Here is a 72,089-nt window from a genome sequence, read left to right as displayed (position 1 = left end):
GGAGGTTACTTCTTCCCCACAGAGGTTAATGATGCAGTTCTAGTAGAATTCATTAAAAATACTGAGAAATTATTTAAAGAAAATCTCAATTTAAAAAAATCTGATTTTGTTTTAAAAATTTATGAGAAATTCCAAGCAACATTAGATCTCTACACTTTGCACTTCACCCATTGGCTGGATATTAAAAACAGCTTACCGGGCAAAAGGGTCATGTGTTAGCTAAAAGTGTAAGGGAATTTAGAGGACAAGAATGCAGCCATGACCAGGGAAATAAAGCAAAACCCTAAAACACTAACAGAAAAAAGTTGGCTTCCAGTAGAAGAACTAAGAAATTTTTATTACGTGCATTTATTAAATGCATTTCCACATCTGGCCTCTTAAAGGATTGTGAGTTCCCTGGTCATTATTTTAATCATTAACACACAAAAAATATTAAAACCGAATGTGTTAGCCTTGAAGGAAAGTGATAAGTGAAATCTAAACTGAAAGAAAGGCAGATCTACTTCTTTGTGTGGACCTATGTTTTAGATACTCTAAGATATTCAACACTTTGCCCATGAAAGTGTCCACAAACAAATAACCTTGACGTCAGTCAGAATAATCCTGAATCCTACTGAATGGCCCATGTCAGCAAAGGAAAAGAGGTTTTTAGACTAAGTTTACAGTGTTATTTAATTACTATTAGGAACACAAACCTATGCAAGGGCATGCTGCCTGGCAGGCCCCTGTTCTGTTCATGTCATAAATGGTATCACTTCAGCAATGTAGCTTCTTGCAACAAAACATGCAGACTGTGTTTTCAATCACAACTTACATTTTAACATTTTAAAAAATATAACTGCCAACACCTTGGAGATACACTTCTTACGAAGTAAGCTCTGGGAATGTTTGTGCTGAGACAAGGATGGATCTTTAAAAAAGATTTTCATGACTGACACCAAAAGGTGTTTTGGAATCAGATTTTCTTCCTTTTGCCATTTTTCCTTACCAAACTTTGTGATACTAATACAGTTTCCACAGACCTTTGTTCAGGCCAGGTAATATGTGGAAAATTGTTTCTACAAAAGAGAAACAATGTAACTTACAATGCCAGCATACTAACTGCGGATTCCCTTTTTACAGTAAATCCTTTTGCTAATAAGTCGCAGGGTGGGGGGGGGGGGAGGCTATTTTAACAAGTCTCTATTGCAATTTAAATGTAGGAAGAGTCTTACCCAAAATTCCACTCACTTGAATGTTTTTGTTGTTGCAGAAAGTGTGTTTTTTCCAACTAATACTCAAAACACACCCAAAACACAAACCCAGAATACACAAACCCAATAATAATAAAACATCAAAGTCCTCCTTCCAAATAGAACAAATTAAGTAACCGGTTTTCAGCACGTCCAGTCAGACTCCTTCCTGCTTCGCCAGTATCTTCACAGAATTCTTTGTTAATCATTTTATTTTATTATTTGTTCCGTATATATTTCCATGAAGAGTTCTTAACATGATGAAAATCCTATTTCTTGATCTACAATCAAATCTTACTATGGCCAGTTTCTAGGTCTTCATAACTGAAAATATTACATCTCTTTTCAGGTTGACTTCAATACAAGGAGGGTTACTAAACTAATCCAATTAAAGTGAACAGATCTGCAAGTTTAGATGATGGTTGTTGCTGCCTGTGAGAGCTGGGATGAGGAATGATGGATTGCAGGCCATGGTACTGATAATCCATCTAAGAGGAAGCAGGAGCCCATCCTGGATTAGCTTGAATTGGCCTACATAAAGGTTTTATGATGCAAATTGGAGATACCGGGCATAGTAACAACACACAGAATACATTACATTCTTCTGTCTAGTACTCACTGGAAGGCTTTGACTATGATATTGCATCCTCATTAATAAGCCCTGTGTTGTACACCTTTGTCTGATATGAAGCTGCCATGCCTTGTCACCAATTACAGGCTCTGAAAAGACCCATCTCATTAAAGTACTTATATTGCTTGTTCCTGAAGGTGATACTTGGTGTGGCACTTCCTCCTCTTGCCAATAGGAAAATCACCCTTGAAGTGAAGAGATGTCAGTCATGCAGCACAAAGAAAAAGCAAGAAAGATTTTTTAACATGCTGCCTGGAATATTAATCATGCTGCTGCAGACGGTGAGAGAAAGCAGGCATATAAATTGAAACAAGGGAAAAGAGATTTCTGAGAAGTCTAACCAAATCGGAGAGCCCCTCCACAGACTCAGGGCTGGGCAAAGATCCTGATGGTGAGGCACCAGTCAGAATGTAAATATAGCTGTTTACTTGGGGACAATTTGATGATTACAGACAAGGTCAAAAATGCCATCTCCCCACTTCTACTGCACACACCAGAACTTGCAAAAACTGTAGCCTTTCTCCTGCAGATGTTGCACGTGTAGGCACTCATTTGTGTCACTAATTGCAAAGCCAATGTCAGTCAGTAACAGCCAGGAATACATTCAAAATGCTGCAGTGACATACGACAACTCACAGAATATGATCTGCTCTCTCATTACATTAATACCTCCCATGTATTAATTTGATCTCCCAAGTGACACATGTAAACCAAAATTTTGACATGTTCAGTGAATATACAGGCTCTGAATTTATTCTAGTATAACAGATTATGGCTTATGTGGTTTACCTCTTTATATTATTGTTATTGCTTTCTCTGCTTACAGACAGGTTTAATTTGACAGTCCGGAGTTGTAAGGTATGACTTTCACAGACTGCATATGATCTCTCAGCTAGCATAAGGTCTGCACTCATGAAGGGCCTGTAAGAATGGACCAAAGTTTGCAAAGTTCATGGAAAGTATTGCTCAGAAAAACACATTTTGCTTTACATAAGGTAAAAACACAAGGATGGTTAACATGACAGAGAGAAATGTTTAAGCAGCTTTCTTTTAAAGTTAGTATGGTAAAATATTTAAGTTTTTAAGAAAAGAGAGCTCCGTATTTATTTTTGGCTACAATCTGTCCTGGTGGCAGTTCCGTTTAGAGCTTGAATAGGGAAAAGAATTTTTCTCTGCGTGCCATCCTTCTTCCACTTCTAAAGCTACAGTATCTGCTCCCAAGCAAAGAATACCTCTTTATGCAATTTTTCAAAAATCATTTAAATATTACAAGAGACAAGAAATGGAAGGAGCTATCAACATCAATTCAAACAAACAACAAACATGTCCTAAAGTCTTTGATTATTTTTCTCAGCTCAGTACCTGTACATACATTTATGGGAAATGCAAGAGAAAACAACAAAATGCTCCCAAAAGAAAAAAATAAAAATAATACCATTAAGTCAGAGAAAACTAACATGCCTAATAGCAATATAAATCAGTCTCTCTAGCTGCAGTTTCAAAACCATAGTGTTGCGAACAGGAAATACAAGTAGATCCTCCGGAAAAAAACAATGCAGACAGCATTATCTCAAAAATCTTGTATCAAAGGTGCCTTTCATCATGATGCCTAAGTCCTTTTGGATCCAAAGGCTGTTCTCCTTTGGAATCCCAGTTTTTTTATCAAAATATTTCCAAAGAAGCCAAAACTTCACCTTCAATTTACAGGGTAAGAGAAAAATAGCATTACTTTGCAGCATAGCTGCAACAATAAAGAATAAACACGCATCGTTGCCCATAGTTAACAGTTTGGAAACTGAATCAAACTTTCCAGGTGCTTAAGTCTAAGGTATGGCGTTTTCACAAATATTACCTCAGCCTTAGACAGCCAGCAACCCCTTACGATTCTTATTCTGTAAAATAAGTTTTCAGATAATTCACGTATCATTTGAAGGCATGTATTACACATATATCAATATGGCATTTTGATGCATTTCCAAAGAAATACAGCAAGAGTACCAAGCTCTTTTCCCCTAACCATCCACCCCTCTGCTTCTTACATTGGTAAGGAAATTTCAGAGCGAGACTTCCTGGGGATGTGAAGAGGAGAAAAGATCTGACACTAAAACAACAAGACTCGGCAAAGGGCAGGGAGGATTGCTAAATATATACCTGCGTTGAAAAATATATACCTGAGAGGTACTGAGGTACTGAATGCTTATCTCACACTCCTGTTTGATCCAGGGTACCAAAACATCCAGAAGCCAGGGCTATAACGTAAATTTCAACTTCTCCATGCACTAAACACATGTATATAACGTGAAGTATTCTTCTACGCCAGGCCTTTCTGTACATTTTTTAACGTATATTTAGCAGGCTACCTGAAAGAACATATGGTAGTTGGCCTGATCAATATGCCCAAGACCACAAACAAAAATTGAGTGGTAGAGCATCAGGAAATTGATGAGTTAATTCACTAATCCATGTAGTTTTTCCATCTGTTCTTTTTCTAATAGCAGAAAATCAACCACAGGATTACCGTTTTGAATCAGTAGTGTGAACCATCCAGTGATGGAAGGCTAACCTAACACTTGCAGTCATATGAACATAGGAACCCAGTACCAGCTGGGTGGATAAAGAAATTTCTATTTTATGAAAAGCTCTATGATTTCAAAACCTTCTGAGTAAATCCAGCACAGAGCAAAATTTTTCATGAAATGACACAAGTGGTGTGGAAGCAGCACAGCTGAAACATCTTGTTTTAAAACCAAAGGAATGAGTTCTGGGCTTGTGCTAGATTTGGATGAATAGCTGCTTGATTAAGATAAAAGGTTTTAGGTACCTGATCCAAAAGATAACTTGATGCTCCACAATAGCATAGCCCTGCATTTTGCCACACAGGGATGAGAAGCCAACACAGGCTAGGGCTGCTCCTTGGGGTCACGCAAATGGCAAAGAAGAGACACAAAGCAGAAGAGCAGCTCCCAAAGGCCTGACTTGCAGCTCCTGAAACCACCAGCAACATGGGAGAAAGACTGGTGGCAACAGCAAGGTGGGAGAAGCCACTATTCACAAGTACACAGAGGCCCTTCCTCAAGCAGTGACAGTAGAAACCGGCTTGGCATTCCACGTCACCAGCAGGGTTATATCCGTTTTCAGCCGCACGGAGGTTTCCTGACCTACACAGCTTCCTGCTTTGTCTGTGCGTATCACTAGCCCTGATCAGGGCATTTGGCCTGCAGTGAACAGGAGCAGGACGTCGCCTGCATCGCTCTCCCGTGTGCTTAGCCCTTAACCACACCAGTCTAACAGGCTGCCGAGATTTCTAAGAGACCTTTCGTAAATACTTATAATTACTTGGGGTCAATAAAAACGATCTTCTTCTAATTTTTCGTGAGTAATTCACTATGACTTCAATTGTTCTAACCCCCATTAAACATTTTATTAAAATGAATGTTCAACAAAATCAGTTCAAAATGAAAAATCAAAATGTTCTCTTATGAGAATGCCAAACCGGAACATTTCAGTATCACAGTTCTGTCCTTTAGTGTTCTTTTATCCTAAATATCATTGAAATTGACACTTTTAAGAATGCTTCAATTTCAGTAAAAACAACATCCTTCATCAAGAAAATAATGAGGAGAAAAAATTATGACCAGCTATACTCTGACCCTTGGGTATCGTTAGGTGTTGCTAGGGAAGATTCAGTGGCCTCAGACTGATGGATTGCTCTCTTAAGGTCTTCAAAGTATAACTTACAGTCCCAAGCTTACACTAAATTGTTCGAAGGGCTGGATTTTCAGCTAACTGAAGAATAAAAGGATCCACCAAATCTACCATTATCCTTTCCATTAATCTCAACTACGTTTGTTACAGCTAAGGAGCCAGTCTAGGCCAAAATGAGCAAACATTTGTTGTTACCATAATTGTTACATTAACATCAAAAGAGAAACAAAATGAGTTTCTTAACTCTTTCCTTCTTTGTTAATAGGATGGGATACTGAAACATCTCACACCGCTATTTCTCAGTAAATAATGAGTGGTCTTGCAAAAAATTATATATGAAGTACTTCAGGAGAGAGCATAATACTTTCATTCCATCTTCAAAGAAAAAAAGTATTACTGGATTGGGTTTGGGATTTTTTTTAAAATACATTTCTTAACCTTTTAAAAACCTCCAGTTTTTATTAGCAAACCAGAACCCTTCCCAACAATAATAGCTCACGAACCTATACTTCAACATCAGCTCAAACTCCATCTCCCATTTTAGGGAAACATTTCCAAGGGAGCTGCCTCTTCACAGCCCATCTTGCTAACCTGAATGCGTGCACCAGCTGAGACACTGTGGCTTCATAATACAAGAGTGCAGGCAAAAAAAAGAAACAAAGAAACCACCAAAGCCTCTTGATGATGAATTGGCTGACCCCCTTCTCATTCATCTTGCGTGGGGATCAGTTTACAAATGTCTGGTAGCCTTGGTAAGACGCATTCACAGTTGTACTCCCTCCCCTCCCACCCCTTAGCGCTGGGGGAGCCAGTTGAGGTTGCCAGGCAGTGCCACCGCCCATTACCTTTGTGGCTTTGGGACAGACTCTGTACTTTTTATTGTGCTTGTTTGCCCCAGACATAGACAGACAGGTTCCAGAATGTGCTCACAGTTGGAACACTTTACTTTTAATCTGTCACTGTTATGCCCCCAGGGAAAAAAAGTATCATAGCAGTATTTGTGGTATTCTCTGCTTTTTATTGCAGCTTAGCCTTTTTTCTACAGCAGGGAGATGACTGTTTCATGGGAGGAACTAATGGTCATGGTCAAATTAAGGACCTAAAGAACTAACACTGGAGACAAAAAAAACTCATAAACCAAGAAAAGCATCCATTAGGCAGGTAAAATTTTATACATTTCCAGTACAAATCGCACAAAGAAGGCACCTGTCCAACAAAAATTTAAGAATGTGTTTGATTTCATTAGAAGAGTTTTGACTTTGATGGGGGTTTCCCCATTCTCCCTTTTTGGGCAAAGGCTTAAGGCTTCAATCAAGGCTCGTGCACATAATGTAGGGTGTTTGATAAACAACACAAGCCAATATTCTTAAGTTATAAACACTTTCAGACACTGACCGTGATCATGATTTTCTTCTACAAACTGAGCATTTCATTAGTTAGCAAATAACAATAATAAGTAGTATCAGCACCATAGGTAGTTAGCGTTGCAACCGAGCTGTTCCGGCAACTGTTACTGCTTATCATCCTTGATTACTTGAACACACTCCAAGAGAAACCTCAAACAGTACGAGTCACTCCAAATAGGGCCATATTCTCAGAACACCACGGCGGCCCTGAACAATGCCGTTCAACAAATTCAGGAATGCTGCAATGAGAGGAAAAAACAGAACAGAAAAACTGAACAATAAAAAGGTAAGCCCAGCACTCTAGTATGCCTTTCCATTTAAGACCAGTATTTTCAGAGCACTCTAGAGAAGTATGAAGTGTCAAGGACAGGGAAATAAAATGATGGAAAAGTTCTTTCCACTAGTATCTCTCAGACAATGGCTCTAAAAGAATGAAATACACTTTAGAGAACCTAAGAGCAATTTAGGTAGGTTATTGTTAAAGTTCTCCCAGTATTTCTAATATTGTTAGGTTTATAATTTCAAGCGAAACATCCCCTTCGGGCTTGACTGGCAAACTACAGCTCCTCATCTTTGGAATCTTCCATCCTCTGGAAGCTTAAGCAGAATGAGAGAAGCTGTTTTTAAATCAGAAACAAACCAGAGTTTTATTTTACTATGTTATTGGGATTTTTTTCCCCCTCAGTTGTATTAATTTATTATAGTCACAACTGGAAAGACTTTGAAATCTTAAAAAGCCTAAATTAGGCTAGTTCCAGGTGACACGTGGCACATAAATAAGATAAATTCCATTGTTTGACATTACTGAAGAAAAAGAAAGCTCAAGAGATTAAAGGAAACATATTCTTGCCAGTAAGAACCCGCCAGGAAGGATTTTATTTTGGCACAGGAATTAGAAATTCTTTTGAGCGGTACTGCTGATATAATTGACAATGCAATATTTTCAGGGTAAGGTCCAAGACAGCATAATTGTCCCTCAACTGTCCCTCAACACTGTTGTTGAAAAATTCTGATTTGGAAAAACCAAAGCAGTATGCTAACACAGGATGACAAGGTTCAAGTTCATCACGGTTCAGCAAGTCCATCCCCTGCTACCACATTAGAGTCTCATTAAAAGCTTAGAACTAGAAATGCTGCAACTCGGAAAGATTAGGTTTTGTAACACAGCTACTTGTAACTGGAAGGCTGTTCCAGATCTTCACTGCTCTGATAGTGAGACACCATCTGCCACCAAAATTAATTAATGATGCACTTATATCACATATACCAACATTTATCTTTTAGTTTCGGTAGATCTACATTGCATCCTTACTTTACTCCACTCATATCTATGGAGACTAATCACACCCTCCTCCCAGATTTCCTGCCAATGCACTGGTCTCATGCCTTGGTGATGGGTTTAACTGAATTCTGCAACTCTAAGAATTAATGGGTTCTGGACTCCCTTCAGCCCACCAAAACCTTCGGTCTGGAGTATCAAAGGCTTTCTCTCTAACAGCCTGCCTGAAAGGGAGCTCTGAAGTTCACCAAGTTTCCAGCGCTTCCAAGATCCTAGGCTCTTCAGTTCCTTGCCAGCTCAGCTTGTGGGAAGCCACAGAGCCTAGCAAGCCTAAGAAACATATTTTCTTTCAAAAACACCAATTTTTTTTTTTACTGTTTCCTATTTTTAAAGGGAATATTGTGGAATTTCAATTCTGCAAAAAAAAAAAAAAGAAAAGAAAAAAGAAAAAAAAATCAAGGTTTTGGGGTTTTGCCTCAATTTAAAATGAAGCTTTTCTTTTAATTGTGGATATTTTTGTGAAATTGAAACACAGCTTTCCCTCGAACATAATAAAGGATGCTTACAGATCTTTAGTTTAAACTAAATGGTTTGCTAGACATAGAGGCCTAAATCAAATGAGGTATTTTGACATGATTAATGAACTATGTTTTCCGTATACAGAAACCACTATGTAACTGGAATTGGAGACAGCTAGTATTTTTCTTCTCCTGATGCAGACAATGATCTTTCCAATCATTTAAATCTCCTTGAAGGCCTGTACAATTTCTCTTCCTTTTGTCTTGAGCAGAATCATATCCTTTGTTTGGGGAATTCCTAAAAATAATGTTACAAGTCAAAATACTCTGATATTTATTGGCAAATATATCTGTACATTAAATTTAGGAGATGTAAGAATAAGGTTTTGAACAATCACGGATAACTCAGCTCATGGCCCTTTCTGATATACTTCTTGTTTGTCTACAACTCCCTATAAACAAGCCAAAAAAGAAGTTACAGTGTTTGTGGTTAAGTCTGGTTAAAGAATGAACAGTTTTAGGCAGTTTCGATTCATGAGGAAAAGGAATCCAAAGGATGTCTAATGCTTTAATGAGAGCATGTGAGCTTCCTGCAAAGAGAGAAGCCTCTTGGGAACTGCTTCTTCAGGAGGTCATTGCTGCAGAATGTTTGTTAGACTGCAAGATAGAGCCTTACACAGAGGGGCAGGGGGAGTGATGTGCCCTTGCCTCCAAGGAGGAAAACCATTGAAAAGTAGAGGAAATGAATCACCAGGCATGTCTCTTCCTGTCCCATTAGAGGAATGCAATAATTACTTTTTAATTCCACAAGGGCCATGGGTCTTTTCAGAACCTTGTGATTCACAGAACTGGATAAATCAAGTCAGGCAAGAACATGCTCCATGCTGAAAACGATGTTTAAGACCGAGCATAGAAAACTCAGCTTGGATCATGCCCATCACCTGGAGAAATTAGTCCAATGCTTTTGTGGCTAGACATTCAAGCTGTTCAGTTTGAAGCAGCTAGACACCCAGCTGCGTGGAAGGCATGCATTTTGGCACTCCCAAACCCAGCAGATAGCCAGCAAACAAAGGTCAGCCAGACCTTGAAGGAAGCAGAAACGTACTTTAAGCTCTTACATATGAGAGCCTTTCTTTAAGCCATCAATTACATAGCCAGTGGGCTTTATCCAGAAGTTTCTCCTTAGGACTAGCACCCTCACCAGTTTTCCTAGGCTGGGTGCTGTCTACGTTACATGGTGCATCAACAACAAATACATCCAACAGCACTTGCAAGCATAAGCAGTTTTTCAAGAGCTAAATGACAAGTCTTTTGTGTGGCTTACCCCAATTTGTTTGTCTGAGGATTTCCTGCTGAAAAGTTAATGGTTTAAAATACAGTGATGCAGCAGATATGTATAGAATCTGTACCAAGGGATAAAGGCTAGCCCTTTGTGACTTTGCACTTTGATATAACCTGAATGTGTTCAATTCACAATGTGAAGAAGGAAGGGATGACTCTAAAGGTGTTCCTTATGAACACCTCAACAACTTGGTGGAAACTGCTTTCTAAGCCTTCCTGTAAATCAAAATAACACACAAAACTCCTCCAATAAATGATGACAAACTTTAAAGCAAAATAGTATGTATGCATGACTCCTGGACTAATAAAGTACTGGGAGAAAAACAGACCATTTTCAGTTCTCACTGAACAGCAGGGCTAGAATAGGAAGGGGGAACACAGAACCTGCCCCCACTACAGTGTCAACTCTCAGCATAATCCCGACCCAGCAGTGACACAAGCTAGATCTGCGTCTCATTCAAGCTGCAGGAAAACCGCCCTCAGATGTCCGTGGGAGCTGGATTAGCTAGGAAACCCTGAACTACAATTTTGTCAAGGAAACAGGTGCAACTGTGACAGTCTTTCCATCTGTCCTTTTCTGTGCAGAGCCTGATACAAAGGGAAAAACATAGCGCAGAGCTTATCTGCAGAGCCTCGTGTTCATCACAGGTGGGCCCTTCAGCCTCCGGCATACATCTGCCCAAGGCAGCTACAGTGTCTGGGAATGGCACTTTCCCTCCAGCTTCCTTCCAATGTCAGAAACAGAAGCAAAGGCATGACTTGGTCCACATACATACTCATGCACACATACACCTGTGTATATCTACAAACACACTCCCAGTCCAAACAGATCGGAAAAGGGTATTCTAAAGACAAGAAACTATGATGGAATGGGAAATACGTGTATAAATCAGAAAGCACAGTTTACAAGAAAACAATGAGGCTGATGCTGGTGTCTTGACATTTGAAATGCTTCCCCCCTCACCATTTCAAACTACTGTTGGTAGGTTTGTACCACCTGTCATTGCTTCCCGAGATATCTCTACTGCTACATAATTTAATCATTCCAGCTGATATGTCAAGCAGTTAAATGTATTATTAGTTAAAAGTGGATGGCAGTTTACTTTGAAAGAGAAGATTTAGGTTTGGGTTTTTTAACTATTAGACACAGAGAAAAAAATTAAAGCAATTGTTACATTTTAAATAGTTGCATTTCCTTATCTGCTATTTCAGGTCTATTCAGAAAGATACCCAGGCATCCGTCAACTCTTTAGTAACGCACACAGACATACTGCTGAAAACTGTGATACATACATTCTTGAATAAAGGTAAACAGAAAAACATGTAAGATTTCTGGCAATTCCACCTCTCTGTTAAAGTCTTACTTGAAGCCTTGATGAAGACTACAAATGGCAAAGTGAAAAACACCTGCACAAGACTTTTCAATTAATTAAACAAGAGCAGCAGTGCAAAGAATACCATTGTAAGAGTGGGCTAAGTCAAATATTAGTGCTATAAAAGGGGTTTTCAGAGTTGTTCTATGAAACTATTCAGTGAGGTTCCTTAAGGAAGTAACTCCAGGGGTTACATTTAAAAGTGGTGTATAGTGATTTAGTGATTTATACTAATGGGAGTCGCATGGCTAAATCACTATGCACTGGTTTGAAAATGCACCCCTACAACCTTACCTGGCTGATCTCCTCCAGGGCTGTGTCCACCCTAATCCAGCTGTTTTCAATACTGTGCAGAAGATTAAAAACTATTCTAAGCTGCAATATGATTCCTGTCGTGCTATGAAATCACGTAAGCCTATGCACTGATGCTAACATCTAATTAAAAAAAATGCATACAGGACACATTAAAAAAAAGATCTACCTACTGAGTAATTGTATGAATTACTCAAATGGTGGGATTGCACTCATCTTCTGAGAGTAGAATCAGTTCCTGTCAAAACCAGGGGAAATGATAAAGGATAATTTTTTCGTCAGGCCAAATATTTGCTTTACTCAGGAGAAGAGATTTTGCACTGCCTGTGCAAAATATTCAGGAGCGGTAATGAAATAAATCCTGCGTCCTTCTTTGTGTTTGCTGATCCAGTGGAAGAGCTCACTTGATCCTCCAGTATAAGATGGACCTTTCCTAGGAGGAAACCAAGAGGAAACACTCCATCTAGCCTAAGAGATGTTTATACCTGTAAGTTTTATTGGAATAATGTACACCATGGTTTGAAAGTGCTATATTGAGATGAATACAGCTCCCTTGCAGAAATTCTTGCTCCTGTGCAAAAGTCATTCTTTCTGTTTCAGACTACAAGTGCAGCTTTACTTGGGGCTGCCAACAGGCTTTGCCCCTCTCCTTAAATCACACGGCCTGGAGAAGCACATCCACCTGGTTTCACCCAAAGGGGTTACAGTCGTGCACCTCTCTCCCTACCCCTTACTTAGATTTGGGCTCTATCTGCCTTGATTTATGCTGCTTTGAAAACAGCTTAAGGTAAATTAAAAAAAATTAATCTTATCCCAGAATAAAAATAGGCTTCATAAAGAATTATGTACTGTTAAGACTATAGTTTTAATTATATCAACATAACTTCTTATACAGGGAAGTCATAAGTGCATCCCATTGTTTAAACATGCCTCTGCAGCCACGTCTATCTAGCCAGTCTGTTGTAGCCTTGAAGGGTTTCTACTTATGCCTTCTCTCTCTTATCCTCTGCATGATTTTCTAAAGATGGAAGTACTGTGACTTAAGTTTCTACTTGACCCTAGTGCTCTCCTCAATAGTCTGTTATCACCCAAAAAGAATGGGTTCTAACACAGCATTTTTACAATGCATTCTTGCTTTAAATTACCTCACTTTTGGATCTGAGAAGTTGCATGTAGTGGGTGTATGCTGGAGAACAGTTGCGCTATTTCACCCCAGAACAGATCTCAAGAAACAAAGTACAGGCACACCTTTCACCTAAGAGCCATCCTTGAATGTCAAACCAGCAAAAGGCATCAGAGTACTCCTTCCATTTACCTTTACAATACTCTGGTAGCCATCACTGTAAACACCCTGAGGGCCAACCCTATATGAGACACTAAGAGCTCACGTAAACAAAGCTCAAAGAGCATGAGAGCTGTGTAGAAGCTTCTCACCTTCTGACAGGGAGGCTGCACTGCTGGAAATAACATACGTCCACACAGTCACTGACAGCAGAGTATCAGGCACCAAAAGCAGAGCGGCAGCTGAAGAAACTGCAGAAGAAATTGCTTTGAGAACAAAAAAATAAAGTGGCCTTATGATGTGAAATCCACAGAAGTTCAGAAATAAAAGTATTGGACAGATGTCTAATAAGGCAGATTCATTCTTTACTCTGAAAAGGGGAGAAGTCATCTATCCCGACCTGTATCCTAAACTGGATTTTTGTATATGGCAATTGTGGGGCACGATCTGTAATAATTATTGAGCTGCATCAAAAAACAAAAATATGGTTATGGTTTAGGCATGCTGGACATGGTAATCAGACATATTCAGTTGTTACAGGACCCTGATACGGGCTTAAATTTGCAGTCTATGAGTGTGACACATACCTGTGCGGTAAAAGCAGCCATTGCTGTTTCTTTTCCATGGTCTAGTTGGTTACCCTGGCTCTGGGAAAACAATAGACTGTGGCAAAAGTATGACTTGAGTCCTTCAAATAAAGATGTCATTTAATAATACAGATGGGGACTACAAACGAATAAAAGAAAATCCCTGAGCAGACAGAGAAATCAAATGATAACATCCAGATTAGATCCGGCTCCTGCTGTTAGGTGTGTAGCCCAGTTCCCATCAGTACACCTACTCTGTATCAGGGTAAGATCTGTGTGTCCACTAGTTCACCCCGTGTGCTGGCTTCCATCGGAGAGAACCTTGGCTGGCATCACTGAAAGTCTGAGAGTATATCTAACAGGTGCTCAGCACAGATGACAAAGGAACCAGAAATTTGGAGAGAGCCAAAGTGCACAAGAAAAAGTGCAACATAGCCATGAGACCAGGCTGGACTGTAATAGTTTCTCAGCTTTCTAAGGCCTTGGTTACATGATATGCTGACATCATGCACCAAGCTGGATAGAAAGTTCACTTTCATTACCCCTCCCAAAAAGAGCCTATTTTTAACCTTAGTCATTTTAATGATCTAGTTTACAATGCAGAGACATAAAGAGTTATACTGGCACAACTGAGCATGTAGGCAGGAAACAAGCAGCTAGGAACAGGGAGTGAGGCTATTGCCGTGTCTTCACTGCTGTTTCTAGCAGTACAGGCCAGATTAGGCTATCACAGCTTTGCTACTACATTACAATCAAATCTTCGCTTGGCCCAGTCCTTAAATGCAGACACATAATCAAAATATTAGAATTACATCCCATCATCTCCCATTTATGGTATACACAAAGCAGTCCAACAAAAATGGAAGCTTACTGCATCAAGATTGCCTGCATTTTCCAAGGTTATAAGTATGTACATTAAGAGCTACAACAAGACTGCTGGTACACAGCAAACTGTTACCCTGCCACAGAGCAGATCCCATGGAACAAGTATGGATGAAAGACTGAAAAAGTCAAGAAAAGGGAGAATACGTAACTATCCCACAGTAATAACAGTATCAACATGCTGCTGACCCTTAGTTGGCCTGGACTGGTATTAAATATATTTGCTTTTGCTGCTAAAGAAAGAAAAAGCAATAGCCAGTACAATTCATATCATTAACCCCTCAATGGGGCAAGAAATAAACCTATTGCAACGCTGGCTCTTATAGGACGGGGACCATGAAATAGAGGTTAGTGTCTTACTAGTACTCTGGAGGAAACGCTTATGACCTCTTGCACACGAGCAACCTGCTGCCCTCTGAAAGGAAGCTTATTATCAGCTCCCAAGCGCCCCGAGGTCTTCCCATTCTGTCAGGTGCTGAGCAATGGAAGTCGAAAGTGCTCAGCAGGAGCTAACCCCTAAGGAGACCCTGCTGGCCTGGAATGCAGAGATAAATGTTGATTGAATAAGGCATGGTTCATAAGACTTTTGTCTTCACTCTTCATTGTGGGATGGTGGGTTTTGTTATAAAACTAATTAGCATACATGTGGAAGTACTTTATGGAAGCAGCTTAATCCTAAACAAATGTGCAAATAAGCCTGTATTGTTTCTAAGGACTGATTTACATTAATTATCTTCTACTTTAAAAAAGCTCACAGACTTTTTTTAATCATTGTTTCTTTATAAAAAAATTAAGAACAGAGCATTTCTGTACAACACCATACATACAAATTGCTTGCATTTCCAGCAAGGATGCATTCTCCAAAGGCAGGGTTTTAAATCAAAAATGCTGTTGCCCAACTAGCTAAACTTAGGCACCTCAGTTCACATCTAGCTACCTAAATTACTAGTTCCATACTCAAAAAATGATGACCTTCTGAGATTCAGACTTATTTTTAGGAGCCTAAATATGGATTTGGGTGCCTAAGCTTAGCCACACAGTGTTAAACAATTTTTACATTGTTAACTATAGTGTAGCTCATTTGCCCACATAAAACACTTTAAGACAGTTTGTGATCTAAAGAAAAGACTAACTCGCCCAAATTTAACCAGCAACAATGCAATGAATTCAGCCAGTGAACATCCACAATAAATGTGCACAGATTTTCAGAGTGTATGCCTGCATTTAACTTCTGTTGTGTGTGTGGCCCTTTGCCAGATCCCAGTCCTTCAGATGTCCTGTACAAGCTAGAATGCACCCAACCTCTCTTCTGAGGCATGCGCCCGGGCTTTTTTGCACCAACACTTGTGTATGTGGAGGGGATGACCTACGTCTCACTCTAACACAGAGCCAAGGCCCAGCTGCAGCACCAACCTGGGCCCAGGAGCTTGGAATCAGTCTCAGGTGCCAGAACTCTGTTTGCACACAACTAGGATCCACTGTATTACTCATCCTTTCAAAGGCAGGCTCCCTTTCTCTCCACCCGCGCCCCGACCCGCAAAGACATTAAAAACATACATCACTAATATCTCTAATATATTTACTAATATCTTTAACAGCATATTCTATACAAAAAGTACAGCCCAATAGTCTACTAAATAAATGTTATCTCATGGCATAAGTTCCAACAAAATTCTTACTGAATAAACATCTCAAATTGTCCCACATTCAGGAATTTCTTGTCTGATGCTGCCTGGCAACAGCAGAATGTTTTAAATTAGTAGACTTGCTTGATCTGTATGCTTCCATCTCTGTCACAAAGAAGAACTGGGAGTGTTCAGAAGAACTCCTTCTATCAGCCCCATCCTCTGAGCTGCCCTTCTTTGCTTCTAGCTGGGAGGCACAGACAAAGCATAGGGGGGAAGAGGGCACGGATCTAAGTTGTGTTTAGCCCTACTAGTGAGAAAGGAAAGAGAGCCAAGATTCCTCTCTTTCAGGTGGTCCTGACTAGAAGAATATATACCTGGTTCCTTTATGTTGAAAAAAAACCTCCTTTTGTTTCAAGACTGTTGTCCGTCTCTTTTTGATTTGGAGGTCATGGGCTAAGGAGGGAGGTGTACATTAGCAGTTTTGTCTTGCAAGAAGAGAAATGAAAGACGCTAACCCCGAAGCAGGCAGGCAATTCTGGAACTGAGCATGGGCTCAGCCCCAAATACCCACTGCAGCTGACCACCCCACCTAGCCATCCAGAGACCACGCAGGGAGCACCCTCACGCTCCTGCTTCTCCTTCCTGTCCTTCATGCCTCTCAGTCCCAGCAGTGCCACCCATCAATGGCTCCTCTAGCATTTGGTAGCCAGAGCAGCCTGGCTCAGCCAGCTGGTAATTCCAAAAAAACCCACCCCAAAATAAAACAAAAAATCCTGACTGAGCTGTGGTAAGGGGCCAGCCTGGGATTTGATGAATAAATCAAACTTTCAAATCTCTAAAGAACAAGTCAAGCCTAAAACAAGTAATATTTGCCTTTATCCAGATCCTGAGGAATTTTTGCTGCAACATGAAAACAGCAGAGTTTTGTAAGACAGAGTCTTATTGAAAGTCTAATAGTTTTCTTTTTGACACACATTTTATAGAAAGAGGGAGACAGGCTCAGACAAACCCAGCTGCTCTGAATCTGTGATTTCACTGTGCTGGAGAATCTGCCTTCCTTGCAGAGCTGCCTTTACCCCAACACACACGAAGCTCACCTGACACAGGGCATACCAACCCGCTGGGAAGGGAGTACTTCTGTAAACTCCTTTCTTTCCCTTCCCAGGCTACTTTTACCAAAATATGAAATCCAGTTCTCCCTTTGGCTTTCTCTATGCCATATTGTCTCAAATCCTCTATTTAAAAACAGAGCCTAAGAGCTATGTTTACAGTTTTCACTAAAGAAAGCCTTACACTTTCCTCACTCGTATTTTACCCAATCGTGAGTGTAGAACCAGCATTTATCCATTTCTAACAAAACCCATTTGTTAATGGATTTTCTTTTTCATTTCATTTAAAGCACTACTGTGTTCAAACACTTCAAGCACTGAATGTAAAAATAGCTGGCAATTTCAGAAGTGAACATTTTATTTGTAATACAGGTGATTTTATTATGCACCACAACATTTTTTCCCCTCATCATTTATTAATGTTTTATACAGCTCATCAAAAATGAAGGTTGAGGTCAATAACTGCTGACACATAAAAGAACAAGGAAAAGGACAAGCAAGGACATTATCCAGAGGCCTGTACACTAGCAGAAATCCCAAATTTTGTTTGCACATCTTGAAAAACAGCAATAATTAGAAAGGTCCAAGTAAAAGGAAAAGCATCAACACTCCCCCCCGTTTTTTTTTTTTTTTTTTTAATAATCAACGTGCTTTCAAGCTCCACGTACACTCACATATGCTGCAGAAAGCATCTGGATTTTTATTAGTATCCTTTTCCGCTTATCAGTTTTTCTCTGTAGCCTTTACTTTACTCCAATATTCAGGAGTCCCATTTTCCCGTCAATGTAGATCACTAAACACAAGAGCTATTTTCCACTTGGCTCGCAGATCCACACTACGCATTATTGACATGACTGCATTTAATAATAGTTCCTGCTGATTTTGTTGTGGAAAAACTTACTCTTCATAAACCGTCTAGCATGTGGTGCCAGTGCATGTGTGTGTAATTTTTTTTTTTTTAAGTGACTGGGCCCTGGTTTAGAAAAAGGCTTGAGCATGTCCTAAAAGCTAAACATACTAGTTCCCACCTTTATTCAGCAAAGCACTTAAGTATGTGTTGAGTCTGGCTGGCTTCAAAGGGACTTAAGCACATGTTGAAGTGCTTGTTGATTCAGGGCCTTACAACCTGACTCTTTCAGGAATGAATCCTTAGCTCAGATACTCTCCCAGGCCTACCTACATGTCCTTGCCCACTAGCAGGATTTATGCATTATAGTACAAGAGACTTATGAATTTACGAGTTATCACATTTCCACTAGGCAAACATATCGCATATAACAGAAATTTGTACTGAAGACTGGATCAAAACTACATCTCCAGAGCAGTCAGTGAGCCGCTTAATCTACATTGCTATGTCACTTCATAATACAAAGAGCACAAAAAGAATACCATTCTTGTCTCACGCTTATTATTAAAAAAGTCCATAACTGCCACGCAAAGAATGTCAGTGCCTACATTTCAACTACATCAGAACCTCCCTGTAACACAAAGGCCCTCCCACACCTACATACCAAAGGTGTTTCTACCCTTTATAAAAATAAAGGCACAAAAGCCATACTTTGCATATGCTGTGACACCTAGTCATATGAATTTTTAAGAAACTGTATACTACTGTCATATGCAAATAAGATCCCCATTACACCTTTTCAAAGGTTGCATCAGCTGTTTATAACAATAAATATCCTACTTTGTGTGGGTGAAGGGGGGAGCAAGCAAAGGGGACAATTTGATCATGAAAATGATTTAGGGTAATAGTCCACTTTAAAATGAAACAAATGTTTTCAATGCCTTGATTCCTCTCTCCAGAATAAGGAGTTATTTCAAACAAGAAGCAAAAGCCTGCTGTACTGCACTGTCTTAGTTTGCAAGCTCTTAGCATCATTTTATGGTGTCAACCTATTAGAAGAGATTTTTAAAAACTGCTTTCATTAGAGCTGAAGCTGTCTGGGCATACAGTGAAAAACGTAATTTTTTTACTCTAGGAAATATGATTCTATAACAAGCAATAAGCTAGCACTACAGCAGCAAACCTATCTAATAATTCTTTTTTTAAAAATGTGCTGATTTATGTGTGCATGTCTTATCAAATTGTTTCCCTTTGATTTTTAAATCGATTTAGTCAAAGGTAATTGCAAACACCAGATACATTCCTTTATGGTTGGAATCCCTGAGCAAATAACACTGCTGTCTCAAACCATTCCCTGGGTACTATGTAGGTATCAAACATAGGTTTAAATCCACAAAAGGACTCCAGGTAACTCACAATCATGGCAGAATCTATAGCTCCATAAAGGTTTCTATGTTCTCTATAAAACATATGAGAATAAAAGGGCAGGTTGCAATTTCAGTGAGCCAGTAGGAAAGGTCTCAAAAAAAAAAAAAAAAAGAAAAAAAAAGAAAAAAAGAAGAAGAAGAAGAGTAGCTGAAGTTCTGCTCCTTTCCATGTTCTAACCCCACCTTCCTTAGCCTGCTGTTGGGGCACTCCTAGCATGGAAATACGGGTGTGAGCCCAGGCATCCTGCTTCCCAAGCGAGTGCTCTAACAGCTAGGCTCTCCTATAATACATGGGCATGTTCTCTACTGCCATCACCATCTTCTCTTTGGTAACTGTTTTGGCATTTTGAAAAAGATAAGCCCTGGAAGTTGCCCGATTCCAGTCTATAATCTTTAGGGAGAGGCACCAGGTTTTAGGTACCCATTTGCTCAGACTGCTTAATACACAAGGTAATTCAGATTGCCTTCTTTTACAGCAGGTAACTTTTCCCATGCACTGTGTAGCAAGCTTGGGAATTTGGCCCTGGGTTTTGGATTCCATTAAGGAGACAACCCACCCACAACTTAGCCACTGAAGTGCCCAGCTGGCAGACGCTTTAATGCCTGACTGGTTCTAGCTTAAGATCCGTGGGGCCAGCGGATGGGCCTGTATCAGCACCAATCTCAAGCTGCCTCTCTGGTGTCTAATGTGAGTTAACAAAACCCAACCTACCGGTCTATTTTAGCAGCTTCCTGAAAGGTCCCAACACTTGTTAGCAGGGCAGGGCAGCACGAAACCCTTACTGACACCGAGCCAGGAAGAGAAATGGAAACACATCAGTGCTTCTTCTGTGTGCACGTGTATACTTACATACACACAGTTAATAAGACAGTCCTGCCACTGAATAGCTACCTAGTGAAACATTTACATATACTAAATTGATTAATTATTCATTTACTTCCAAACTATTTGCTTGAAAGGACTATTTACTTCCCACCCCCATTAACAGAAGTGACCTAATTGAAAGCTAAGCTTGTGGCCCAGTGCTTTCTAGGATTAGAAACAAAGCTCCCTCCCCCCACACAAGATCAAACATCCCAATGTCAAATGCGCTGCAGACATTTCCCTTGGGAATCTGAAAGGCTAATTAGGGTGAGCTTCACCATAAAGAATACAGTTGTTAAAACAGCTTTTGTACACACTAGAGTAATGATCATTCTTTTACACACGCAGTGATTTGTTGCTGCAATTTGCAGCCATATATCTCTTAGGAACTAATTCTTGTGTTGTTATTTATTGCACGTATGATTATTAATGATATCTTAGCAACGGCTGGAAGTAACTTATTTCACCTCAGGAAGTCAAGTACTTTGGCTCAGTGTTTACAGATCTAAAGAGACATCAATTTCTGCAGAAAATCAGTTCTCCATTTTGTCTCCCCACCTCCACTTTAAAAACAGTTAGAAAAAATAATAGAGTAAAGTCTTAACTATTATCTTTTACAGATATTGTCACATACTGGAAATATATTTAACATTATGAAATCAGGTATTTCTCAGTTCTTCCTTCCTATTGCAAACAGCTCTTTCACCAGAAATAAATCAATAATTTTAAACATTCCTGACAGACAGGTTAATACCGTTGCCCAATACTTCTGCAGTTCAGAGGGAAAAGGCAGTACGTCCAATACTGACAAAAGAGATTTGTGCACAATACGCACCGATTCCTGAAGTTTTCTTACATCCACAATTCTCAGATCACTTGTAATTTTCATAGGGAAAGCACGAGATGAGAATACAGCTTTTTCATTTAAAAAAAGCTGCTGATTTTCGTAAATGGGAGAGTTCTTATAAATTTGGAACAGAAGCACGCAGAAAAAAGGAAAGTCTTGCAAGATCACTTACATATTTCTCAGTGTCCTTGCTCCCTTTTCCCAACTGTTTGCACTTTTCTGGCAAGAACACTTTACTTACAGGCCAAAGATCAGTAGTTTTCAGCTCCATGATATTCTATGGATTTGTTGCTGAATTTACATCGCAACTAAGATCTTCTCTCTTGATGCTTGGAGAAAAAATGAAGTGTAATCAAGGCAGACAAGATGAACTCATTCTGCCTAATTTTGATCCTATCTGAACACTAAGTTTCAAAGTGTGACTAGAAGACAGACTTTATTGGATATGTGCTCCACTTAGGAGGGGCTGTGAAAAATTAATGGGCGTTCAGAAGAATTCTAAGAAAACAAAAAGCAGCGGGTCAATCTCTTTGGCATTTGCCTGAAGCCATCTTGTGTCTTGTCCAGGTTTGGTCCAGGAATTCTTCTTGGGTGGCTTTTGGGAAATCCTCTGAAACCCAGTGAGGGCTCTAAACATGAACTTAAACTTACTGAAGGTAAACTGTTGATACAAGAAAACTGATGATGACAGTAGCTTTTTCAAAGCAGACTAAAAGCCTGCAAATTTTATAAAATCTCAGACTACACAAGATGCACATCTTCCTAACAAGGGGGTATTCAAAGTAGTGTTGAGATAGTATAACCTACAGTTATATATTGACTTTACAGTATTCAATATATAGATACTGTTATATCTAAAACATATACTATTATATCATTTAATTAAAAATTACTCAAAATTTTTAGTAAAATTTTCATGACCAATCTGAAACAGCAATATTAGAACAAAGGAAAAATAGATATCCAGTGTCCAGAAGAGGATTACAACTTGCAGGCCTATATGAATCTCATTTATATATGAATATGGTAATATAAAAGACAGAAATCTCTGTTTGACATTTTATATAATTTCCTCTCAATAGTTAAAAAATGGCTTCCTTTCTTCTCTTCCTTAAGGTTGAGAGCATATGAATAATTTGACCTCAGTTCCCAAATGCTCTAAGGCTATTTGATGTACCAAGATAACTAAAAATACAGTATTATTGATTGTTTTTCATTTGCACTATAAATATTGAGAGCCTATTCTACCCTCAGTTATATTCCTCTAACTTGAAAGTAATGTAACCTGAGACCAGTCTAACTGAGAACAGAAGTTGGTCTAGGGTGTAAGATGATATAAATCTGTAAGTATTTGAATTATTTTTGAATACAAATAGGAATTCAGTTGGATATTATTTAGTGCCCTGTTTTGTGCACTTAAGGGTTTGTAAGGATGTGCATGAACAGTGCAAGTCAGCTCACAAATATGTATTCACATAAATGTGCATGCTGGCAGCATCACAGAAACTCACATACATTTATGCTTGTATCATATGTTGTTACAAATTACTTAGCCAACCCATCTTCCTGTTCTGAAAAAAGGTACACAGGCAGGAGCAAAACCATGTGATCAATTATGCTGTGTGCAATGAATGAGAACAGTGGAAGCACTAGTCTTAGCAAACAGCACGTTCAGGATTCATGGGGTGATAATTTTTTTTTTCCATAACACATCATGGTTGAACAATTTTCAGTAACAAATTAGAAAAAAAACGCAAAGTCTCTTCAAGGGCATATCTCAAACAGAAAAGGGAACAGATTCGTAAAAACATTTTTTGCCACTTGTTTATCTGAATATGATGCTTAAAGATTTACTTCTTCAGTGTTGTTTGAGAATCACATGATGAGAATCACCCAGAATCCCAAAGATTCACCTTGTTAGTATCTTAATATTTGCACACACAAATACTTTGCTTAGGCATAACAGGTAAGGAGAGGAGGTGCACCCTGCCCTTTGGGCACAAGGTGTATGGAAGCGTGATGCTTGCATGCATGCTAGTGTGAAGAGGTCTAAAACCCACAAGAGTCTTCAACAATGAGAGGAAGAAGGATAAAAAAAACATATCTGATGAATATGATGTCAGGAAATCATGACACTTGCTGGAATTTTCCACAGTTTGAAAGGATCGTTTTTGACAAGAGGTAATGCCATAGGAGACACAAACCCACCTTGTTTCCCTCACTTACAGTACAACGTAATCTTTCACAATCCCTTATACTTTGACAATAAACCATTACATTGTCAGATTTATGTTGCAAAACAGGACTTTACATCTTGTGTCCTTACAACTATTCAGAGGATGAGACTGGCATATAATTTATGGTCTATTTGTTTTTACGCAAAAGTGCTGTAATGTTCAAATACCAATAAAGTGCATTGTTCCCAAAAGGCTCTATAAAGATTTGGGGTGAGTAACAACAGCAAATACTGAAGGGATAGTAATGCGCCTTCAGGACTGACTGTCCCAGTGTGACTGAGCAGACAAGACTTGAAGGAGAGCAATGAATCTGCATATCTAAAGAGTACGATAACAACATCAGATGAAACAAGTGAGCATCAGGACTGAAAAGGCTGCAGGAGTTTGCAAGCAGATGTCAGAAAGCATACAAGAAAATGTCAAGAAAAGTATAACAAGCACTGGTTGCAGAGATTAGGGTGCTAAATATATGCATGATGAGCACGCCATGCTAGGACTTGCAGTCCTGGGAGCTGCTTTGCAAGCAACGCTAAAAAAAAAAAACAAAAAAAAACCCCTCTCACCACCAACAAAAAGATCCAGTGAATAATGTCTACAGATAATCCTGGAGTCGGAACATAAACAGGGGGTACTAGTCAAATAAAAGGGTGGCTAGAACGTGCCTCTGGAATATCTCCATCCTTGCTGTTTTATCAAAGCCTAGACCAATTGTACTGCTTTATTAGGAGGAAGAAGAACTAGGCAGCAACTTTCAAGAGAATACACTGGAGAACCTGAAGATAACTACTATGGCGAAGAGTGACCTATAGAAATGCTTTCCTGAAAGTGTGAGGAGAAAAGGTGTTTTAGTAGTGCTGAGTGGTAATACATGGCAACAGCAAGTTAGAGTGGAAAGGCATTTGCATGGCAGCAAGTCACACTGTTTCTGGACATGCAAAGCAACGAGCGGTTATGTAGGATGATGAAGGGCCCTAAGACAAAGCCCAGGGCAGTATGAGAAAACCTATTTAAATTCAGATCTGAATAATACTAACAGATTATGAAATATAGGTATGCAAGTTTGTCTGAAATCAGAAGACTCAATAAAAAAGACACCACAGTAAGTCCAGTCAGGTCATTCTCTAGGTAACACACGTTAAAAGGCAGAAGGCCCTAATTTCTCTGTTACGCGTGAGAGAATGTCTGTGCTTCTTGAAAGGGGAGACTGACTGATGACTATGTAACCATGTTACTAATATTTCATTTTCTCTGTTCTGCGTCTTTAACATAGCTAAGATTCTGCTCTCTGCACCATAACAGATTTCTCATGAGTAAATATTGGTGCATCATGTTAAAGGAGAGACACATGTCATCTCACAGTGACTTTCTCTGTTGGTCCCTATGTAAGTTTTTATTAAACAAACACCCCATGCATGAAGCCTAGTGTTGTTCTTTCTATAAATAAAACACAGTAAGATCAATATAACTTGTCACAGCTCATACAACTTGGGGGAGGCTTATCCAAAGTTTGCTGAGATTATCCATGCCTTCTGAAATATTCTCTTCCCACCTCTTCATTCTTCTCATCATCACTTCCCTAACTCTACATCCTTCTTCTTCCCCTTCCTTCCTTTCAGCTCTTTACAGCTAGCAAAATGATGCTGATATTCTTCCACTCTTCAGCATTTCCATCTAACTCTCACTTCTTTCTCCTCAGTAAAATGTCTGTCATGTTCTCACTGATTCTCTTCTATGATGATATTTTGTTATATATGCCATGAAAACTCAGTCAGTCTCTCCTAGTTCTCTCTCCATTGCTGTCTTCCAATCTCAAGCATCAATAGCATGTAGAACCCAAGATGGACAAAGACAACAAAGATAACAGCTGCTCTATTTATTTTTTTAATTATATACATGAATCTCAAAGGACTACATTAAAAGCAGGCTTGAGATTAAACTAGTATGTTGTATTTCATCTTGATTCATCATGTATTTCTGGTGACGGCACAGGAAAATAACTCTTGTTTATAAGTTATTTATTCAGTAAATACTTCACCCAGGTATTTTTTCTTATTTCAGCTTAGATAGAGCCAATAATGGATCATTTTTACACCACTTTTTAACAGTCCTGCTTAAGAGAGGGAGAAGGAAAGAGAAAAGGGAGAGGACATTTCAGGTTTCCTCAATGCTCTTAATATCCTTTCTCAAATCACTTCATATCTCCCAACCAGGCTTCACGTTTTCACACAAACTCCCTTCCCAACATGATGGATCGTATCTAGAAGAGCTGCATCTCCCATGTCCACATTTATGTCAGAAGTGCTTGTAGACTGTCCTCCTTGTGACTCTGTCCCACCCAGGGAAGGGGCTAGGTTCAGAGCGCCAAGCACTTACAACTCTTTCCCATGGAAGGGCTAAGCAGAGGCAGAGAGTGACATACCACCCAACAGCCTGCAGCAGTGCCAGAAGGGTCACTTCCACGGGCACGGGTTATTCATCCTCTCTCTGGAGGCACTAAAACGAAGTAGAGTGAACAAATGGCTGAAATCCAGGAACTCCTGAGCTGGAAACCCACTGAAATTACAGCAGTGGAAATAAAACGAACAAATCTTTAGCGTGTTCCGGAAGCAGCCTCATCACAGCGTCTGTAGCAGCAATTAATTATGGGATATCCTAGATCTCCATCAACATCATACTGTACATTCTGTCCTTTGCTTGCTGATGTAAAATTAAAAAGGGGAGGCAACAATAAGAAGTTCCTCCTCAGGAGCTGACAGGATCAGAGGTTGTAAAGGTGTGAAATATGCACTTCCCCTTCTCCAGCTCCATGCACTAGACTGCCGCTGTGCCCGAGCCCCTCTGGGGCCATGCAAGGGACTGAGAGGGAGGAATGCACGCACCCTGCCCCTCTCCGAGCACACATGCCGGGGCTGGCCAGTATCTCACCCTTAGAAAATCAGCTTGATGCAGAGAGCTTTCAGTTTCAGATTTTCCACTTCATTTGTGGTGACTCATCTTTGTTTGTTTACGGCCACTGATGTGTGCTTGGCTAATAGAAAACTGATGTCTCATCTCCAAGCAGAAAGCTCATGCTTCATTTCAAAACTGCCATATAATGGTCAGTCTCAGCATGCAATTTCTGTTTAACTAGTATACTTGGCACTGCAATCACCACATGGAAACACTGATTCCCAGTCATCCATATAATGTAGTGCACCACTATACAGGCTATCCATAAAACAACTACAGATTTCTTGTTCAGCAGCGCACACCCTGAGTATGTATTTAACTGATTTGTAAAACAATACCAGTACAATATATAAATATGTATAGCCCCTGCTCAAACACAGTATTTCCATTGAAAGAGGGTATACATCAAGACAGTAGCACATCTAGTGCTGGATAATGACATTTTCTTGCATGAGCAACAATTATGGATCTGATCCAGCAGACCTTTATTATCACCAAATAGTTCACATTCCTGTAGTTAGTCCTACTTAAGTAACATATGACTGCAAGGAAGCTTAAATGAATTCAAGTGGGGCCCATTTTGGTGAGCAAGCAAAATTGATTCATTTCAAATTGCCATGGGTTACAGAACATGAACAGTTACCACAGCTCAGCAGCTCAGTGATAACTTGTTAAGTGCCAGGTGGAGTTGTGCCTTTATGCCTAAAATGGGGTATATCAAAGATAATACAAGTTACATCAATGTAAGCCCTCCAACTTTTGGATGACATCGTTATTTAAATGCATACACCTTTCTGGAAGCTTATGGGAGATAAAACTCATCGAGCCCTGGCTGGAAATCTCAGGTTCAGGAAACACACGGATTCAGTTGGTACTGTTGCCACTAGATCCATAAACAGAACACATCATATTAAAGGTCGAAGTAGGGAATGGCAGAGACCTGGCTCTCACTGATGCACCAAATTTACCATTGTACAGGGAAGGCTTCTTTTCCTTGCTGCTGGTGCACACAAAAAGCAATTCATTCCTCCAACCACAATAGAAGAAATGCAGGGGGAGCAGGGTTTTAGATGAATGATGAAACTTAAGCACCACCTTATTTGCATCACCCAGCTAAGCAAAATGTAGTTTCTTCTCCTTTAGTCATTTTCTGTAGCTACTAGAGTCAAAGTAGGTCTGAAGTCACAATCTGGGAGACCCAGAAGAAAACAGAGTGATTAAAAAATCCCCAGACTCTGTAAGTTGGAGATAGCAAGAAAGAGCAAGTTAAAGAAGGCTCTGCATTACTTCCAGGAATACTGTAAATCCTTTCATCTCTTTGGTGTGTGTAATGCAGACTTAGATTCCCCAAGACAGCAGCAAACAACCTAAAAGCATACAAATGACTGTAAGGGAGCCTATGCTCCATCTCCTTACACACCATTTCTGATTTGGCTGCAGTGATATCAGGGAGACTTTAGGTGAATAAAGACTTCCACAGTTAGGTTCTCCTTATGGCAGGTCTGTCTCATTCTGTCAGCTTATTTTCCAAGGCCTATTTAAACTTCATAGTGGAAGAACTGACAAAAGCTGCCAAGCAATCCTATGGTTTTAAGAGTTGGTCTATACTTCCCTTCTCTCCATGCACACTTAAAAAAATGGAGCCAGAGAAACATAATATATCATAATTCATCAAAAACAATACGATCAAATAATTAGAATTTAGGAAAATTTTCCCCAATAAAGACAGAACAAAAACAATAAAATCAAAACCGTCTTTTATTAAGAAATGACACTATTTCTAGAGGATTAGCACATGCTGGCAAAAGGAAAAATGAGGCTAGTTAATGATGCAATACTTGGAATCAAAGAACATTAAGTCTAATACTGAATTAAACACACAAAGAATTGCTACAAAAAATGAGAAGCTCTGAAACAAATCGAACAGTCTGAAACTACATCTTTCTAGCCAGAGAATGGTTAGAGGTCTCAAAAGATCTAAAATAAATTCCAAAAAGCTATAAAAACAAGCGAATGGAAACCACATGCAACATAATGGAGTCTCAAAGCACCAAAGAACTTCAATCCAATATAGATAGATTACATGGACGTACATAGGTTACATTCAGCTTCGATGAGTTTTGAACATTTCCACACAGAAAGCTTTTTTTTTTTTTTAATGAATGATGCAGAAAGAGAGTATTTGTTATACATCTGGCAAGCAATCACTCTTGCTGACCACTTTATTTTACCTCCCACCTCAAAACTGAAACTATCATGGAACAGAAGATGCTTCCTTTTCATTTTTTTCTTTGCTCTGTTCTTCTCACTTCATGCTTCACGTGTTACATACACTACTACAGAGATTGTATCATATGCTGGTTCCTGGCACGGAAAGGTATTCTGCACTTTATTATTCTGGTGGTTTAGTGAGTGTGACAGAGAATGAGGCTTGGCTCTAGTTTCGTCATTTCATAACTCATGGTTAACAAAAACTCTGTCACTGCAGTAATTCAGGTGAATACCAGCAAGGCATGGCATTAAGAATCTTCTGAGTTCTAACTAGCAACACTCTTCAGGTATGATGAAAGGTGGCAAAATTCAAGAGATGTTCAAGACATAATGGATGAGACTCCATTCTAAATGTTCCATTACCTATGGTTTTTTTTCCTTTTTTTTAGTGAAAAAAAGTACTCGCAATAGGCACCAAGTTGACAGCACTCAAGACTGAATTCACATACATACCTACTTTTATGGACAGCTACCAGCAGCGCATCTTTCCTCTCATGGCCACTCTCAGTATGCCTCAAATCTGATTCAGGAGGAAAACATCTAAGGACTATAGAGTAGTTCACATTTTATCCTAGCTCTCATGCTGAGATTGCCAGCCAGGGTGTCACATTTTACAAAAATGGTTTTGTGATGTCTGTACTTGTCCACTAAGGAATGGACTGAACCTACTGACCCATTTCACATGCATTAAGCCACCAAATGGTAACAGATTTCACTTAGTATCAGCATGAGCCAGTTCTTAAAAGAAAGGTAACTTAAACCACCCAATTCCCCATCTCAAATTTTACTCCCGCTAACTATGCTTATCAACATTGTTGAACACTGACAAGTAGAGATTATTTGTTTATTATATTAGCTTCCTTCAAACTTCTGAAACATTTTCCAACAGTGCATAGGCCTCGCATTTCAGATTTCCAAAGCTTCCCCCCTGCCATGTGCAGAGAGGAGTGTTATTCATAAGAAGCTGTATCTTCATGCTCTAGTCTTTAGCAGAAATGGGTCATAGATCATGTCATGTTGTCTGCAACCTAGTTAGATTCTGACAGTAGAGAGGTTCTGAAATCATAGGTTCATATTAGAAACCTTTAAAAACTCATTAGCTTTTGATAATTATCCTAATATCCAAAGCACTAAAAATCATGGAGCTCATTTCTGCTTAAGAATTGACTGTGAATATGTTCAGAAAAAGCTTTGCCTTTCACTCCCAGAAACAAAAAAAAAGCTGTTCTAAATGTGAGTGTTTTGGGCTTGTACAGAAAAAGACCACTTTCCTTCCTGACCATGAAGAGTGAAGTCAATTCATTCCATAATAGAGATGGAAAAATTACAACTAAATCTTAATTCATTGCTCTGCCTTTGGACATTGCCTTTTCTAGGCCATCTCTTACTGAACGTTTTACTTCCCTCTGCCCAGCTCAGAAAATAGTGCATTTCTCTAAGACACATTTATTTAGAAACTTTAGCTTTTTTTGCAGTCAGGGAAGGAAAGGTTTTTGTGAGGCCACTGATCCTTATAAACAGCATACTCGGTGAATGCATCTTAGCACTTGAGTCTTCCATGGCCAGGGCCATCAGCAGTGTCCTCGGCTCTTCAAAAGTGCTTGAGCACTACTGGAGTCCAAGTAGTTATTTTATTTTGACGTAGATAAGGATCCAGGCCACATATTTAAATTTATGGCACAAAGAAAGTGACCCAAAGATACCTTGCCCCACCACAAACTAAACAAAGGAATCAGCTTTCCTTTAGCTTAATTAGCAGTCCTTGGGCATGGAAAGCCCTGGATGGGATAGTAGGGGATAGTACAGTTTAAGAGCAGGGTTTTATAGATCCAGCTTTTTATGTTTGATCCCACTGTAGGTGGCATCTGGAGCAAAACTTCCTTTAACCTCATCCCTAATAGATTTTAGCCAACTCTAGCCCAGTCTGGTTCTAGACTTACTTTTAATAGGAAAATCATTTAATCCCATGATACCAAGGTTAGCAACAAAAATATTATTCCATATTTACTATCATACTAGATCCTAGTATGATAGCAAAATGGCTAGTAGTATCATGTTAAAACAAACCAAACAGCACAATAAAACAACCAACCTTTAAAAAAGACAGGCATGAATTTAACATGTACAAAAAGTTGATCACATTATTCACAGCCTTTTATTGTGTCCCTCTTCTCACCACACTTCATTTCCTCGAGAATATACTTCCCAGGATTTCCAGCATGTTATGCTTGTCTATTTAGAATGGATCAGGAATCGTCTTCACCTACTACACAGAGCTAATATAAGAGGGTTGCATTTTTAGGTTAAGTTCTTTACTGAGATCTCTAGTGTAAAACAAATAACAATAATAAAATTAATTCTTGTGAAATTGGTTTTATACACTTCTCCTAACGGGACCTTCAGAGCTAAAAGGGAGATCATGACCTAAGGAACCAAGGACTGTAACCATGGCTACGAGGGACACATTCACCTACGTGGATTAAGTAAGAAGTGGATACATAAAAGAGTTTTACTGGAAATATTTGCAACACAATAATGTAGGGTATGTCCCCAAAAGAATCAATAAATGCCATACTGGCAGTGTGTTGAGCAATCTTATTTTAGAGTTTATTAAAATGCCACTTACATTAAAAAAAAAAAAACACTGAAGATATTATCTTTTAAAAATAAAAAATTTTAAACTAGCCCCGCAAACATAATTCTGGCATCTGAAAAATCAAGCTGTGTTCTTACAGTGGCTTACATCATTACTCGCAATAAACATGGCATAACCAGAACACAACTGGCAATTTGTTTTTGTACTAGGAAGAACAAGAATACTTCTGTGTTCTTAGGTTATGTACCAACTTTACCAGCTCTTCTGATATCAGATGCAGCCCTTGCAAAGTTGCGTGAATGTTTCTGCTTTCATGAGGCAAACATAAGTCTCAGTTACTTCAGTGGTCAAAAGTGATATAAGTGGCTTCTTTTTGGAGTGACCAAGCTGAGACATTTCTATGAGGCATCTGATTCTCAAAGAAGAAAAAGGTAACATTTTCTGAAGTTTGGTCCCATGACATATCTCCTGCTGTCCATCCGAAGCACAAAATATCTAGTCATCCTTGCATAAATAGGCTAAGGGGGTAATAGAGAACAGCATCAGAGATATCATTGTCTATATTAGTAACTTTAAACATGGAAGCATAAGGACAGGTAAAGTGTATAACTACATTGCAAATAGCGTTTTGTTGGTGAACAAAGGACAAAATGAAAGAAGTGAAAAAGTCTAAAGAGTCTTTTCTTGCCTGTAGTGAACTGTTTTTCATATAAAGGTGGTATGGAACAATGCTAACACTAATAATTCAGTTTTGAGGAGAAAATTCTGTTTCCCCTCATCTTCCTCTCTCTGCTTCATTCATTTTATCCATTAGTGCTGTGAAAGCTTCCCTTTCAGAGCATTTGCTGTGGCTCAGGGAAGCCGTACAGGTGGTGCTGTCTCAGCAGGAAAGCTACTCCTTGCTGAGGGACCGTCAATTATTTGTAGTGAGACTAAAACAGAAGAATAAATGTTACATGCTGATGGATATTTGTCAGAAGAGACACGAGTACTTTCAACAGGTCTGGTCAGACCCGATACATTCAGCATATCTACGTTTTCTGTGGTAAAGCGAATAGAACGTTCCAGCTGCTCCCCTGGCAAAGCTAAAGTTTTGTCTCATAAATTTAAATTATAGATGACATAATGGGAGAATGGAAGTGGACTACAGACAGGAATCCAGTGAGAAACTCACACTTGCAAGAAAGAATGAAAGAAAAAGGTTCTGATGTGCCACAGAAGATCTTCCATTTGTTGTGGCATTTAGCCTCTCCAACTCAACACTTTGTAAAGCAATTTGCTTCTTTTTTTCATTTCCCTCCACCTCCATCTAGAGAGACGAACATTTTTGTGAAGGTCACAGGGAGCGTTAGGTTGCAAATAAAACAAAAAGCTTGCCAGTGCCTGGGAGTCCAAACTGGCAATGCTTTCTGTTGTGTCAGCATTTAAGTATTATTGTAGTGTTATCACATCATGGCATAAAAAAATAACACGGAAGCAGTTGTGCCAAAAAGTTAATGTTTGATCGAAAGCACACATGCAGTATCCATAGGTATATTTGAGTCCTTGGCCAAAACATCATTTTAATATGAACCATTCAATGCATCTTCCACTCAGTCATGAGAAACTCCACTTTTTAATTTAAACCAATAAGATACAAAGCACTGGCAGGTTTCCTGCATCTGATAGTGATGAGGAATAAAAAGGGAATTGTTTGATAAACTGCAGTCCCTTGGGATGATTTGACAGCCCTGTATAGGAGGCAGTCTCAAGCCTGGAGCCTGAAAAAGGTTCTGGCTTTTTTTTGCTTTTGTTTTCTTTTTCTCCATATCCTGAACTTGCCATTTTTGTAAAATGCACAGAATTATGCAACAAATTATCTACATGTCTATATGCTAGAGCAAAGTCTTATAAATGGAGACAGAGGAAAGGGCAGATCAAGAGAGTGAGAATATTACTCAAAAAGGGTAAAATGTTCTCTCTCATTTTTTGGACTCAGTGAAAACGATGAGAATGATATCTGAATGATCAATACAGGAAAACAGTGAAGATCTGTTGTGCACTGAGTCATTGTACATTCTGAAACAAAATCACTGAACATTCGAAACTATATCAAGCTTGACAAGCTAGTGGAAATAAAATCTGAGGTTTAAAAAAAAGGAAGAATACATGTGCTATGCACTAAACTCAAATCCAGATAACTGTCTTACCATAAGAATATATACAAGATGTGATGGGTAAGAATCTATTTCTACGATTGTTAAGTAAAAACTTGTTCTTCAAATAATCCAGTGTAAATTCAGCCAGCTGCACTGTGACATGCACCAACCAGCTCTTGAGTGAAGGCAGAAGTAATGTTTAGTCACTCTTCAGGCTCCTTTGATCTTTAGCATCCTAAGAACTTGCCTACACTGCACAGTTTACTAGCAACTGCTCCACCGTGGTCAGCTGTAGCATTGTACCACAGAGCAAAAAACGGGTCTGAGAATCTAGGCCCAGTGATGTTAAATGCAGAAACACCTGCTGAAAACTAATTCATCTGAAGTAGAGCTGAGTGTTCATTGGAAACAAATTCTGATTTTGTCTCTCAGTAAAAATTCATCCAGATGTAGTCAAAAGGAATAGGCTAAACAAGATCTCCAAATAACAGACTTCACATTTTGAGTATTAACACTGTGAACAGATTAAATATAAATGTTATGAATTAAGGATGCTATTTGTAAAGAACTACAGCAAGGAGGGAGTAAAAATTTGGCTCCTGATAGCTTCCACTCCCATGCTTTTTTGCCTCAGAGTAACCAATAGTTGCTCTGAATAATTGCTGTAGACTCCCAGCAGGAACTTGTGGAACAGAAACTCTCGGTTTTAAGTTGCAGCTAAAACAGTATAGAAAATGGACTGTAATATGATGTGAAGACAGTAAGGTGATACTGTCAGTGATCTCTAAGGTCTTTGCCATCTGTGCTCTTTGTTAGGTTATTTGCAAATAGCTAAATCTTCAAAATTTGAGCAAGTTTAATTAAAGGCTATCTAGCATATTTCAGCTCCCTAAATAGACAGCAGGTTTCTTACAGTAGTTTCTAATGATTACAAAATTTGCTTTCCCCAAATATTTTTCATTCTCACTTAAAGTTTTGCTGCTTCTGCAAACATTCCTGCCACCAAGCTCATTTGTGAGGATGTATGTGAAAAGCAGATACAAATGGAGTGTGAACTTATTAAACATGAATTAACTTAGAATTTAATAATAAAAAATCGCACAGCAATTTTATGTAGTCCTTGCCTGGCAATGACTGTTAGAACATCAGAATGGAATCCACAAAGTTACACACAGCAGACAGCAATGTGTCTAACACTTGATCATTCAAGATAAACACCAGCAGACGTGAAGTGAGGACCATAAAGAAACAGATTTTAAAAGCATTATGATACCTAATGCTGTAATTGGACACATAGGCTTTAGGAGGAACTTTGCACATGTCTATGGAAACAAGTTCAGAGAGATCCCACCTGTCCGGGGCAAAAGTCAGTTCCAGTTTGAGAAGCCATTTAACTGCAACAGCAGCTATGCCAGGCACGTTAGGTTGAACACATTATCATATTAATTGGATCAGTCAGTTTTCAGACTTGCTGACAAAAAATACACTTCTGTAGTAGTTCAGATCCCTAAAAGCCAAACAAATACCTAAAACTAGACTTTTTATATTTGAGGTAAACATTGAACACAGAGATGCCACCACCATGTTTTGAAAAGACTAACTCCTGTTCAGTTTTCTGAAGAAAATCACTTGTACCTCCACAGTTGTGGATCCTATGCCTGTAAGACCCTCCCTCTGGCCTAAGACTTTAATCTCTTTATTGTGGTAAACCAACAGTAAAATGCTTCATGTAACAATAGAAGGCTTAATGTTTCCAAATAAGCATATGATTTTAAAATGGGTAACTCCTTTAAAAATAATTCAGCAAATATCAGTCCACCTAACCCACTCATACAACATTTTCTACAGTTCAATCTGTTATAGCTCTACTGACTTAAGTGGAATTATGCTGAAATATGACAGCTGACAATGGAAGAAAGAACTTGATAAACTTCCTGATAAACTCAGGAGTCATAGAGCTCCAAAAGCAGCTAGAAAAGCTTTCTTATAGCCTCATTCATCCTCAGTTTTTGTCTCAAAAAATTAGAAAACTCAGAACACTTTCTGACACACAATAGCAGCAGCAGTCTTAGAAACAGGCTATGTTCAAACTGAAAACCCCCACAACGTATCCCCAGAACAGTGTGGTGCTGCTAAAAGAGGAATAAGTTGTTGAGCCCTCCAAAAGCGGAAAACACGTTTTAAACCCCATACAAAACCACAGCACAAGTCGAAGAGGGAAGTGTGCTCCTGGCCTATATGAAAAGTCATTTGCATCTGGCAGAGGCAGAAGACCTAAAGAGTCATTAAAGCCTGATGTATGGAACTTGTTTTTGTCTTGCAAGTGGGAGAGAGGCTCAGAATTTCAGTCATCTTTGCCATAAAACAGTGAATCCTGGATTCCTAGTGTGTGCATCTGCATCTGGGCATTGCTTAGAAGCAATGTGTGCACTAGCATATGCTCCCACTCTCCTCACCTCCTGGCTAGATTGCTAAAAGTGATAAAACTAATTTTAAGGCCTCTCATCTTTTCCCCCTCTCCTGCCATCCTCCCTTGCTGTGCCCTCCACTTCCTGCTGCCAGATGACTAGAGACAGAGAGGAAGAAATAAAATATAGGGGGGGTTGCTTGCTTTTTAGGCTGTTTAAACTGCGCTCTCTGACTCTGCAGTTTCTCCTTTGACTATATTCTCAGTCACTATAACTATTAAAATTAGCAGAGTTATTTATTACCTACATGCTGAGCCTAAACATAGCCTTTGGTGTTTCAGAGAATTCCCTAGCACTTTTAGCATTATACAGACGCAATGTGGTACCCAGCAAAACCCTAGATGCAGACAGTAGGGCATTCCAGAGGCCAGTTTAGCTCTGATCCTTGTTATTCACCCTAATAACTTACTAGTTTACTTAACTATATACAGGCTCTCTGTTTCAACAATACATGAAGCATACAAAAAGTTCAGGAATATATGGGTTACTATTGCCTGTCTCTGATGTTCTGTGGCATTCAGTGCATTGCTTCTCAAAAGGAACATTTATGATCTCAGTTGTGCAGTATATGTCATCCACTATAAATAATGCTCCTAGTCCACAGTCAGCTTTACCTTTAAACAACAGCAGCAGTCTGTGCTGCTCCTCATATAATTTAACTTCCTGCCTTAAGATAGTTCTGCAGGCCAGATGAAGTCTTCAGTGAAAACACTAACTTGCGCATGTTCTAACACACTACTGTATTGCACAGTTTAAAGAGTTTATCATCTAGATAAAGCAGTACAGCACTGCATTTTCAAGTAAAAAAAAAAAAGAAATATTCTTGCATTTTTTTTTTAAATTAAATGATTTTGAAACTACTTGGAGATTTAGAATGTTTGATTGATTTTGCTAATAAATGGATAGCTAGAAGGTGCAAAATAAGCACACTAGTGTGTCAGTTGTATAAAGCATGTCTATCTCTACTAGGAAATATAACCTCTGGAGCTTACTGGTAGATACACAGGTTAAAATCCTACCTGGTCTGGGCATTCATATGGACTGCTTATTTCCAGGAACAGTATACAAGCTTTGAGGATGGGAAACGAAGAATAGCGTATCGACTTGAAAATACAGAGATGTTCCAGATGCACATAGCAGAACTTGGAATGAATCCAGCACACAGGGGCTAACACCCCTACCCTCATAAAGTGCCATGGGATCTTTTCACAAGAGTAAATTGCAGATTGCAAAACAGTTACCTTAACTAGTTCCTGATGTGCTGTATCACACCACATTCAAATTTCCATCTGTGGTGTCTGCAACTACTGTTCATAAAATGAAAGTTTAAACGCAGAAATAAATATAATGTAGATCTGTGATAGCGCCACAGAGTGTTTTTCATCATGTCATAGGCCCAGTCATTTAATTTGAACGACACTTCAAACTTCTGTAAATCCCACATAATGCCTACGAACAATTTGGAGATCTTGGAGAGCAAGCAGACATCATACTCAGTATTATCAAGTTGCACTATAAATATATTTCTCAACGCATTGTTCTTTTCCTGTCTTGTCACACCAAGTTGCTATTCAGTGTTACAGAGCATCCATGTACCACCCCAGACGTGACTGCATTTTCAAAGAATGAAAAGCTTTTAATACAGTAGTATATATAGTACAAAGGCCTTGGATAAGCATATGATATGTCTACATCATACCACACAACATTATTGACCCATGAAGCAGAGATGCAAGTTTGCTCTCAAACCTCTCACCTTGGGGCTTCTCTTGTAGTTGGGCCATAGCTCAGTAAGTCCTTATCTTCGTGCTTAGCTGTTCAACCAAGCTAGGGAAGAGTAACGGCAGTGTTCCTACAAAGCTATCAACTGGTAACTCATGAGCAGATCTTAGCTAATAATAAGCTACCAGTGTCACTATAGGAAAAAGAATCAAGTTCAATAGTAACAGTCGCAACCTAGTTTAGGCCGAAAGACTAGGAAGTCTGAGAAATGGCCTATATTGCCTTAGCCTGGAACAGGAGATAGTTTGGGCTGTACCCAATGAAGGCATTTTATTTTTAAGGTGTGTGTGTTGTGGGGAGACGCCAGCAGAGAAGGGTTCGGCAGATTAGAGAAAACTAACCTGGCTGCTGTGTTTTTCTCCTTTCCTAAGGGCCAAGAATGTTTGAGAAGAATAAGTGGGGAAAAAGAAACTTGGCAGTGGGAAGGAAGAAAAACCCTTAGGAAGAAAAGCAATCTGAGAATCTTGTCAAGTCAAACAACATTAAAAAAAATTCTTAGGTAACCCCTCCAACATGTTTTGATGCTGTCTCTAGAAATATGTATGGTTCATTTCATGATGAAATTTCCAGCAATATCTTCCTATTTATTTATTCAGGGGAATCTGATACTGGCTTCCAAACAAAGCTCAAAGAGGAGACCACAGGAAAGTGACTCTCTTTTGTAATTACAGAAGAGGTTAGAAAGAAAAAAATTCCACTGGCCACAATAATTGCACCTTTCTTTGGCCTGTTTACATCGTATTTTTCTAAGTACCAAATACACAGATGGCAGATCATAAAAACACCTACATTTACAATATAAATACCTTTAGTCATGACATAACACATTTCTGCAAATGCAAATTTATTTGAAGTATGATTGTAAAAGAATCTTGACAATACATGGCTAAAATTATCTTTGATAGAATTCTACTGAATTAAAAGAGGTTGCAGAGGGAGGGAGTAAATTTGCCTCCTGGTGTTATTGGTGAAAAAAGATGAGTTTTATGTCAAGATGTTTTTTATGAACTTGAATCCAGTTTCTAATCATCCAGATTGCCCTGTACAATAAACTCTTGATTATGACTGCTGGCGTTAACAGTAATAAGACAAGATGATGTGTAGCACAATTTTCTTCATTCAGCTTTTCATTCTCCCTCTGCTCCTAAAAAGTCTCCATATCTTTCTGTTCGTTTTGTTTAAAAGTCATGTAAAATTAGATATTATCAATCGTGTCACACATTCTCAAGTGCAAAAACATTACTCTGTTGATTGCCGTGTAGCTTCGTGGGACAAAGTACTGCAGCTCTCCTCAAAGTTCTAAAAAGTTGGCGCTGCTGCAGCTCATGTAACTTTCTGTTGGACTGAAAACGCAAGCTAAAACACTGACTTTCCTTTGGGCTGCAGTAGATCTGTGGAGCCTGACAGAGTACACTTACCTGCATTCGTTCCACTATGTAGCTTCCACTCCGCACTACACACTTTTCTCTACCAACACGAATTAAACTAAGGAAAAAAAAAAAAGGAGAGATGTTTGCACAGAGAAGAAATTATTTGAAGAGAAAACTGCATGCTGGAAAGATAATCAACAAAAAATTTTCACTTTGAAATTATAATCTGATGTTTCTCTGGCTTTCCTATTCAGGCTTAGAGTTCTGAAACCTTGTTGCACTTGTTCTGAGCGGTTTAAGAGAATCAAAAGTTTGTTGTAGGCATGAGCGTTGAAACTTTGCAGCGGTTATATAAATCCTAATATGAAAAGCAGGGCTAACCGGGCACCCTGGTGTCCTGGAACTACTGAGGCAGAAAAGAGAAATGCACATCTGTGCAATTTCAGACTTGGGAAGGTTTTCCTCTCTAGTTCAAAGATCTTTCATGTGTCTTTTCTCAATCAGCTAAGCGGCATTCTTCTTTGGCTGGCTATGACATTCATTCAGAGTATTTATTTAAACCTACAGGAAAATCTTTCATTTCTGTAATACCAGAACTGGTATTTATAGGGCCGATACTTTAAATGGATGGATGCAAATCCTTCTCCTCTTCTAAACAGTTAAAGTGTCATAATTTTCCTGTGTAACATAAACAGGCCAAAAGAGTCTACAGTGTATTGAATACAAAATGCAAGCTACAGGCAATGAGATCAGATAGAAAAAATTCAAGGATGAGAGGTGAGACCAATAGGATTTGTAATGGTTTGTGGCTTCTTCAGCACAGAACACAGCTGTTTTATAGAGAGGCTCTAGAATAAGAAAGCAGCGTTTCCAGTTGCTGAAGTCTTAATTCCTCCAAGCAAAAACCACTTACTCAACATCTATGTGGGTCTTTCTGCCACTTTTTGTCATTGCTGAAATATAGTGGTATTTACTGTTCACATATTACACTGACTTTTTAATAAAGGGACCTAAACAATCCTTTGCTTGAAGTGCTAGATTTGTGGACACAATGGCAAAAAAAAACCCAGACAAATTCATTTCTTCTGCTTACTACCCAAAACAAAAAGCCACCTGATTCCTTAATCAGTGTACATCTCCTCCGCATTCCCTAAACACCCAGCAAACTCATGTACCAGTGAACTGGCAATGCAGAAAGACAGTAAGGCTGCAGACTGACATTCATTCTGCAACCAGCTATGGTAGCTATAGAGATGTTAGTACAAACACATGAGATGTTAGTACAAACACAACTCTGTCAATGATGCGGGTCTTGCCAGAGAACCTACTTCAGGCAAAATCAGTTAGCTAACCCGTGCATGTTGGCATTTCAAACTAACTGGTGTGATTTTGCCAAAAGCCAACTAAGGAGTCTCACAGAGATTAGTTTTCCAGCAGAACTGTGCTGGTGAACTAGATTTGGAAGAAGATACCCATCCACTGTGCAATCTGTGTTAACTCTCCTATTGATACAGTTCACACAGAGCTGTCACCGCTGTTTTATACTACTTTTCTGCCTAGTCTCCAGACTGCAGTGAGGGGGAACAGACAGACATGAATTCTGGCCACTATCAGACACCAGGAAGATCTACTGGTATTAGAAAGTGCTAAGAACCATTCAGGGTAAGCTTAAGCTCCCTCACTTATTCTGGGAGCTTAACAGAGGCATGACCTGTCCAGCCCTACAGCTGAGGCACGTTTATACTGTTTTGCAGGGTTAGAACATGGGTCCAAGCAGAGAAGCAAACAACCCTCTTAGGTTCCTTACAGCTACTTGCAACTGTAATAAAATGAGGAGAATCAGCCACTCCCTGTGTCTTTGTGCGACTCAGAAACAGTCCAGGTCCAAGTAAGTTCTCAAGCTAATTTCCTCTCCTTCAGTCATGACAGTGGTATAAGCAGCTTGCATGAGGAGCATTTTTTGTGAAAAATGTTTATGGTACATACAAAATAGAAAATCTTCCCCAAACTGAAAGCACTGGTAACATAATGAAATAGCCCACTTTCAAGCAATTTCTAACTTGCAGTAGAGCCCAGAAAGGTTTAAAGCAGTATAAATGCCTTTCTACATTTTTGACCTTATGTCTGCTGTTTTGTAAGAGGAGGCAGAGATTTGATCCCCAGCTGCCTGTGAACTGTAGGCTCCCTTGAAAAGCCTCTTTCTATACAGGATAGCAGACAGTTATTGTAACATTCCCTTGCAGTAAGTGACCTCATTCACATGGCATTTTATCTTCAGAGCTCATGCTTGATGGTACACAATTCACTGCACAATCCACTAACAAAGATGGTAATCCCACAGAAGTAGAAGCAAGCACTGAAACACATGGCTATTTTGCCAGGCAGCTTCTTGCCACACTTGCTGCCTTGTCTGAGCCTTCTTTTCAGTTTCCAATAGCACTTACCATCCACTTGCCCACAGATGCTGATCAACAGTGAGAATCTACCTCCATCTGAGGGAGACTGAGAAGGAAAACAAAGGTACCCAGCGACCTGCAGCCTCAGGCACTGCTCACTTCCCAAAACTGCCAATGCTTGGTGCAAGGACAGCCTGGGTCCCACAGTCTCTCTGGGTGTCCTTTATGTCAGCCTTTGTCAGTGTTTTGTCTTCCCTGTCCCCTTTCTAACTGGCATGTGCTAAGTCATTGCTCCTGCCTGCCACATTCATAAGGCAGGTTGCCACTTTTTAAAAATCTTTTACCAACCTCAGAAAATAGAACCAACATTCATGATTTTGCACCTTTCAGCACAGAAATAAATATTTTATGCACACAGATAGTCCCAATGAGACTCCCACCCTCGGTGCTTACCTCTTCTACACAAACCAGCAGAAATGATCATTAAGTAGAGCATATGCTGTATCTCTTTCCAACTGAAACACTCCGGAAGTTGGGGAATATATTTTATTCACCGTAGGAACAATGCTACCAAGAGCTGCTGCTGATACATCACTGCACCATATCCCACTGCAGAGTTGTAACTTAGTGTGTGTAACACATGTATATTTAAATATATATGTGTATATACATACACAAATATGTATACACACACATATACATACAGGCATAGCAATTCTAATGGCCAACTACAAGGATTTTGGTTAGCCTCCTTGAGGATTTTTATTTGCCTGAGTTGAGAAGTAAGATAAAATAGCTAGCAAAAGCTATGGCAGACTTTTAAAATTGTGAAAGAAACATTGTTTCAGATTCAGAAATGAAGATTTGCAACTTGAGAAATGCAAGAAAGAAAAGGAAAAGAATGAATTTCAAAACCAGCCTACTCACTTGCACGCTACTATTTGCTGCTTTGCGTCCTTTCCCCTACTGCTCAAAACATTATTAATACATATAAATTCCTCAGGAAAAGAAAAGTGGTTATAGAGCTAATCCTGACATTTCCAGAACATTACCGTAAAGTGACTGAGCGACCCTATTTAACCACGGAGGCAAAATCAGAAATCCTCAAAGTGCACTTTTAGGCTACTGCTCTTGACCTCCTATAGACCATTTAGGTCTGAGTAATCATTGTTGACATGACAACCTCCAGGAGAAATAATAGATTTCACTTTTTCCAAGTGAAGCCACAAAGCTGTTCTTTGGAATAAGAAATCAGCAGATACCAATAAACTGTGGATTGTAAAGGAGTATGGGGTAATAATATTTTAGTTTGAGCACTAAAAGTGACAGTTATGTGAAATGCCTAAGAGTCTAACCACATGTAGAGTTACAAAAATACACCACAAAAACCCCCCACCTAAACACAGTCCACTTCTCCTCTGAGTAAGAGTAATTGTCCTGCCACTCAGATGGTAAAACAGGAAGTGACAGCTATATATTCTGGGGGTGCCAGTTGTATTTGGAGATGAACAATGTTTAATAAAAAAGTGAAAATGAATCGCTGGTATGCTCAAAGCAGTTTTTGTCTTCCATCTCATCATACAAGAGCCAGTCCCAAATCTTGATCACACTGGTCCCACCAAACTTCCATGCAGCTGAAGCCAAAAGGACTGCACTCCAGGCTGGTTAAAAAGAAGTGGTGTCACTTCTTCAGTTTGAACAGTGGTATCTCAGATTACCTAAAACCAGTGCAAAAAGTCCACTCCCTTCATGAAACACTTAGTAACACTTTGCAATACTACTGAGAAGATACTACTCACTGCATCCATCACTTTCTGCTCAGGCTGAGACACAGTATCTGATGTCATCTGTGTTGCTGCTCAGAATTGTGTCTTTGTATAATTTTGAATGTCTGAAATGAATTAATGGATTTTCTGAAGTTTTTTTGTTAACATCTTTAATTCTATTGTTTTAACATTTTAAGTTGTTTTGTCACAGGGATCTGTTGTTCAAAGTAAGGACCTCTTCTCAGTTTCCTAGTAAGCGCAAATGCAAAATTCTGCTGGCATTGCAAATGCAACGTTTTCTTTAGAAATGTAAATTTGACCCTTCTGAAATAGAGCCAGATGGACAGTTAAATTCACAGCCAGGTCTACGATGCTTCTGTAGAGGTGTATTTCTGTGATACCATGCGTGTGGAAAAGCCCTTCCTCTATGCATCCACTGCCACCAGGACTTTGCACAGGAGGGAAAGACCACAGCCAGTAAGATAGTCATCTGCCATCTGCTATCCTTTTTTCTCCCCTCATAGCTTTGTGATCTTTGCAAGTCACAAGATCTCATTACTATTTAAAATAAGTCACACTATACTGGCTATTTTAAAGATTGGCCTGGTACATGAAAAGACATGCAAGTCTGTCTGTTCTTGCAATTGAAAAGGAAAGCCCTTGGCTTTTGATGCTCTGATACGACATAGGTTAATATGCTCCGGAGAGAGAAATCTGCTGGTAGCCTTTCTAATACTTCCAGGTTGATTACTATTTGACATAATCCAGAAGACAGCCATGTTTATTAACGTTTCCCTTTTTTTTGCAGGCATAGTTACACTCTTCAGTCACTGGTTTTCTTGTGGCTTTCCTGCTGAGCATGTAGAACAGGATGTTCGCGCGCCATTCCATGTGGTCGCATGCTGTCTATTGTTCGCGCGATTGGCTTTGAGCACTGGCTGCCTTTCACTTTTTGCTTTGAATTGCTTATAGCTGAAACTTGCCTCAGTTGTTGGGACCGGGCGGAGCACCAGAGTCCCCGCAAAGGGTGAATCTGTGAAGGGGCTTCTTTTCATTACATGAATTTAACACATCTGCTGGAGTTAGATTTCTTTGTGTGTTAAGGACATCATGGTTCAAATTAGAGGGATATTTAAAGATCATAAGAACAGAATTCTCTTTTAATGCAGTGGTGTATATTTTTGGGTTCATTATAATTCTTATTTATTTTAACACATTTGTGATTTGTCCAGAGCTTAGGATAATGCATCTATTTATCTGTTTATTTTGGATGGTTTTTATACTTTGGTTGAATGTAGATGTACTAGTAGACTTGGTTTACGCTAGTTCTCTAGTTTCCTGGACTATTTTGAGTGTTCACATACACAACTGAACTGTAAGACAAAAGACAAAAATCAAATAAAATGGTAAAACCTGAGGAGTTCAGGTTGACTGCATTTTCTCCAGTCAATAATTGTGTGCTTCCTTTCTCTTCTTGTTTCTCTTCTGTATTTTTCCCTGGTCTTTCTAAATACAGGGAGAAGTTGCAATGTCATAGCAGGTATCCATATAGAAAAAACATTCTCTACCCTGGATAACTGTAAAGCACCCAGAGTGCTTCAAATTATATAATCCTATGTCCTAATAGTAATGGTTATGAATTACTTTCTGACCCCAGCTGGTGACCAATCTCTGTCTTAAAGCGTAAAGATTGATGGCCCCTGCAATTTTATCCTGGTCATTGTAAACCTGTTTTTCAAGACTAAGTGGATATTCACTGTCTTCTCTAGGTTGCCTGTCTCTGTAAACTAGTTTTTAACTTACAGCCTTTCTGGTTTGCACAGTGCAAAAAAAACACAGCCAAGATGGCAACTTTCATGAAAGGAATAAATAGGCAATTTTCATCTACAAACTCCTCCTTAAGAGTACACAACCTTAGACAGCCTGTATTTTGAGGAATATGAAGGGTTATCTAAGTTAGAGGGACCAAAACGTTTGGTGTCCTCTAATTTAATACCAAACACTTTACTTAAAAGTCTAGCTCTTTCATTAAAAAATACACACACACAGATGATGATTACACTAAAATACCAGTTTGTCATAACAACAGAACAGCTGAGACAGTCACAATGAGACATATACAGACTATCTCGCTACCTCAGAATAAGCCCTCCAAATCCTAAATCCCCACAACTAAGAACCACATGCTCCCAAAAGAGTTTTGTTGCCTAATTCCATTTGAACCTGCCCAACCTGTGCAATCTCATTTAATAAAATGCTGATAGATGTTAGGACACCTGAACACCTTTGAAGATTTATTCTAGCAGCCTTAGAGTATTGCAGCCACAACTGTAACAGCTGAATGCAAAACACATGAATAGTTTTGCCGAGTGATTCTGGCCCAATTTGCTTGAACTCACGAGCTGGTTACTTTGTCAAGAAGAGAAGCATTTACACACAGGAATCCTATTTTGTCACTTTCCAAGGAAGATTGCATTGTCTTCTCTAATCACGTAATGGCTTTCTAGTCTAATTTATTCTTTTCAGGAAGGATTTTGTTGAATACGTGGGAGCAATGGTATCCTTGTGCCACAGAGCTCTGGCTGCTACACACTGATGAAGTCCCAGAAGGTAGTGCAGGCAGGTTCTGGGAGCGTTACATGAACAGAACTATTAAGTACACGCTCTATTTGAGCGAGCATTCACTCTGGATCTCTTTTCTCTCAACTCATTATTAATGGTGTGTGTGTGTTGGGATGGGGGGACTGCCTGAAATTACAAATGATCTAATTTCCTTTTGCAACTGTACATCAAGCACTGAGAAGTTTCTAACACTTCTTTCTTCCTAGGCAGATTCCACACCCCAAGGAACATTTTTGAGGGTTTCCCCCACCCCAACACATGCCCCTTTCTATCTATCCTAATTCAAAACTTCAACAGCACTACTGTGGAGGGAAATACTTTGCTAAAATAAAACATGATGCCTGGAAGAGAAAGAATTATCCAAATCTAATTATTAGACACTGCAAGCATTTTGAGAGTCAGAGATCCTACTGAGATGGAAGAATGCCTCATAAGTAATGCAGCAGACAGGTTTTATTTCATTTCTAGGAGACTATTCATTTGTGGATACAAAGAATCTTTGATAAGTATGCACATGAAAAAAAAACGCTATCATTTTAGTGACACTATCAATTATTAGTTAGCAAGTACCACTGGTACACCGTACTGCACAACATATGAAGTGTGCCAAACTTGTAAATGGTATAGTCAGGGAGTAAATAGCATGCTGATTATTGGCATGTCAGCAAGGCAGTATGATACAGACAGTATGATAAGAAACAATTTTAGCCAGAAATTCTTCATAAAAATTTTCCAAAGTTTTTGAGGAAGAGAGGAACAGCATGGCATACAGTAAACTTATAGCAAAGATCCCACTGACATCAGTAGTCTCAGACAAGATCTTCCGAGGCTTGTGCTGCAAAATTGTTGCTGAACGTTTTTAATGGTGACAGCTGGACTATGACCCACATTCAGCAAAGACCTGAAGACCTGAATATGAATGAACCAATTTTACATTTTAAGGTAGTTCTTTTTAGCTTATACATAATTTTAGATTAAGACTCAAACTGTTAATTGCTCTACAGCAAGACAGCATGCACATTCACGCGCACAGAAACATGTAAAGATTTGATAGATTATATTACAATTTCTTCCATCGATCTGGAAAGCCTTGGTTTTAATACTAACAGAAGTTCAGCTGTGCAACAGTTGCCATTGAAATATTTGAATTCAGTTATCTCAAGCAAGGTGACTTCCCTTTATTCTGATCCAATAATTTATCCAGCTCCACTTTCCTTCTGTAATATTTCTTTGTTACAGCTAATCCTGCATTATCAAGAGCAGGCTTTTCAGTGATCTGGTATCTGCTCTCATTGCTGTTCTATGTTTTAGTGATGTTTAAAGTCATCTATTCCGGATTTTTAGAGTCACATGATCTGTTCCTCCATCCATCATTCCTGGAAAGCATAACAGTAGGCTAACCACTTGCAATAGCAACAAGAAACACATTCTTAAAGTCGGTATATAAAAGAAAGTCTTAATGGCTGATGCTGTCTCCTGAGGAAACAAGGCAGATGCAATCAAATTCTAGATGCGTGTATTTGTCAGTCAGGTTTGAAAGAGCATGGTCTCAGAAATACCACATTATGACAAGTTTCAAGGAAGCAGATGAGGAGGGGCGAGGACTCCATTCTCTTCTCATTGCCCTCACTTTAGCAAAGCAGTCTGAGCTGACTCCTTCATAGGGGCTAGAAAATCCACATAGGAGCTGCTCTGAATGCTCTAGCTCAAAAGCGCTCACATTCTATTAGACATGAGTGCATCTAACTGTGAGACAGAAATCCATAGGAAAGTAAGCTTTATTAGCACCCAGAACTACTTATTCTGTGTTTTGCTGCTCCTTTCAAGTTCTGTGAAATCTTTGGGGCTTCAGCTTCCCAAAGCACACTTTTCTTGTAAGAGCTTTTGGGTACTGAAAGAGTTCTCAGAGGATGCCTGGATTAGTAATAGAAATACCTAACGACATACTTTCAGTTCACACTAATACTGATAAATTGCAATATTCAATACAATTTCATGCTAGCTCTGTGAGTTAAAGTGCTCTCAATAACATAAAAATTACCAGAGTGCACCTCCACAAAATGTACTATTCATAATTTTTCAGTCAATTAATATGGAAAATGTAAAGGAGAGCAGATTGTTTTCTATATCAACAGTTCACTGAGAAGATTGTTTTAATTACAAGGCTCTCACGTCTTTTTATATTAGGTGTCTTGTTGAGGTTGAAAAGCCATTAATGTCTCAATGTCTTGCAAAGCTTTCTCTACAATTGTATAACAGCTACTTAGCAGTTATATGAAGCGCACCATTTAAACAAAATTTAAGTCCACAATTACTCTGTTAATAAAATGTAAATTTAAAAATACATGCAACTATGATGAAGATGGAGCATTTAATTCTCACTTAGTTTCCCATAGAATGAAGGGTTAATTTGGTAAAAGAGATGAGATGACTGCAGTAATTGCTCTTATCTGCTGTTTCGTGGGTGAAAATAACTTCTAAGACTTTGAATTCTGAGGCCTAAATCAAGTGTTCATTTACCTAGATATAACTCCCCTGGAACATTAGAAGGAACAATTAGCATAGATCTACCTGTGTATCTTAAGTTATGGTTAATGCATGGGAATGGTATGCTTAATTTCACTGCTTTGAAAATATACCCCAGGAGAATAAAAGAAAGACTTTGGAGTTCTCAATAACAGTAAAAAGGAAAGAGCTTGATTTATTTACTTTCTCTTTTATAACCTTGCTCTCTCCAGTCCTAAACCTCTGAAAGGAATAGAAGAATCTGAGAATGTGATCAAGAGGACTCCTCAGCAGTACAGGGCTCTGCATGAGCAACCATGAAGCCAAAATACTGTTCCAGCATGTCTTAGCCCAAAGATAGCAGAGACACTGAGGCTTTCTTCTTACAAAGCTATTGTTTGATGACTATATTAACCTATGTTACATCATGAGCCTTTCTGTGACTGTCAGTATTATAACTGAGAGGAAGAGTAAGTAGGTCGGTCCAGAAGCAAGGAAGCTAGGTGGCATCACCAGAAAAACGAAGCTCCAACACAGCCAGTAGTAGCAGCAGGGAACCAGGGAGCAGCATGAAAAAAAGAGGTGGCCTTCACCACCCCTGAACACTCCACAGACATCACGGAAGATTGCTCAGTGCAGAGTCCAGTGCTGAATTTCCAAACAGAAGAACAAGGAACAGAGAAGGGCATTGTGAAAGTTAAGCCTCAGGGAACAGGATTATTTAGGTAAACCGGAATTAGAAGATGAGCCTAAGGGACTTCCACATCCAAGTGTCATCACTCATTTGCAGCTGCCTTGAAAATCTTAGCCATACATGTCAGTTAACTCACTCTCTAGAAGCTGCTCAGGGATCACTGGTTTGAATATCTGTTGTTGTCTTTGAACTTACATATTGGGAAGTCACTTCTTTTGGGGCAGAATCTGCACCCATTATTCCTTGCTAACCCACTGTTAAATCAATGAAGTCTTCTCTTCTAAAAGGTGCACAGTCCAGGTCAGAAAAATGTTAAGGAACAGATCCAGAGAAACATGTAGGTATTTAACTTCTATCAGGCACTTCAGTAGGATTTAGGCTCCTAAAATCCTCACTGATTTGGGCCTACATTGTTTGTCTGGGAAACGCTGAAGTTGAGTGAGCTACTCACACAGCCAAGAGAGCTCCATTTTCATTCCAGTTCTGCCTTTACCACTGTTTGACCTTGCCTGTGAAGATTAGGCCAGTTATTCACATCTCCTAAGAAACTCACCTTTCAAACTTTAAGGAAGAGACCCTTTGTCAGCATTTCACTGGCTGAAACTTTACAGCAAGGAGCATTTCCAGTTTTGTTTCCCTGCTGATCAATAAATTATTAAATTCTATTTCCCAACAATTCACAAACAGAATGTGGTGGCTAAATTTTGCAAAACATGAATTTTCATGCAGATGGTTTCATTCATCTGCCCCATCTTTAATGCTCACTGTTCACTCAAAAGCAGTTTGTATCCACACAGGAAAGCTGCTGCTTTTTTGCAATATCTTACAATTTCACCGCTAAAGGCTACATCAAAATAATTTTGCAAAAATGGAAAAAGTGCTTAACCATATCACTTCCTGTGTTGTCTATATTATGGAACCTCACCCACAAAAAAATTAGCCATTGCTATTTATTATGCACCATCATAGCCTATATTCCAGATCAGGGTAAACTCAGTGGGAAGAAAGGGAGCGACTGAACACTGTACGTGGAAAAAATAGAAACAGTGAAAACAAAAAGTTTACTGCAGTAGCTGGTCTGCAGTAACTTACAAATTACTAACAACTTATGTAAGTTTTACATGCCTTTTCCATCTGCTATTCATTAAAAAAACACGTTGCTATGGTAACTGCCACATGCCATGGTATTTATGCTGCTTCTGATGTACAAAGCATAGTTTGTGTAGGAGTGTGTGTATGTATATGATGTGGCAGCTGTCGTCTCTGCCATTTTGTTGCTGCTCTAGAAAAAAATAAAGCAAGTAGTGGCTATGAATACTCATTTGAGTAACGGTACTGGCGCCCATTTGACTAAAGGCCCACACAAAACTCCACATGGTTATCATCTGACCAACCCACACATGGGGTGTTCTCGCAAAGGGGCAGAACTGGGTGGGCTACCTTTAAAAATAACACTGGTATCTGTCATGCACTTAACAGACTAGAAGGCAAAAAACCCTTATTTTTAGTGACAAATAGAAACAAAGGCTTTAAGAATGACCCTGATCATCTTTCTTTTAAAAATATAAATGGGAAATAGCACAAATGGCTATACCCTTTAAAAATATGTAAATCTTCTGTGCAATGAAAAAGACAACTCAAAGTACTTCCTAATAGTTTTCCTTCCATTACATAAGAGAAAGGAGTAATTGCTAAAGATGGACAAGCCAGTAAGAAGAAAATAGACAAAATTTTGTCCAGTATTCAAATCAAAACAACCTCTTTTGCATTTAGATAGTATTGTGATATTTTTGTTTGCCATTTATTTAATTTTGACATTTCATGAAAAAAAAATCATGCAAAAGGCCATTTGCATAACATTTTAACTTCATTTAACGTAATCCAGCATCTACTACAAACTTCAGAGAGGTGGTCTTATAAAATAATTCACTTGCTACCTGCCTAAAGAGATGTTTGGTTTCACATTAATATTTTAAACTGCCAGACAATTCTCTGTGCTTTTCAAGCTTAAGCCAACTTCCCCCAATTTTTATTGAGCTTGCTAGTAACAAGCTATTAGGAAATAGCTATTTTAAAGTTTATGAATATGATCTGACCTCAACAGTGACCTCTTACAGTTGCAGAAACATTTTCTGAGCTCTTGGTGATTCTTGTACCTGTTGCACGGTGCAGAAAAAAAGAAGGCAGAAGCAAAGGAAATCAGCTTCTGCATCTTCACCTACAATAATGTAAATGGTTCAGTAGTTAAAGGGAAACTACTGCTTTGTGGAAACAAGCCTACTTGCATAAAATTAGAAAGTTGAAACACTATCTGTTCTCAGTGCCATGGAGTAAACCACTTTCATGAAAACCTATCTGCAAACTGATTAATAAAATGAGATGGAAGGAAGAGGCAATACTGATGACACAAAAGATGATAAGGGCAGGCTGGCTGTATTTATTAGCCTTCTTGCACAGTTCTTGACAATGACAAATCAACAAACCATATCAGAGTCCTGTATCACAGGAAATGAACCAGAGCAGCCAGTGCAGAGCCTTAGCCTACACATCTTCGGCTGACTTTCAGGTGTCCCAGATTCATTCATTTTAGAAGAACTCTATAGATCAGAAATCACGATATACAGCTGTGCAGAGATTGCAGGGATGCAAATAGATGGTTTTCTTCAGCAGAATGTTTGCTCCTTACTGAAAATATCTCAAATGTGTACTCTGAGCAGAATAAAAAGCAAGAATCACTTATTCAAGTGAAGGAGATGTCAGGCCTCAGTCTGCATGGCTTTGCACATTATGGAATCATTTATAGCCTTAATCATAAGTGCTTATAAAATGCTCTTCCTCATCAGAATTCTCTTTTCATACTTGCATACAAGAGTCCGTGCACTTGTACAGGTGTAAAGGACCACACAGTAGTGTGACAGTGCTCTGTCATCTAGTACCAGACCCCAATGTCTTTTTCTCTCGTGTAGATTCAAAAATGTACCTCCTTGCCCTGAAGAACAGAGGAATAGAAGAACAAAACCAAGGAATTGCCAAATTCTGTAGGAAGAAATGAAAGAGAGTATTAAAAACAAAGTCTTTCCTTACATTACTGACTCTTAGTGTGATTTAAGCAGTCTCAGCTTTTCTCATTTTACATCTAATGCCTCTGACCCCAAAAGGCTGTTCCAATAGGCAGGGAATTAGTACAGAGTCAACATGCCATACTATGACCCTGAGACAACAGCCAGGGTAGGTTATCATGGAGTCATTATAGCTTTAAAAATGGAATCCTCAATTGGCCAGTTAAGCCTGCTTCGAGCTGTCAGAATGATGCAAAGCAGCATCACGGGGTCAGAGAAACTGGCATTTCGAGGTTTTAAAGTAGAAGAGTGAATAGCAATCCTGTATTAAAGAGTCTTAGGATTCCTCAGCCATAGATCCTAGTTCTGTGTGCTTTTGGATTTTTCCTAGAGAGTTGTTAGCATTCATAACTAAATCCACCATGCAATACCTCAAAAAAAGAAAAAAAGAAAAAAAAGAAAAAAAAAGAGAGAAAGAGTCCTGGACATTCTGCATTTTCAGATAGAATTAGACTTGCACAGAGCTGTTAAACAATCTACTCCCAAAACAAATCACACCACTTTACTGAATCTGCATTTGCTTTTCAGTTCATGTTGAGTGTAAGGTATTTTAAGTATTGTAAAATCCTGGGCAGGAAGGATTTGTTCCAAACAAAGTAACTATTTTATTTGTTAAAGAGATTAAAATCACAATCACCATTTTGTAGGTTTTTAGTGCAATGCTTTTTACGTCTAAATAATAAAGAAAGAGGTGGTAGAAAAAGTCATGTAATTCCAGCAGGTCTGTGGCATTAACCATTGTTATTTGGCCCAGATTTCTTTACACACTTAAATGGTTATATTTCATGTACTACTGCACATCTTCCCTCTCAATATTCAGCTGTAATTACTCTATCTTTCAGGATGGTACCTCAGGTAGTCATGACTGTTGTGCAACAGGGAACAAGGGAAACATCTTCAGCTTTAAAAGCTGTTAAAGGTTTTTGCAGGTGTGTTTGAGACTAGCACAGCACAAATGAAGTTATCCAATGCAAGAGTTAGACAATATGGACCACATACACAGAGGGGCAATTAACACGAGCAGGGGAATAATCTACGATAGTTGAAAAATAAACAGAGCTCATTCATGTTGAACCTGAAATCCCAATTACATAGCAGAACACAGATGTTAGTCCCATAAAATAAATACAATTGGCACCTTTGGGTTATGATTAAATCCTGCAGGCACTGAACAAAACATATACCTTCTCCCTTTATAACACATTTTACTTTTAGCTCAGCAGCAAACATTTTTTTGCACCCAATTCCCATTATAGTTATTTATATAAAGAAAATGATATTTAGTATCATTCCTTCTCTAACTTATAACATATAAGAATCACCTCTTTCCCTTGCAGGAGGGGAATAGCAAAACTAAGATCAATGATTCTGACAATATAATCATCCAAGCCAGGATTTCCCAGGAGTGCAATTAGTCTTCCCTGTCTTATCCTCATGTATAGACCTTATTCCCTTGCCCCTGGCTAACTCCAGACCATTTCTACAAAATATGATTCAACACAATCCCTGGAACAAGACCAGTTCTTCAAGATGTCTCTGAAGATGTTAAGAGTTACTCAAAACTCCTTCTTTGTAGGTGTCTCCTTGACATATTCCACCTCCGAAAAGTGACCATAGAAACAATAAAAACATTTTAGATTGTCATGCATGCAATTTAGGAAGACTGGTGCTAGGATTATAGTGGTTTACAGGCTTATAATGGAATCACACCACAGAGAACACTGAGTGTCTTTTTTTTAGCTGTGCATATAAAACAGAGCACAATATACCTCCTGTTGCAGAGTAATGAAGTCTGACCTTATGGAATATTTCACATATGTATTTCTAAGAAAAGCAATAAATTGCTACAAACTCCAAGGATAATGCAAAGCATTTAGCATGTAACACTAACGAGAAATTAGACCTTTTAAAATTTGTCAGCCATACTGCACGAAGACCAAGATTAACAAAAGGACACAAAATATAGACAATGGTGGGTTTGTTCCGTGTGTGTGTGTGTGTGTGTGCATTCACATTCATCTAATTAACATCGCCCTCCCACACACTTTTGGGACTGATTTGCACAGTAAGCTTCCTACCTAGCCCTCTAAATCCCCAGTCTTCATAAATATGCTGAGTATCAAATCCCTTGAATTTAGCTGTAATTCCAAGATCTCAGAGATTAGGCCTTTAACACATCTCTAGACATTAGGCATTTAGGCACCTCTACACCCAAGAGGATTCAAATTTTGACTTGGAAACTCAAATTCTGACTCAGAAACCGAACTGCTTACCACTGCTAATACAGGACATTGATGTACTGAGTAAGGGCATTGGTGAGGAGGACAATCTACAGGTGACAAGGTAGACTGTTTTGTGATGCTTTAACACTTAAAATCAGGCAGTCAGCTCTGTGGATTAACAGTACTGCCCAAATTCCATTTGTACAGCACTCAGAAGGATTAGGAGGCTTGAACAAGAAGTCAGAAGAGCCAGCACATTAAGCAGTAAGAGGTCTAAACCAGAGAACCAAAAATGCCCAGAAGGTGTTTCCAGAAACAGTGTTCCCTGCACAGACTACCTACAGGTCAAAGTTAGGTCTCAGTACCAGCTGGTATTCAATGTGCAAAACTACTCACTTAGGCATCTTCTTACAAAGACAGAAGGAAAGCAGCTAAACTTCTACCAGGGTAGGACTTCTACCTACCACCAGTAAGAATGCTTTCCACTCTTCCTACAGAAGCTCTCAGGATCTGTGTGCAGCTAAGAATGCAAGTCTCAGTGTTACCAGGACAGGAGATAAAAGGCAGCTTGACTCAGCCAGGTAGCAGGATACGCTCCCGAGAACAGGGAGGCCGCAAATTCTGTTCACCACCAGTCATTGACTTAGTGTGGACCGTATAAACCTTTGCAGATCTGCAGCCACATTTCAGTGGGAGGGATAGGTGAAGACTCCCAGAGAGACAATTTGCCAGATCGTGCTCCCACTTGGCAGATGGGAGCTGCGGTCACAGAGCTCTTAACTCATAACTCCCAGGAAGTAAGACTTCTCGAGAACATAGCTGCTTTCTGAGCCACCCTGAGGAGCCAGGCTCAAGCTACACTAGGATTAGTGCCTGACTTCTTTGTATTTGTATACTGGATGAGGAGGAATCCTACTCAGTGATCTTACTAAACCACTGATGTTACTGGAGGACTTTACAATGGCAAGAATCAATAGACATTCACAGTAAAGGCAGGGGGCAAATAGCTTTTCTGCCACCACATGTATCAAATTGTAGGCTCAGTCCAATGAACAGACTTGGTCCAACCTCACTGCTGCAAAAGATCCTTCCATGCCTGAGGCAGATTAGACTTTGATTTTCTGAACTGTTCCCCTGAAATAATCACCTAGATAAGACTGTAGATGCCCATATACTCAATCAATCAATGGCTGTACATACAACTGAGATGGAAATTGTGACAAAGCACTGGAAAATTAGGGCTTAAGACTAGCTTTAGCCTTAAAATTTATTAATGTTGCATTAGGATGCAAGGCTCTGAGTCATGAACCAGGATCCCACAACATTAGAAGCAAAACAAATACGTAACTAACAAGAGCTTGCAGTCTAAATAATCATTTCCTAATTTCTACTTCAGGGTCAATAAAGGGGGCAGAGGAAATTGGGCCTTCACAAAATTAAGTCTATCCAAATATAAAGAATGCAACAATTTGCACTTGCAAGATTTGACCTCTTATTCTGTTCTATTAATTCACATTCTTTCCAGTCTCCCTTTGTCACTGCCTTGCTGGTGTCTTTGTGCTATTTCATGCTTAATTTTAGCCTCATGTTTCACTGAGGCTGTTCGAGTTCAGGAACAAATCAACTAATTATCAGTGAGAAAGCATGATACTCTGCAGACTGGCAGGTACTCATTTCCATGTTCAGAATTCAAACTTCATCTGAAACAGTCTGCCCCTTTGCCAGCAATGACGCAAATGTGCTGTGAAGGTCAGGATTCTCTCTATGCAGAAATAAACTGAAGTGGGGTGCAAAGGGTATCTGACCTCTGGGCCATGGAATGAACACATCAGCACAAAATTATGAAGCACAGGTGCTTCTTTTCAATGTGATGCATTGCCGAAATGTAGACTTTCAGTAGCCCTCAGACCTTTGCTCCCACCTGTGCAATGGTCTAGATTTTATACTCAAGGGAGGCTTGTAAACATTGTAGGAACAGTGGCTTTTTCTTTACACTGACTTCCTTTCCTGCAAAAGCAACAAGGAAGGAATGAAGGAACATGATGGGAGGCTGTTTTGTTGTTAGCTCTTCCTTTCCTTTTGCAAAATATATTTGGAGAAATGACAGGAGCCTCATAACAAAAGATCATTACTGAAGATATCCTTTCTTATTTGCAACTCCTGGAGTGGAATCAAGAGCACTGGAAAGCTATATTGGCTTAAAATTGTGCTCTTTGATAGGTAGAAATTTTACTGAGTTTTAATGCTATTTCTATGTCCTTTACATTAAAAGCAGGGGATAGGAGGGAGGTAAGAAGGACATGATGTGAGGAGGCATTTATGCCCAACAGGAAAAAGATCACAACAGCATGGTGTTTTGCAGGGGAATTCCACACTCCATATACTCTGTATTTAAACTAGTAGGTTACCACAATAGCTATAAAAATAGAGGGTCCGTGGGAATCACATAGACAAGGAACCAAAGATTAATAAAAAGGAGGAAAAGGAATGGCAGCCATTAGATTGGAACAGCAACAGAAACAGTTCCCTCACATAAATGAAAGGAATTACACTGGAAAATATATAATACGGAACAGTGAAAGAGACAGGATAATGACTTACTGAAACTTCTATGCCTCATACTTCAGAGTAACAATGTGAAATTTGGCAAAGATGAGTATGCCCTTCACAAGAACCCTTTATCCCAACATCCCAAATCTGCTTCATTAAAACAGCTTCCATTCATATATATTCAAGTAAAGGTTGGAATTTAGTTTGGCCAAGAATTGGCAGTAAAACTGGTGAGGTTCAGGGAAAAAAAGAGAAAAAGGGGTCCATAAACAGAACAGAATCATCCCTTCCAGATTCTGCAACAAGGGCAAGGATTCCAGTCTCAGCTACCCTCGATTTTTATGCACCCTTTAAAGTTAGACCAGTTATATCCAGGTCTGTCCAGGGTCTTTGTCCTATAGGTGATAACCTACTACTTCTTTCTGGTATTTCATTAGTGGAAGTGACAGTAGTTGATTGCATAACTAAAGTTTCTACCACAATGGTCATGCTCAAATTGAGACCACAAACCCTCTTTTCGGCATTTCTTGTGTTTTACATGCTTGACTTCAAAATTTAAAATTCTTTCAAGCATATTAACTTTCAGGCATTTTCATGCATATCAAATAGCATGTAGGGTTTTTTTGGGTTTTTTTTTTCCTGTCAAAGTCCTTTCCTGTGAATGTAAACCCTAATATAATTCTAATCCTTAGCAAACTACAGCTCTTTCTTCTCCAAGGCTGGAGGAAGCGTATGCTTCAGCAAACACTTCAGTCCTTAAGGGAAGGATCATAATTTGATAAAGGCAGGGAAAATGAAGGTGAGAGATTGTGGGGCTACTGGGAGTAGAAGAGGGAGTAATAAGGAGCTGCGTAGGAAGTGTACATTCACTGGAAGTGGTAAACACACCACTACTGTGCCCATTACCCTACACTTTCCTTTCTCTCGCCCTTTCCCCTACTGTCACGTCAATGTCTCTGACTAGTCACTTTAAACTATTATAAAGAACCTGGGTATGTGACTCCATATAGACTGGCAAATATGATCAGTTATAAGCTATACCTTAAAACAAACAAACAAAGTCCCATATATCTACCTCACAGGGAGTCATTGTTCAAATAAACCTCCTCCCCAGCTGCTATGAAGAGCCAGATTCTGTGAAGAGTAAAACGGAAAATTACATGATTAAGAAAAAAATTCAAAAAGCTGTATCATGAAAATTGCCACATTTTGGACCAGGTTCAGTAAAAGGATGTTTGTTTTACTCACTTGTTTACTTTTAAGAAATGCCATCCCTACTTGCTATGATTTGAAAGTCCATACATAAATAATTCTGGGAGCAATCACCAAATGTTGTGATTTTTGAAACATATTTCTATGTACTTATGTGCATAAGCCACTGCACATTTTTAGATATTATATTTCACTGGATTTTGTACCTTCCTGGTTGCTATTTTGCCACAAATATGTCCCATATTGTCACTAGAACATTAATTTCAATTTTGACAAATGTAAATGCCACTGACTTGTGAAAGCTGAAATCCACCAGCAAAAGATCCTTTGAGTACAGATTATCATGAGGCAAAGAAAAATTATAGTCAAGAAATTCCCTTCTTCCTTCTCTCGTAAACAACAATTTGATGTGAGAATAACTTCATGTAACAGTGCCTCCAGTATGCTGTTCCCTGAGGTTTGATTCTCAGAGTCTCAGTTTAGGTCAAGATTTGCAGCTGCTGTTGCAGGGATTTTCCCAGATCTGGACGTATCAGGTGTTGGTTGATGCTTTGAGCACTGAGGCCTGTCATCACACTGACAAGGTGTGACATAAGGGGAAGTTACAGAAGCAACAAGGCAGAAATATGAAAGAAAACCCATTTTAGGTAGAAATTGTTAAAAAGGTCTAGAGTTCCCTCAGTAATAGAGAAGCTTTTTTGGTCCCAAGCTTGTGATATATTACCGTGTCATCTACTATATAAAGCTCCCCCCCCCCCCAAAAAAAAAAAAGCAATAGAAAGAATTTTAGAAGAACTAAGCTGTCATTCTGTGCTATGCCATTAACTCAGGGGTGGGTCTGCCAAGGGGGTGCTTACTACTATGTGACTATTCCAATCTGAAAAATGAGAAAATTTAATCCTAGTAGAATACATTAATCTTCACCCCAATTCTATGTGACATTGTCAGCAGTTAATTTAACAGCAGAGTTTCACAAATGAAAGATCAATGCAGGGGAAGTTCCTCTGAATTCTTAGTTTATGCAATGAACACCGTCTAAAAGCTACAGCCCAGACAAAAAAAGGTGTCTGAAGTTAACTAATCCAATCGGCAGTTAGACCAAAGTAATGAAATTACATACATACATGGTCAAACCCTAAAGTGCTTTACTGACTAAACTCCTATAGATTTCCAGAGGAGGAAAACACAACCAAACCACTGATATTTTTTCCTTCTGGTAATGAACTCCATACCTCCTCCAGACCTTAGCAAATCCACTGCTGCATTAAACCAGAGTTGGGTCTGAAAAAAAAAATTGTTAAAAAAAGAAAAAACACTACTACAGCCAGTTTTAATAGCTCTTTCCTGGGAAGCTATGAAAGATGCTTTGCCCATAAACCCAGACTCCAGTAATCAAGAATGTGACAATGTTGTCCACATCATAAAGGCAGATTTCAGAGATACAATGCATGTCTTTAAGTGTGTCTGGCGCAATTGGTGTGCTAGATCTGAAGGAGAAAGACACCTTGTGGCAGAACATTAGCACAGATCTGTATTTTTGCTGATCGCACCCTAAAGAGCAGCACCGATCTAACAAACACACACGTAAATTCACTTTTTTCACTTCATAAATTTAAAGGCATTAAAACAATGAAAGACCTTTCTGATAGAAGGTTCATTTGCTGGTTATAGGATATCCAAAATGTCTAACTTCCCACTTTCTGGACATACTGTTAACTTTTCTAGGTTAACAAATACAAATTGAAATTAAGTTTTGTCATGAAAATTAACTTCTGACCATATTGTAGCTGATTTCTACTAAAAAAAAAAAGTTTTATTTATTGTGTGCTTTCTTGTAAAATAGTTGCTTCACCCATTGGAGCTTTCCAAGTCACTCAGAAGAGGTAAGTGTGGGGAAGCATGAGTATATTTGAAGTTCCCTGTGCTCATACACCGCTAGAAGTAGACCTCAGCAGGTTCATTGCTTTTGTGCTCTGGAAAACGGGGCCTCGTACAACAGCCCTGACACTGAGAACTATCTTGTCCCAATCTTGGTTTACACCTAATAAATACAATCTTATTGTCCACCACATCAGTAATTTCCACATCCTATACACCACATGTGCAGCAAGAATAAAACTTGAGATTTTTGTATTTAACCATAAAGAAACGAAGTGGAAAGTTCAGATCAGATTTGGCCAAGACGCAATTAGCAAGAGTACAAAGAAGGTCTTAATGGTGCCTAGAAACCACCAATCTGCTCCTCTGAAAAGAATGGGCAAAAATGATGTAGAGAGGATACATACAGTGGCTTCAGTCACATACAGTGCAGCAATCAACTCAAACACTGCTGTGTCTTTAATGGTTTGTATAGCCTCAGTTCTTTTCGTTTAAATAACCAGCAGCAAATGTGTAAGATTCAGCTTAATTGTGAGTACCATGTATTATGCACAGAGCACAAAGTCCATAAAAGTTCGCCTTTTAAATAAGACTAGCCCAATACCAGTTTTAACAAGTGTGCTAGCAGCTATGACAGAACCATATCTGACTTAATAATTAGGATGTATGTGATTCGTCAGATTTGGTTTTCTAAAAAAATAAATAAATGAATAAATAAAATTTGTCTATCTGATTAATAGTCAGTATTTTCCATGTACTCCAGCCTTCATCTGTTGAGAAAAGCAAGACGCAGCTTTCAGATATTGCTTAGGATGCAATGTGTGAAATTAGCTAGAAGAATAATCCATGAAGAAAGAATCTGTGACATTGATTGTCACGTCATTTGTATTAAGTAAGGTGGGAAGGATAACTGTGAGGATTTATTATGATGTTATGACTCGCTATTAGAAGTGAACTGAGAAAGATTTGCAAAAGACCAGAGTATTTTATTCTTAGGATGTTTCAATACAGTCCATTCAGTGGCCAGTAATAACTACCACCTGGTAATTATCTGCTGCCCTGAACCAGATATATTGACAGTGCCAGCTGAATTTAAATCAAGTTACTCATGTCACAGACTCATCATTGATGGTAATAATTGATAATTAGTGCTACTTTGCAGAGGGGTATCAAAGATGTATGGCAAGCTTAGACTTGCGCAGACAATTAAGGGCTGCTGCGCTTTTTAGATGCAGTCAAGGATCAGAACTGTTTTTGCCAGACTTGAGAGAGCCAAAAGTAGACCAAATATCCAGATAAAATTAAGTATATCGAATTTAAACAGTATTCTACTTGTTTTTTCCAATAACCACAATGACAATGACGATGTCAACAAGGAAATTACAATTTCTTATAACAGTTGAGTGTGATTACTTAAAAAAAAGTGTTCTGCCATGTATGCTTTATACTTTTAATAAGAAAGTATGGCTGCTGCATCCATAACTAAATTTTAAGACTAGAAGATATATGGCATTAGTGAAACTATACTGTGTAACTTTCCTATGGGAAAACAAAAGAAAATATACTAAAAAAAGGGAGAAGCCTGAAGCCTGAGAATGTTATTTAATAAAGTCCAGACATGAATCATGGTGTTTAAAATCATTAGTATCCCTGATCCAAATAAAACAGAAAGATTAAGCTAATTCAGGTGCTGTACAAATAGATATTTTCTAGCTCTATTTGGGAAAGGATAGACTCAGAGAGAAAAAGAAATCTCAGCTTACACAGAGGGATCAGCAGTATATTACTGTCGGGTGTGATAGCAGACCAAAATCTATATGGTACATTGAAAGATTGCATGGGACAGTTAACTACTCCATGTTAATCATTTATTACATACTGCCAAGAAATCACTACTTTTTTTTTTTCCTAACTGAACTACAAATAACAGGTCACACAGCATTCCCTCTGCTTCTCAGGTAAAGCTTTTTAAAAACCTACTAAACAGACTCAGTCTACTGTTGACATAGAATATCAGTATCAAAATACAGTATTTGCAAAAGCAACCCATCAGGAAGACCATCCACAGAGCTGCAAAAGAGATCTCTAGAGCAACTAGTATCTGAAACAGGTGGCTGTGTTGTAAACAATGCATGGACAACTGGACAAGCAGGTCTAGTGCTGGGCAATTGCCAGGCCTTTCTAATACGGGCAGTATCATGAGTTTTGAAAAGCATGCTCTAGCCACACCACACTGCATTTGCAAGCTCTTCGCATACATAGAAGGGAAGCTGAGATTTCCAGGCCATCTTGCAGCCATCTTTAACTGACCATGCAAACATGGCCTTTGAGGTCTCCTGTCATCACAGTAACACAAAGCAATGTTGTTAAGCTACCGATCACATCTTCTCTACATCAAAACAAGGAGCAGTAAGTGAATTTAAGAGCAAACACCTCTGATGTTGATCCTCTTGAATTTTCTTCCACATGTGCTGCATCAATTCTAATGTGTGCTACAAGACATTGAAAAGCAGGAAAACTATCTTAAAAATCAACAGCCAAGTGATATAAAATATATTATGAATTAGCTCATAGCAGCTCTTCTCTGAGATAAGCCTGAAAAGTCCATCATCTAACTATAGCAAATTTGGTGAAAAGCAAGTCAAGATTAATCAGTATCATTTAACAGAATTATAAATATTTCCTACAACCATATCAGGATAGCAGTTGGCCATATTGCCAAAAGGAGTCTTGTAAATGGAAAAGCCTATAAATAAATAGATAAGCCTCTTGGTTGGTCTGTTTCTTGCTTAGAAAAGAGTATGATTTTTTCATCAGATTAAAAAAAAAGTTCAACAATGTTTTCAGGCACTGAAATGAAAGAGTAAATTGAGACTAGAGACAAAAAAGAAAGACTGATTACCTATTTGACCATGTGAATCAATTTAATGAATAGTGCAGGTTGAAATTTTCACCGAATATTGTCAGTGATGATACTTTTTGATCCCAGTTGAAGGCTCCATGTGGTAAAGAAGTACAGCCAAATCCATTTCATAGAAGGGGAACTCATGAACAAAGACCATTTTAAATGAGCTCTGGCCAAATCCCGAGAGACCACGCTCAACACCTTTCCACTGTCATCTTAATTCAAGTAGAAAGGAAACATGGATAAAGGCTGAAAGAGAGCAGCAGTGGAGGGTGTTTTGTTTTTCTTTTTGTGGTTAAGAAACAGGCTCCCCTGTATATTATGGCACCGTTTCTCGAAGAACACCTGCTCTGCAGCATGGGCATAGCCAGAGAGGCCAGCCGTCTGCAGCGCAGTGCTGTGAGCAGAGGTAGCCACCCTGGTTCTGAATGCAAAGCAGCTCAAGCTGTAAGCAGAGGATTGTGCTAACACGTTCAATTTGTTAAGCATTAGTTTGGTTACCTCTGCAGGGCACTGTAGAAATAGCCCGTCTCATCAGGCCTCAAACTACTTTTTTTTCCCTCCCTAATAGTATTTCATCTCAATGTCTCTTAGGAGCAGAGAATGAAAGACATATCAATGGTTGTTTCTTCTTCACAGGAATGACACCCCTTCCTCTGTTCGCAAGCTCTAAATGATCTTCCTAAGCAATTTTTTGTTTGTGCTTTCACATGCACTTTTTTTAAATAAGAAATTCTTATAACATTGATTTTTTATGTCTTAAAGAAATTCACCAAGAATTTTTTTCTGAAATTGAAAAGTGAGCTTAGCGGAGTGATTAGATCCATTTCCCAGAAAGCTTCCAGAGTTTTTACAATCAATCTAAAAACAAGCGTTGACACTCCAAAATATGAAGAAATATGGTTACTTTAGCTGCCAGCAATTGTACCAAAAGGACAACACAAAGCACAGAAATTTTTATCGCATTTTTAATCATTCTCAGATGAAACAGGCTTACAGCCCCTGAACTGTAATCCTGCATAAAGGGAACTGGATTAAAGAGCAATATGGGAAAAAAAAACCCAAAAATAATGACACGTGCCCTCATAGTACTCTACCTTAATATTTTATTACCATTTTTTGGGGGGGGTAAAGTTGGCTTTAAAGTGCCATGGCAGCTAAAAAACATACTGTAGCGTATGGAGAAAAGAGAATCTCAACGCTTTTTCTGCTTTCACAACTGAGAGTTCTTGTCATCAAACCTATGCCATTTGATTATGATGAACTCACACTGAGGGAAGAGCTGTCAATACCATGAAAATTAAGGCTATTAAAACATAGGAAGGTGCCCAACTTAGACATACGTTGGCTGTTCCAATTGATCAGCCAGCGCACTACACCTGGTGTTATCATCCTGTAGGACATTAGTAGGTGCCATTGTCCAGCAGGCCCAGTTTTCTCTTGAGGAAGAAATGGCTTGATGCACTGTTTTGAATGGCACTGTTCTCCCCAGATCTGGACTTCAGAGGGTGCTCCGACAGGCCTAGTGTGTACAGAGCAGCTTGCTCAAGAAAGAAAGAGGAGAAAGATTGGCAAGTTATGCTTAAGGAATGAAAAAAGGCATCCCCCCTGGAGCTTTTTTCCTTTTTGTTTGGATCTCAGAGGAAGTAAAAGGTACCTCTACCATAGATAGCTTCCATTTAAGTTCTCAAAAAATCTGCCTGGAGCATTTCAAGAAGCAAATTGAGAAATGCCTTCTAATCACAACTAATAAACTTATGCCCATGCAAAAGGGTTACTTTCCCAGATAACAGCCTTAAATGATGCAGGTACAGAGTGCAATAGAAGAGAAACAATTCACAATTCTGTACCACTTTGGAATTACTTAAAATAAATACCAGTAGCCTTGAAAAGGCTTTGCTGGCAGTAGAATATCTGATTATGAAATTGAAAAGCCATTTTGAAAACTCAGAGAGGAAATGTGGTCCAATTGGATCAATAATTTGGAGCACAGGCCCCAACCATTGTGACCACACAACAGAAATAATTGCAATCACTGCTAAAAAAAGTAACATATCTCAACACAGCTGAGATCAGGCTAATGATTCACTTTGCTTTAAATGTGAATTATTGAAAGCAGGAATCAAAGTTCAAGGATGAAATTACCCTCAAAACAAATCAATCTATTTTAAAAGTTTTGGAAAAAAAGATTCCAAGTTGTACGGTACTGGAAAAACCTACAGAATACAACTCCAAGCTTCCAAACTTAAAGTTAATCTGATGATATATCTGAATACTGATAACCCGGGCACAGATCCATCTCCAGAAAGAGATATGCCTGCTATGATTATCTCTCTGGTAGCTGTCAAACAAAGAGATGTCATTCTGTCTACAGTTAAACAACAACAGATGGAACAGACCTTCAGCCAAGGTAAAGTAGCATCACGCTAGTGCTTTCAAACAGAGCCTTACCATGGTTTACACCAGTTGAAGATCTGCTCCAGAACTCTATTCCAAGGCTAGGGTTACTCTCATCTCTAAAATAGGCTAAGATCACCACAGAAGAAACTATGTCTTGAAGGCAGTCTTACGTTAGTGGTACCATTATGGCACACGCCTTCATCAGTCGGGTTTTTCACTTCCTTTAGAGGACACTTAAGAATAAAACCTCTCAATTTTCTCAGTTCATGAACTGCAGTATCCTGCAAAAGCACTAGATTCTTCCGATAAAAGGAGTCCCATCTTATCTGATTTTATGCATTGTACCTGACTGGCTACCTAAACTGCTTTTACAGCCTCTACTAGAGAAATTTTTAGAGAACAGTTCATTTAGTTGTAAGGCGGATGCCTAAAATGGGTCAAATGATTCAAGCTCCCTGCAAATGGGTATCTCCCTCTATTGAGCATAGAGGCATATGAACAACTTGCACAGATGCAGATATCTACTCTGCAATTGTTCACAGATAGGTGAGATGAATTCTAGACATTGCACTTGTCCCTTATGTAGCTATAACACTGGGCATTAATGGACAAAGTAATCCAGTCACGATTTTGCTAAATCACAGTTCTCTCAATTTCTGTAACATTATAGATAAATTAGGGTTTCAAAATGATGAGAAAGAACATTTCTGCAGTTTATATGAGCATTATGGGGCCATTTTATCTCCAAATTAAAATAAGTGATCCACTAAGAACATATGTAAATTCTGCATACACATTTTCAGGTCCAAAGAAATCCCTTGGAAAACACAGAAGAATAGAAAGAATGCTTTCCATTCCCAATCTTCATCCTAAAACTTCAGTTAGACTAAGAACACTTGATATTTTGACCCACAAGCTTACGTGCTTTGGATAGAATACAATAGGTAAGGGAATTATTTTCTATTCTCTCAAGTGATTTCATCCTGAAATTACCTTAATTCACTGATATTTATTGTAAAATGTAGTATAGTTTTTAGGACAGTTTTGACATGTATTTGCCAATTGGTTCGGAATTTTGTTTTGTTTTAAAGACATGTACTGGAAATGTAGATTCATGGACATTGCAGATGGAAAATACCTATTGGATTATCCATTCCATCTTTCTGCCAGTACAGGCTTGTTCCCCACAGAACATTTCCTGGTATTTTGTCCAGTCTAATTTCAAAGTCCATCTGGGTGAATGAGTTATGCTATTACGAGCAAGTATGTTATTAAAATGCGTGATGTATTTTGGCTCTGTAATTTTTAGCCAAAGAGCTCTTTTTATTACTGAATGTGGGCAACAAAAGATTACTTCTTTTGTTTACTCTTGGTCTGGAACGGACCACCCAAAAACCCACTTAACAAGGGACCCACATCAAATGGTATGTATACTCTGAAGCAACCACAGTGGCTAAACCTCATGCAGAGATAACCAAACAGGCCTTATAAGCCAGTAAAAAGTATAGCTATGGCATACTGGAGTTCAAGGCCACCTGCAAAATGCATTCAGAAAGCTTTACAAACACCCAGATAGTGAAGTTCACTCCAAACCCCACTCTGCTGCAGGTACATTCCTGTTAGTTTAAAGCTCATTCTAGTATCTGTAAACAAGCTGCAGTGACTCCAATGTAGACACATGCAAAGGGATACACTGCTTGATAGAAAAATGGTATTATAAGGAAGACAAGGGCATTAAGAAAGAAAAAGAACAGGGTAGCAAGAAAGAGGAGCTTTTCAACAATCTGTTCATACTAACTCATCTTTCTGAGATCACTTGGAACACTGACGTAGTAAACAGGCACTTTCCTGTACACCAAACCTTGATTGATTTCTATTGATGCTATACAAGGCCAGCAAATGCTTGGAAAGAGAAGGAAAGGGCTTCTATTTTACAGAGTAAGCTAAATGCAACTCTCCAGACTTCAATGGGTGATCCTTCTTTCTTATACGGCTCCCATTACTCTAATATCCAAGTAACTTACAGTGTTTAAATAGTACTGTCCCACTCCAAAATGCAGTTATGGTAAGTAAATACTGCAAGTTATCCCACCCTCATTTTACAGACTGAAACCTTGGATACAGAGGAACATAATCATAATTTGGCATCCTGCCCTGACATAGAATTCCCAAACTTGGGTTCTTGATATAATGAAAAGCAGATTCAGTGCAGAGAATAGGATGTACAGCAATCAATGCAAAATACTAAATAGAGAAGCATTTCTTAAATTCTGCCTCTCTCCTACCTAAAGACATCTATGAGTTGGGTATTGCTGCAAGGCTAATATTCAGGCCTGCAAAGCTGTGACTAGACTAAGACACTTAAGGCAAATAGAAATGCTTATACAGGCAGCAGAGGACATGGTAGAGTGGTAGCAGATAAATAAGCACACTTAACTAGAAAGTGGGAGGTTGTCCCAATCCAATATCGGGGAGGTTTTGTTACGATCCCAAGGACGAGATTAAGATGCTAAAACCGGTCAAATATTGTACAACCTTTTAATTTTATTTTCAACGAAGTGGGGAGAAAAGGTGGGGAAAGGTGAAGGGGAGGAGAGAGAGAAGGGGGGGGGGAGAGAGAGAGAGAGAGAGAGAGATCACCACCCGTGGATCCAGCGGCGTTCCGTTGGTCCTCTTCACCTTGGGTGTAATTTTAGTGATGCACGTGCAGTAATTACAACTCGAGCAGGGTCCGACCCTAGGTTCCCACTGAAAAGTTCGGAGCCAAATCAAGGCAAATTAAATAAACAAATTGTAATGACACGCATGCAGTAGTTACAGCTCGAGTTGGGTGCCTCTGAAGAGGGACCCCAAACAAAGAAATCCCTGGGCAATTACAGCTTTTTCAAATTAAGTTTCCCACCCGTCATGTGGTAGTTCAGACCAATAGTAATATTTAGGTCTGGGGTCTCCTGCTCCTTATTGCGTCTCATCACTGTCCCTAGGTAGGCTGTTTACTGTTGCGGTTTCTGCTGACAGGTGTGTCTTCATTCCTCGGGTCCCACTGTTGTCTCTCAAGGTCCTGACAAAGAGGTGGTAATTCCAGCAATTAGCACTGTTTCAGCAGTGCACAGGAATGCAAACTGCTGGTAACTCCCTTATCATTCTAGTCTGCACCAGCTCTGGGGCCCTTTCTCACTGAACTAGGGAGTGCGGCCTAAGGCTTCCGCAAATTTAGCTACTCACGCTAAGCAAGTTTTATAGAAGTTGTGCTAAACGGCAATAATTTACAGTCCAGGTCCCAAAGTCTCTGCCCAATCATGGTCTGGTTCAGCACAGGCTCGGTGTGTCCTGGGTGGTCGCAAGGAGACCATTTTGGGGGTCGCAGCAGCTTAGTCCTGTTTCCGCCAGGGACAGATGGCTTGTTCGGGGTTATGGTTTGCTTGCACCTTATGTACCAAGAAATGTTTAAGACAAAAGTTCACTCATCTGTCCACCACAGAGGTGTAACTTCCAGACCTTTCTAAACCTGAAGAATTCAAACCCATCTTGGACTTTCCAGGAGAACATCTTAATCACTGAAGTGTGAGTAAAAAGGAAGAACGTATCCCTTGTTAAAAACCACAGCACAAGACCCATCAGAGCAGACAGCATATAAAACAACGTTTGTCTAGAACATAGCAAGAAGAGTGCGCTGTCCTGGGAGGGAAGAGTTGAAGGTGTTGGTACATGAACGAGGAACAGACACAACCCTAATATGAACACAGCAAGGGACTCTTCCCTGAGCTCATCTCAGAGGAGATAGACAGAAAAACCTCTAAAAGCAGACTGGGTCTAGCAGAAGTTACAATCCTGCAGTCCGGATCAACCACAACTCATCAGGCCACACCTGGCATAGGGCTGTTCTCTCTGACAATGTCCTATCTCTCCACAACCTCAGGAAAGGGCTGTAAGACCTTCCTACCCCTCCCCCCACCACCTAAAACACCACTCTCTGATGTTTTATCGGGAATGTAAGACATGTCAGCACCGTGCTTCAGGGACAGTTTCCCCATATTGCATTAATTATCGGATAAAACATGTAAACATGTTCTGTCGAAGCAGAAAGCAGAACCAAGAACACTGCCTTTAACCACTAGGCTACGCAGTCGTGTGTGTTGTATTGCATGCATGATCTCTCCTCCTGTGATTCTCTTTTTGGTACAATAACACAGCTTCCACAGCAGGGGTGGCAGTTACCCTCTCCTCTTATCCCAGGGAGCCTACAGTAAGAGGTAGGAACTATAAGTTATAAATTCCACATACTAAAAAGAGCCTACAAGCCTTTTCTCCCACTTCTCAGAGCATTATGTCCATTGGGAGGATATACAAGAGGTGGATGACAGCACTTTCTCCTTCCAAGCTTGAAAAAAATGTGTTGCCATAACTACTACGCTTTGTGCTGAACTCAACTGTTTGCACATGCCAGGCAAGCTCAGAGGACACCTATACAGACTAGGACCTTCAGGAATATATCTGATTTGTCATTTCTAAATAGGCTCCACAAGAGGTTACTTCTACTCTAAACCCAGCTGAGCAGAGTGCTGCCTTTGAGCACAGTTTAAAAGATCTTTATCTATCTTTTATTTTTCTAGCCAAAATTATGGCATCCATGTCCTCCCAGGCACCTAAGCAAGCTGAGTTTTCATGGAGCATGCCCTTGAACAAAGACACCTAAAATAAGCTTCACTTGCACTTCAGGTTCTTAAGTGCTTTTTTGGATCTCAACCAGGCTAAGAGACTTGCCTAGGGTCACACAGGAAGCCTAGGGCAGAAAAGGAAATGGATCTGGTGTCTCTCAAGTCTAAGGCTAGTACCCACAGCACTGGAACATCTCTCCTCTCTCTGCTGTTCCTAGCAGAACAGCTAAAATGACACAAAAGGCCAAGAAAAAACTAATGGCAAGAAAGAACATGTTGTGGAATGAATTCACTTCATCTATAGGACTCTGAAACATGACCTGTACATACTTTTATCCATCTATTACTTTTTTACCCTTAGCAGATGATTGCAGAAATGCCAAATGCAGCTATTTATATAACAGTGAAACAGTCGAGTATTCTCTAATGTACCACTTGCAAGTGCAAGCAATATATACTGACCAGCTCATAACCATCTTGGCAAGGATTCACACACCTGTTAGGATTTTAATTCATCAAAGACAGACATATTTATATTTATGTCTATGCCTGTGCACTTATTGAGGAAAGGATGTTAAAACAGCACTAGTGCTTTAGGAGCAGCCAGGAAACTGAGAGTTAAGGTTTGTTACTCTGTCCTTAGCTCACCCGTGTTATGAACAGTGCTGGTATATGCAACAGTGCATGAACAACAAATAGCTGATATGCGAAAGAAAAGAATCTGAGGCAAAGACCAAGAGTCAAACCCAGCTGGAAAAAAAACAGTTGCTTTCACAGGGCTCTGGAGCGGCCGTACTGAAGTCAACCAACCTTTAGTGAATGTCAGAAAAAGCCTGAATTGTACCTGCCATTGTCTAGACTACATGGTGTTCTAATTTGTCATGTTTCATTTTTACTTTGATTAATGAAGGAGATTATAACAGGCTTTCCCATTTTAAGACTGTTAATATTCTTGCAGTGTTATAAAGGCCCCCAAGGATCTCAGGGAGCGTACAGGCACTCCTACTGATTCTCTGCCGCTTTCCACAGACTCAGTGCAATTTCAATAGAACTGTTTCCTTCAGACCCATTACAGACATAAGTGATACACTCCCATTATCAGCAGATCATTGAAGTGATAGATAGTAATGACTCCTTAGGAGGCAGAGTGTATATCAACCTGCAGTGGAGTGTGTTTTATAGACCAGTTATAAATGCCATAAGAAACGCTGACAGACTCTTGACTAAAACAGTACCTAATAGTACCACCACTCCACAATGAAAATAAAAGGTTAGCTACTGTACTGCCCTCAATCCACAGCAGAACTCTCACTGAGGTTAATGGGAGTTACACACGTGGATGAAGGACAGTCTCTGACAGAAAGTTTATAAATAAATCCTGTTAAATTGTTTTTTGCCCCCCAAATATGCTGCTTCTGTAATCAGTGACAAAACTCCAATGATCTGCTTATTTGGTAAAAGGACTGGTTCCAGCTGGGTCATATTTATCCCTAATGTACACTCATTAAAGCCTCTTAAAGTCCCATAAATGAGAGATAGAGGTAATTTTAGATTACTCGCCACTTTCAGTTCTTGTCCTGTTCCTTGTCTAAACTTTCAGCATCTTCTTGAAGCTAATCCTGGTATGCAGCCTATCCCCATCCTTGACTTTCCATGACCATGTTAGTTACCATCCTTAATCTTCCTAATTAACACCTTACCATCTCACTAAAAAGAGTCAACCATCCACAGCATGATTCAGTTGAGGACATTGTCTCATTACCATTATGACCATATTCTCCACTTCTAAAATAATTCCAAAATGGAGAGACTTCATTAAAGAATATTCACCCCCTTCCTGCTGTGCAATAATTTTCTGCATTCTCCCTGCACAACCCAGGCCCTACACACACAGGGCATACCTTGAAGTCACCACCCCGAGAGGTAGCAGTCCCATACAGCGCAATTTGGTTGAACACAACTAATTTAGCCTCTCAATACTAAATTCCAATTTGTGAAATGAAGATAATAGCACTTCATGCACCATCAGGGACAGAGGAAAGGAGAAGGGTCAGAATACTTAACAACAGAATACTACTGA

Source organism: Dromaius novaehollandiae, chromosome W, assembly GCF_036370855.1.
Source record: "Dromaius novaehollandiae isolate bDroNov1 chromosome W, bDroNov1.hap1, whole genome shotgun sequence".
Classification (NCBI taxonomy): domain Eukaryota; kingdom Metazoa; phylum Chordata; class Aves; order Casuariiformes; family Dromaiidae; genus Dromaius; species Dromaius novaehollandiae.
This window is presented reverse-complemented; position numbering follows the sequence as displayed.